This window comes from Aquarana catesbeiana, linkage group LG03 (genome assembly GCF_042186555.1).
Source record: "Aquarana catesbeiana isolate 2022-GZ linkage group LG03, ASM4218655v1, whole genome shotgun sequence".
Lineage (NCBI taxonomy): Eukaryota > Metazoa > Chordata > Amphibia > Anura > Ranidae > Aquarana > Aquarana catesbeiana.
In genome coordinates, this window is record NC_133326.1 from 336,799,531 (window position 1) to 336,871,619 (window position 72,089).

The 72,089-nt window shown below is 42.8% G+C and overlaps 1 long non-coding RNA gene across 1 annotated transcript; it reads right to left on the reverse strand.

Moving 5' to 3' along the window:
- Window positions 1–22,971: 22,971 nt before the first annotated feature.
- On the reverse strand, window positions 22,972–48,508 carry LOC141134550 (uncharacterized). The gene is made up of 4 exons (XR_012243197.1): window positions 48,451–48,508; window positions 46,658–46,690; window positions 36,314–36,385; window positions 22,972–23,038 (listed from the first exon to the last, which is right to left on the reverse strand). It is a non-coding gene; the product is annotated as an uncharacterized lncRNA (long non-coding RNA).
- Window positions 48,509–72,089: the final 23,581 nt, after the last annotated feature.

The following is a 72,089-nucleotide window of genomic DNA, read 5'->3' on the forward strand; positions in this document are numbered from 1 at the left end:
ACACTACAAGGACTGTACATAACCGACTTTGATGAGAAGAAGATCTTTGCTGATCCTGAAATCACAGCTTCCCTGGATTCAATGAAGAATGCATCACTGGAAAGTGTTATGCCCCTCTTAAAGTTTCTACAGACAACAGACAAACAGCAAACATTAACAATTATCCATCACAACACGGAAGGATTACCAGCTCACATTGAAGATATCAAATCTCACCATGAGTTGACACTTGGAGATGTTTTATGTTTCACTGAAACTCATCTCTCAGGCTCTTCTGTTGCTGAAAGTCTCCAGCTGGAGGGCTACAACCTGTTCAAACGCAACAGACACCTCTCGTACACAAACCTTCCTGACATTGCAAGTAAAAGTGGCGGAGGTGTCGCCTTGTATGTCAGAAACCATTTCAAGGCCTATGAAAAGCAGTATCATCACAATGTGACTGACTTGGAGTTCTTGGTTGTCAAACTGGAGTCCCCTGTACAAGCTTTGATCGCTGTCGTTTACAGGCCACCGGATTACAGTATTGGCCAATTCCTTACTAACCTGCTGGGCCTCTTGGAATCTTTGGAAATAATGGATTGCCAACCTATAATACTCTGTGGAGATTTCAATGAAGATTTTCTGTGCAGAGAAAAGAAGCCAATATCTGACCTTCTTCACTCAAGAGGATATACTCAACTGGTCTGGGCAGCCACCACAGAAAAAAACACACTGTTGGATCACATTTACATCTCCAGGGTGCAGCAGTGTCTCCAGTCAGGAGTACTGCACAGTTATTACAGCTACCATTATCCTGTGTATTGTGTTTTGAGCAGTGGTTGTGAACACGCTTAGAGCCTGCATAAACAGGGCATGAGTGTTGCCAGGAAACAGTGGTTGTGAGACAGTGGTCATCAAACAGATAAAGTGGCAATGAGGGTCAGTTTACGTGGCCATAGTTATGTGGGACCATTTACAATTAGCTAAACATCATTCTCTATATTTCATGTTCGGTGTACTTGTTAGACACTGAACTCACTTACTCCCCCCCATCCATCACAGACATCTGTCCTCATCATATAGTAAGAGGAATACCGCGCTGTAGTGCACCCAAAAAGGGTACCTGTTCGTGAAATATTGTGAATGACCAAATAGGGGATAACCAAAATAGTGATGAAAATAACTTAGTGAAAAAAAATTAAAAAAAACTACATAATAACAAAAGCAGCCACTCTATGTGAGATACACACACTAATACAACAATATAACAAATATATCAACACTGTAAATAGGAGTAAATACTAGTACCAGTGTTGAATAGGACTAATTGGTTAGAACCCAAATTAAATAACTAACACAGTTCTTGAAACCTAAATCAATAAGTGTTCACTGGACAGTCCTAACACAGTGAATAAAGTCCAAATAAATGTTGTGAAAATACATAGGCTCAGACCACATTTTTTTAAAGCAGGAAATGTAAAATAGAAAAAATTCCTCCACCGCACCACGGTGGTAGCTGAAAATAAAATGCGCGCTTACCAAACGGCAAGCACAAGGGGGCTTGCGACCTTAACCCGGTCAGGGCCTTTCATTGGATGGGCTTCTAGGAAACGACATGCCACTTCATACAGCCAAAGGGTGATGATACCACTAGTCCACCAAGTCACAGGAAATCACTCTTATCATGGAGATTAATAAAAGACTCCTAGCTGGGGGGTTGTTCTCATTTAGGGGTACCCCGGGAAAAGAGAGGGAAACAACATAGCGTAATCCTGGTTTTGAGGTTTATTAAAAGAATTAAAATAACACTTACAGTGTAGCAGATTCAAATAAGCATAAGAAGCCGGCTGGCTAAAACGATCACCCGTCCTACAGACGGTAGATGCAGCACGTCAGCTCGCCCTATCACACTGTCCTCATCACACTCACCCTCTCCTTCCTGTGCTATAGCCTGCTTGCTGATTAGTAAGACAAAGAAACAGCAAGGAGCAAAACTGCAGAGAAACTGAAAATTTGTAAGGGTTTAAAGTATATGCTTTAATGAATTGCCTTGTATCCAAAAAGTTCAAAAAGTTGACTGTTCAAAATGTTAATGTTAATGTTAATGTATAACGGAAATATACCGCCAGTTCGCTTGTGATGCAATATATTGAAATTATATGTACACTGTGTAAACTGTTTTTGACACACTTGATTTTGGGACGCGAGTCCGTCAGGTGCTATGCTTTGGCTGGGGCGGAATAAATCCTGGTAACCCTTAAGTCTGTGTCCGACAAAGTCATTTACCGATATTTCTACCTTCTACATCATTAGCACTTGTGCACTTTTTAAATTTGATCAATCAATTGGTTAGTGTAATGTTTACTATCTTTACTCACTACAAACACTCCACACAGTTACTCTGCCCATCTGCCCAGTTCAACCTTTCCACAGTTACTCCAACCACACAACAGTTACTCCAGGCACTCCCCCCAGTTACTCCGCTCACTCCAGATGTAGAGGCAAGAACACTTTTCACAATTTCCCCAGAAATTGTACCTTTTCTAGTATTAAGTGTTCTTGCATAGCAAGACCACTTACTGTTATCTCACATATATATTATTATTATAGCCAAATTTACCACCCTAACTCCTCCCACAGTTTTTACACTACATAGACAAGTAATATACCGAAACGTGCGGATTGTTCCCGAATGGTGTGCTATTACTTTGTGGAACGTTTCGCCGGATGGTTCACGAAATATCGTCGTTTTTGCGGCGAAATTTGTCCCATAGGAATGAATGGGGAAACTAGAGTGGGAGATGACAAAAGCTGGAAAATCAGAACATGATTTCTAAACTGCCGCCACTCCCTCATTTTCAAGCCCACCTACACAAATCTTATATTAAAACATTCAGCTATCCCTGCTGCCACTAAACATGTCCACGGCTAAGCCATAGTCCTGATAGTTTTCACAATATGACCATTTGTTTGCAACTCACGTCGTCCATTGACATTCATTGAAACTACACTCTAGCCCCTTCAAATTTGAAGGGCAATTTCTAAACTGCGACCGTGCCTTCAATTTTAATATTTCAGAGACATACTATGTATCAAAATCTAGGTCTGGGTCTTGTGATTCTCACAATATAAAGATCTTCGCTGTAGGATGTATAGTTTTTAAAATACGGCCATTTGTTTAGAGGTCATTTCAGGAAATTTTAGCCATTAATCAGAGTGTACTGTTAGTGTTTGTTTTGTTGCCATGGTTACCAAAGCTTCTGTTATACACAGGGGGGGAGGTGGCTGGAGCATCTCAGCTCTGATTACAGAGCCCGGGGGAGGGGACAGACACACCATGTACTGATTTATAATAGAGGAATATGATGGGGCAGTTTTGATGGGGTAATTCTGATGGGGCAGTTTTGATGAAGTAATATTTGGGAAGCATAAACAGGGCATGAGCGTTGCTAGGAAACAGTGGTTGTAAACACAAGATGCTGAGACACCCCAAATGCATGTGACTTCATCTGCTAGACTTGATAATGCTTGTAGACTCCTCCCACAGTTTTTACACTACAGAGACAAGTAATATACCGAAACGAGCGGATTGTTCCCGATTGGTGTGTTATTACTTTGTGGAATATTTGTGGAACTAGAGTGGGAGGTGACAAAAGCCGACAACCCCATGATCAGCCAAAACATTATGGCCACCCCATGATCAGCCAAAACATTATGACCGCCACATGAAAAAAAAAATTATTTTTGAAAAAAAAAAATAATAATTTTTGAAAAGAAAAAAATCATTTTTGAAAAAAAAAAAAAATCATTTTTGAAAAAAAAAATCATTTTTGAAAAAAAAAATCATTTTTGGAAAAAAAAAAAAATTTTTGAAAAAAAAAACATTTTTAAAAAAAAAAAATCATTTTTGAAAAAAAAAATCATTTTTGAAAACAAAAACAAAATCATTTTTGAAAAAAATGTTCAGCTCTTTCAGCTAATGATGGGACTTCAACTGTTTTACTACTATTTATACTTTTTAAAACATTAAGCTTTTTAACACTTTTCACAGTTACTCAAGCCACTCCACTCCACCCAGTTACTCCGCCGACTCCAGTTGTAGAGGCAAGAACACTTTTCACAATTTCCCCAGAAATTGTAGCTTTTCTAGTTACTGAAATATTACTGTGTCCTTCAGTTATTTGATAGATCAAAATGAAATTGCTGATCCAAACACCCAAATATTTATAAATGACAATCATGGAAATTGTCAGGGGTTCCCAAACTTTTGCATATGACTGTGTAAATGTATATATGTATGTGTGCGTGTGTATATATATATATATATATATATATATATATATATATATATATATAAATAATTTGTGTGTGTGTCAACTCGAGTCGCTCTGTTTAGCTGCTAGCCCCCCTCCTTTGCTTTTTTTTTTTTTTGAAGGGGAGGGGGCTTTTTTATTTCACATTTTAGTTATTTTTTTCCAACTTTTAATTAAAGTAGACATCCACCTTAAAATGTTCTCTTGCTCTAAATCAATATTAGACACTTCTACCCAAGGAGGAAAGATGTCTGGACTGCGCCCTCCTGATTTCTGTGTGCGCAGATGTGCCCTATAGCTTTGGGTCCCAATAGCCCTGCACCACATCTACGTATATGGATGCACAGATATACATCTGTGCACATGCAGGTTTTCCCTGTGCTTGTGCAAAGATGAGTGGCGCAGAAGTAATAGGAGTTCTCCCATCTTTATGCAAGTGTGGGAAATACTGAGTGTGTGTGTATATGTGCTGAAAGGCTCTACCAGGACCAAACAGCTGGAAAGAGCCCTTTGGCATATCTACATGTGCCATAATGGCGGTGCAGTATAGGGGGTGAAGCCATGAAGAACAAGGGCTGAAGCTCTTTTTTAGATACGTTCACCTTTAGTAACATGCTACACCTGTATTCAGGGTATATGTAACATGTTACTAAAGCAGCATCCCTCAACCCCCCCCATTGTGACAGCAGGCGGGAGATCCTCTCTCCACACCTGTGGTCACAATTTAAAAACAAGGTATGGAAGGGATGGGCAGACAACTCTACTGAGATTCTGCAGGAGCCTGACATTGCACCCACAATATGCTGATCAAGGGTGCAATGTTCTGCAGGCCCCTAAGAAAAAATTTAAATAAATATACATTTTTTGCAGGTAAAATGAGTGTTTATTTTATTTATTTTTTTACAAAAGTGAACTCATCCTTTAAGTTAAAAAAAGAAGGGGGTGGTTGGAGTTTGGTGTTTAGAAAAAGTGTTGTGGACATTCTCTATGCAACATTTAAAATTCACTCTAATGTTGATTTTTGGTTTTAAAATGCTGGCTGGTGTGGCTTTTGGTATAAAAGCTAATTATCAAAAGTGTTTAAATTCTGTGCACATACTAATTACAATATTTTGTGGGACTTTTTTTAAAGCTGGTTGGTGAGGGTCCTCCTGAAAAAGCAGTCTAGTTAAAGTTTTTAACCACTTCAGCCCCGGAAGGATTTACCCCCTTCCGGACCAGAGCACTTTGTGCGATATGGCACTGCGTCGTTTTAACTGACAATTGCGCGGTCATGCACCCAAACAAAATTGACGTCCTTTTTTTCCCACAAATAGAGCTATATTTTGGTGGTATTTGATCATCTCTGTGGTTTTTATTTTTTGCGCTATAAACAAAAAAAGAACGGCAATTTTGAAAAAAAAAGCAATATTTTTTACTTTTTGCTATAATAAATATCCCCCAAAAATATATAAAAAAACTAATTTCTTTCTCAGTTTAGGCTGATATCTATTCTTGTACATATTTTTGGTAAATAAAAGTGCGCAATAAGCGTATATTGATTGGTTTGTGCAAAAGTTATAGCTTCTACAAAATAGGAGATTTATGGCATTTTTATTTATTTATTTTTTTTTATTAGTAATGGTGGCTATCTGCGATTTTTAACGTGACTGTGACATTATAGCGTACACATTGGACACTTTTGACACTATTTTGGGACCATTATCATTTATACAGTGATCAGTGCTATAAAAATGCACTGATTACTGTGTAAATAACACTGGCAGGGAAGGGGTTAAACATGAGGGGGCGATCAAGGGGTTAAGTGTTTCCTAGGGAGTGATTCTAACTGTGAGGGGAATGGGCTACCACTGACATTGGGAGCAGTGATCACTGTCATGACAGCGAGCAGTAGATCCCTGCCATGTCACTAGGCAGAACAGGGAAATGCCTTGTTTGCATCTCCCCATTCTGTCGCTCCATGACACGAGCGACAGGCACGGTCACGGAGTACGCGGTGCACGCACACCCACAATGTCGCAATTTAAAGGGGATGTACCTGTACGTACATTTGCCCAGCCGTGCCATTGTGTCGACGTACATCGTCGTGCGCTGGTCGGCATGTGGTTAAATACTGCACACTTTTTCATGGACATTTGTAGATTTTTTTACTAAAAGCTGGCTGATTTGGGTCCTGTTCAATTCCTAAATTTTTTAGGAATGTGGCTGCTGTTGTGACTACTATCCCCACAGATCAATTAATGTTACCGCTGTTTAACAAAAAAAAAATCATAAATAATCTACATAAAAAAGCAATTTTTCAAGTTATATTGAAGCAGGTTTGGGTGCTGCTGTTGTATTTAAGCCAAAAATAATGTAAAAGTAAAAGAAATGTAATATACATGCAAAATAGCTGAGGCCAGATTGCATTGTCACTGGCATTGTCTCTGAGAACCATACATTTTAAAAACACTCTATACAGATTAAAGGTATTTTCAAAGCACATATTAAAAAACATTTTTTCCATGTCACCTTCCAAAGTCACAGAAAAAGAAGGACCCTCTCCATGCTGACGTGTGTGTGTATTATATAAATATATGATATATAGATAGATAGATAGAATTAAAAAAAAAAACTGCATTGGTACATGGTCCTCCTTGGCATCACCCAGCTCCCCTTGTGCTTTGTTTGACAATCCCTTGCCTGTTAAGCCTCATACACACGATCTGATTTTCTGATGGGAACTGTGTGATGACAGGCTGTTGCCGGAAAATCCCACCGTTTGTACGCTCCATCGGACAATTGTTGTCAAATTTTCCGCAGACAAATGTCGGTTGTCGGATTTTCCGAGCGTGTGTACACAAGTCCGTCGGACAAAAGTCCTAAGTACAAACACACATGCTCAGAAGCAAGGATAAGCCAGAAGTGGTCAGTCTTGTAAACTAGCGTTCATAACGGAGAATTAACATTCGTGACTAGGGATGGGCTTTCTGTTGGAGTCGGACATTGGCCGTTCGCTGAATAGCGAACAATTTGGGGTGTTCGAGGCAAATTCGAAAGCCGCGGGAACACCCTTTAAAAAGTCTATGGGAGAAATCATCAAAAGTACTAATTTTAAAGGTTAATATGCAAGTTATTGTCATAAAAAGTGTTTGGGGACCTGGGTCCTGACTCAGGGGACATGTATCAATGCAAAAAAAAGTTTTAAAAACGTCAGTTTTTTCGGGAGCAGTGATTTTAATAATGCTAAAAGTGAAACAATAAAAGTTAAATATTCCTTTAAATTTCATACCTGGGGGGGGTTGTCTATAGTATGCCTGTAAAGTAGCACATGTTTCCCATGTTTAGAACAGTCTGAGAGCAAAATGACATTTCTAAAGGAAAAAAAGTCATTTAAAAGTACTCGCGGCTATATGAATTGTCGGTCCCGGCAATACACATAAAAGTCATTGGAAAAAAACGGCATGGGATTCCCCACAGTCCAATACTGGGCCTTCTGGGTCTGGTATGAATATTGAGGGGAACCCCGAACCAAAATTAAAAAAAAAAAAATTGCGTGGGGGTCCCCCCAAATTTCATACCAGGCCCTACAGGTCTGGTATGGATATTAACCACTTCAATACAGGGCACTTATACACCTTCCTGCCCAGACCAATTTTCAGCTTTCAGTGCTGTCGCAGTTTAAATGACAATTGTGCGGTCATCCCTCACTGTACCCAAACTAAATTTTTAGCATTTTGTTCCCACAAATAGAGCTTTCTTTTGGTGGTATTTGATCACCTCTGCGATTTTTATTTTTGCTAAACAAATAAAAAAAGACTGAAAATTTTGAAAAAAATAAAAGTTTTGCTTTTGTTTCTGTTTTTGTAAATAAGTAAATTTTCTCATTCACTGATGGGCACTGATAAGGTGGCACTGACAGGCACTGATAAGGTGGCACCGATGAGGTGGCGCCAATGAGTGGGCACTGATGGGCACTAACGATGGGCATTGATAAGCGGCACTGATGGGTGGCACTGGGTGGCACTGGTGGGCACTGATAGGCGACACTGGGCACTGAAAGTCTGCAAAGATGGGTTCTTATGGGTGGCACTGATAGGCGGCACTGATCAGCAGCACTGATGGGCACTGGTGGGCACTGATAGGTGGCACTGCTGGGCACTGATGGGCATTGATACATGGCACTGATGAGCACTGATATGAGGCACTGATAGGCATCCCTGGTGGCACTGGTAGTGGTAGGCATTGTGAGTGGGCACTGATTGGTAGCTGCCTGGGTATTAATTGGCAGCTGCCTGTGCACAAATTAGTATTTCCCCGGGGGTCTAGGGGGGCATACCTGGTGGTCCAGTGTGGATGGCCATCCTGGTGGTCCTGGGTGGCATGATGGTGGTCCTGGGTGGGATCCTAGGGGGGGCTGTGCTGATAAACAATCAGCACAGACCCCCCTGTCAGGAGAGCAGCCAATCAGCTCTCCTCTACTCGCGTCTGTCAGACACGAGTGAGGAAAAGCCGATCACTGGCTCTTCCTATTTACATTGTGATCAGCCGTGATTGGACACGGCTGATCACGTGGTAAAGAGTCTCCGTCAGAGACAATGGTCCCCACGATGCGCGCCCCCCGGGGGCGTGCCGCAGCTTAATATCCTGATCACGTCATATGACGTCCATTCAGGATATTGAAACCACTTTGCCGCCGTCATTCTGCTATATGGCGGGCAGCAAGTGGTTAAGGGGAACCCCGTGCCAAAATTTTTAAAAAATGGCGTGGGGGTCCCCCCAAAAATCTATACCAGACCCTTATCCGAGCACACAACCTGGCAGGATGCAGGAAAAGAAGGGGGGATGAGAGAGCGCCCCCCCTCCTGAACCGTACCAGGCCACATGCCCTCAACATGGGGAGGGTGCTTTGGGGTAGCTCCCAAAGCACCTTGTCCCCATGTTGATGGGGACAAGGGCCTCATCCCCACAACCCTTGCCCGCTGGTTGTGGGGGTATGCGGAAGGGGGGCTTATCGGAATCTGGAAGCCCTCTTTAACAAGGGGACCCCCAGATCCCAACCCCTCCCTGTGTGAATTGGTAATGGGTTACAAGTACCCCTACCATTTCACAAAAAAAGTGTCAAAAATGTAAAAAAGACAATAGCCGGTTTTTGACAATTCCTTTATTAATGTCCTCTTGTTTCCCCACTTCTTTTTCCATCTTTTTCTGATCTTCCTCCGGCATCTTCCTCCAGCTTCGTCCTCCAGACGATCCTCTCCCGCTGCGTGACGCTTCTGTTCTTGTGACAGTTCTTATAACTGAGGGCAGGGCCACACTGTGATGTTCCCGGGTGACCCCGCACCCCTCTGACGCACTGGGACATCCCGGGGGCACGCAGCAGCTTAATATCCTGATCACGTCATATGACGTCCGGTCAGGATATTGAAATCACTTTACCACCATCATTCTGCTATATGGCGGGCTGCAAGTGGTTAAGGGGAACCCCGTGCCAAAATTAAAAAAAAATGGCGTGGGGTCCCCCCAAAAATCCATACCAGACCCTTATCCCAGCACACAACCTGGCAGGCTGCAGGAAAAGAAGGGGGGATGAGAGAGCGCCCCCCCTCCTGAACCATACCAGGCCACATGCCCTTAACATGGGGAGGGTGCTTTGGGGTAGCCCCCCAAAGCACCTTGTCCCCATGTTGATGGGGACAAGGACCTCATCCCCACAACCTTTGCCCGGTGGTTGTGGGGGTATGCGGGCGGGGGGCTTATCAAATTCTGGAAGCCCTCTTTAACAAGGGGACTCCCAGATCCCAACCCCTCCCCGTGTGAATTGGTAATGGGTTATAAGTACCCCTACCATTTCACAAAAAAAGTGTCAAAAATGTTAAAAAAGACAAAGTAGCCGGTTTTTGACAATTCCTTTATTAATGTCTTCTTCTTTCCCCGATTCTTTTTCCATCTTCTTCTGATCTTCCTCCGGTTTTCTTCTCTGGCATCTTCCTCCAGCTTCGTCCTCCGGACGATCCGCCTCAATGGGAGTCTCCCGCTGAGTGAAACTTCTGTTCTTGTGACAGTCCTTCTAACTGATGGCGGGGCCAAACCGTGATGTAACTGGGTGACCCCGCCCCCCTCTGACACCACGGGGGAAGCCATAGGGAAGTTCCCGTGCATCAGAGGAGGGTGGGGTCACCGGGTGGTGTCACCTTAATTATATAAGAGCTGTCACAAGAACAGAAGCGTCACACAGCGGGAGACTCCCATTGAGGCGGATCGTCCAGAGGACGAAGCGGAAAGAAGAAGCCGGAAGAAGATGCCGGAGGAGAAGATCGGAGGAGAAGACCGGAGGATGAAGCAGAGGAAGATAGAGGAAAAATTGGGGAAGAACAAGATAAAGGAAGAAGAAGAAAACCGAAGGAAGGGAAGAAGAAGATGGAAGAAGAAGCAGGGAAAGAAGAAGACATTAATAAAGGAATTGTCAAAAACCGGCTATTGTCCTTTTTTAACATATTTTACACTTTTTTGTGAAATGGTAGGGGTACTTGTACCCCATTACCAATTCACACAGAGGGGGGCCGGGATCTGGGGGTCCCCTTGTAAAAGGGGGCTTCCAGATTCCAATAAGCCTCCCGCCTGCATACCCCCACAACCACCGAGCAAGGGTTGTGGGGATGAGGCCCTTGTCCTCATCAACATGGGGACATCCTCCCATGTTGAGGGCTTGTGGCCTGGTATGGTTCAGGAGGGGGGCCGCTCTCTCGCCCCTCTATTTTCCTGCGGCCTGCCAGGTTGCGTGCTCTGAATAAGGGTCTGGTATGGATTTTTGGGGGACCCCCACGCCATTTTTTTTTCTTAAATTTTGGCATGGTGTTCCCCTTAAAACCCATACCAGGCCTAAAGGGCCTGGTATGGAATTTGGGGGGACCCATCCCGGCTAGGGCTGCACTCCCATTCACATGGGCAGAAAAATCAATCCCATATCTTGGAATTCATTTAACAGCATCTCATTCTGACTTATTCTCAACCAATTATCCTCCTGTATTAAGACAGATCACAAATCTAATAAAACAATGGTCACAACTTCATTTATCCTGGATAGGGAAGAATAATGCAATCAAAATGACTATTCTACCCAAATTGCTTTATCTATTCAGAGTCCTCCCTATTCCAATTCCTTCCTATTTTTTGAGAATAGTACAAAAAAGAGCAACTTCGTTTATATGGGGCTCTTCTAAACCACGTATACCTATACACACACTACATCTTCCCAAAAATAAAGGAGGCCTGGGATACCCTAATTTTACTAACTACTACAGAGCAGCACATTTGGCCAGTCTGTCCAAATACCATGCAAAACAGGAAATCCCATTATGGGTATTTATAGAGGCTTCAGAAAATGTCCCTCTATTAATATCAAACTTATTATGGCTTGATCCTAAAGACCGCTTTAAAATTCATAATCCCATAACTAAACACTTCTTATCTCTCTGGGATAAACTAAAAACCAAATATCAGTTACAATCTCCACACAATCCTCTCCTTTCTTTTATCAGAAATCCGGCCTTTTATCCGGCATGGATCTACCCAAATTCTTTTAAAGCTTGGACAACATCAGGCATTCAGACACTAAATGACTTCATAGCATCTAAATTATTCCTTTCATTCCCATCGCTTAGAGAAAAATATGATCTACCAAACTCTGAGATATTTAGATATCTCCAAATCAAAAATTTCTATACACCATTCCTAAAGGGGGATACACCATTATTCCAATTATCCATTTTTGAATCAATCTGTACAAAAGATCCATTTGCTAAAGGTACAATTTCATCAATTTATAATCAATTATATTGAGTAGTAAATCTTAATAGACCCTCTTACGTTCAGAGGTGGGAGGAGGACCTGGGACGAACTTTAGAAGACACGGACTGGTCTAACATATGGCTCACATCTAAGTCATCTTCACCCAACATCTTAGCACTGGAGACAAATTATAAAGTCCTAACTCGCTGGTACCTTGTACCCGCTAGAGTGGCAAAATATTCACCTAATACCTCAGCTCTTTGTTTTCGAGGATGCCCAGAAATAGGCACACATTTACACATATGGTGGACGTGCCCAGTAATCCAAACCTTCTGGAAGGAAGTCTTCGTGATTGCATCTAAAATATTTAAAAAAATAATACAACCAGATCCATATATAACTTTACTTAATCTAAAACCGGAATGGTTAACACTCTCTCAATTCAAACTTATGATCCAACTAATAACGGCTGCAAAACAAACAGTGGCCAAGGCATGGAAATCTCCTACATTGGTACTAGCAGAAACAATTCACAGAATGAATAATACAATGTCCCATGCTAAGATGGTAGCCATCGATCAAAATAAAATTCCAAAATGTGAAAAACTTTGGCATCCTTGGATAAAACAACAGTTCCTGTCAAACTTCAATGACTCTGTCCTGTTCCCATGGTAACAGATTAAATGACTTACAGAGACACCCATTCTAAGGCTTCAAAGAGAACTAAAAAGAATAATAAACTGACGAGCGGGACAACCTTGTGGACCATACCTCTACCTTTCTACCCTTTTTCTTCTTTCTCTTTCCTTTTCTCCACCTTACGATTAAAGCTCATTATCAGAATTTATTTGACCTATATACACTCTACCTGTAAACAATATGTATAGTAGGTATAAATAATTTAAATATCTACAAAAGTAACTAAGGAAATGATATATATCTTTAATTTAGGTTTACGTGAACCCAATGTTTAATATTTGAAATTTCATGATATTTACCTATATAAACCCTACTGTAAAACAATGAGCTTACTTTATAGATCCTTGTAAACTTACTTTAAGTATCTTTATAATATTGTATACTCAATAAACTTCTTTTGACAAGGAATTTGGGGGGACCCCCACGCAATTTTTTTTTATTATGGTTTGGGGTTCCCCTTAATATTCATACCAGACCCAAAGGGCCTGGTAGTGGACTGTGGGGGAATCCGTTTTTTTCAATGACTTTTATGTGTATTGCCGGGACCGACAATTCATATAGCCGCGAGTACTTTTAAATGACTTTTTTTTCCTTTAGAAATGTCATTTAGCTCTCGGACTGTTCTAAACACGGGAAACATGTGCTGCTTTACAGGCATACTATAGACACCCCCAGGTATGAAATTTAAAGGAATATTTCACTTTTATTTCACTTTAAGCATTATTAAAATCATTGCTCCCGAAAAAATGGCTGTTTTTAAAACTTTTTTTTGCATTGATACATGTCCCCTGGGGCAGGACCCGGGTCCCCAAACACTTTTTATGACAATAACTTGCATATAAGCCTTTAAAATTAGCACTTTTGATTATTCATGTTCATGTCCAATAGACTTTAATGGTGTTCGCGTGTTCAAACAAATTTTTTGCCTGTTCGCATGTTCTGGATGCGAACCGAACTGGGAGGTGTTCGGCCCATCCCTATTTGTGACGTGGCAAATTATGAAATCTTGAAATGCAACGCACATTCTCTTCTTCTTTAATGGGATAATAATAAAGCTGCTTTACTGGTGATACTGATTGAGTTATTGCAAAGGCTTTTTTTTTAGTGATATCAAGAATAATATTATTATGCTTGTTATTTTCTTTTTTTTTGGTGCAAGTTACCACAACACCATTATCCTGTAGTTTTTAAGATCAAAGATACAACTATGTTGGTGTCCCTTGTTAATTTTATATTGTATTTTTTTAAATGTAACTGCCTACTCCCAAACTGTCATTTGAAGTAAAACACATAGCCAAGTATTATTCTCCACTACACTTTTTTTTATTGCGCATTAAAAAAAGAAAACAAATAAAATTAGACATGCTATCTGCCATTAGAACTTAACCAAAAAGTGCATTCTATGCATTCAAAAATATAGAAAATCTACCAAAGCACATCATTATTCAACCAAAAAATAAAATAAAAGCCTCATGCATGTGTCCTGCTTCTTAATATAAGGAGTCAACAATGCAACAAATGTAAACAAAGCAGGGGTCCATCATCAGGAGATAATTCCAAAAATCATCCGGATTATTCTCCTGGAGCTCCCACAGCAAAGGCATATGACACAATTGGTCACGATTAATAAAGAAACCAATTTTTGGTCCACGAAAACCTCCTCCTCCTGTTCATGGACTGGACTTGGGTTAAAGCAATAACTCCAAGGCCAATAATAAATAACAGGTTAGCACCTCCTATTCCGCAACATGGCTGGTTGACGAACGGCCATTTAGAAACGAACTGAAAAGAGCAAAATGAAAAGCTTGAATCACTCACCAAACTTCTACTGGTGAGTGATTCACGAAATTAGCAGAAGGAGCCCAAAGGGTGGCGCTAAAGAGCTGAAAAAACATGTAGTACATCAGTACTTTTGTGTTTGTTGGCCGACAATTCCTTGCCATTTGTATGCAAGACAAGTTCCTTGCCAACGCCCTTTGGACAAAAGTCTGAGGTTTTGTCTGCGGAAAATCCAATCGTGTATACGAGGCTTTAGCCTTGAAAATGGCCAGAATTTATTTTCAAGATTCACCCCCTATTGACTTTAATTGGCATAAAGTTTGCAAACTTATGGTTTTGATGAATTAGACCCCACATACACTATTAGATTTTCTGCAGATTTTTGTCTTCAGATTTACCAAAAACATGTAGTGCAAGGGCCTGCCTGATTGCATACAAATTGAAACTCTTATGCCTCATAAATATGATCGGATTTTCCGACAACAAAACCGTAGAATTTTGACCGAAGGGCATTGACTCAAACTTGTCTTGCATACACACGGCCACACAAATGTTGGCCAACAATTACGAACGTAGTGACGTACTATGTTGTTTTTCAGCTCTTTAGCGCCACCCTTTGGGCTCCTTCTGCTAATTTTGTGTTAGTAGAAGTTTGGTGAGTGTTGATTCATGCTTTTCATTTCGCATTTTTCATTTCGTTTCTGAAGGCCGTTCATCAACCAGACATGTTGCGGAATCAGAGAAGATAACGTGTTATTTATTATTGGCCTTGGAGTTATTGCTTTGACATTATTTTTTTTGTTGAATAATGATTTAATTTGGTATATTTTCTATATTTTTGAATGCATAGAATGCACTTTTTGGTTAAGTTCTAATGGCAGATAGCATGTCTAATTTTATTTGTTTTCTTTTTTTAATGCGCAATAAAAAAAAGTGTAGTGGAGAATAATACTTGGCTATGTGTTTTACTTCAAATGACAGTTTGGGAGTAGGCAGTTACATTTAAAAAAATACAATGTAAAATTAACAAGGGACACCAACATAGTTGTATCTTTGATCTTAAAAACTACGGGATAATGGTGTTGTGGTAACTTGCACCAAAAAAAAAAGAAAATAACAAGCATAATAATATTATTCTTGATATCACTAAAAAAAAAAGCCTTTGCAATAACTCAATCAGTATCACCAGTAAAGCAGCTTCATTATTATCCCATTAAAGAAGAAGAGAATGTGCGTCGCATTTCAAGATTTCATAATTTGCCACGTCACAAATAGGGATGGGCCGAACACCCCCCCAGTTCGGTCCGCATCCAGAACATGCGAACAGGCAAAAAATTTGTTTGAACACACGAACACCATTAAAGTCTATGGGACATGAACATGAATAATCAAAAGTGCTAATTTTAAAGGCTTATATGCAAGTTATTGTCATAAAAAGTGTTTTTCGGGACCCGGGTCCTGCCCCAGGGGACATGTATCAATGCAAAAAAAAAGTTTTAAAAACAGCCATTTTTTCGGGAGCAATGATTTTAATAATGCTTAAAGTGAAATAAAAGTGAAATATTCCTTTAAATTTCATACCTGGGGGTGTCTATATTATGCCTGTAAAGCAGCACATGTTTCCCGTGTTTAGAACAGTCCAAGAGCTAAATGACATTTTTCTTAATGCACAAAAAAAAATTGTGTAGAATAATACTTGGCTATGTGTTTTGATTCAAATGACAGTTTGGGAGTAGGCAGTTATATTTTTAAAAATACAATGTAAAATTTACAAGGGACACCAATATTGTATTGCATTGTATGATACAGTTGTATCTTTGATCTTAAAAACGACCGGATAATAGTGTTGTGGTAACTTGCCAAAAAAAAAAAAGCATAATAATATTATTCTTGATATCACTAGAAAAAAAAGCCTTTGAAAATGTGTTTGCAATAACTCCAATAGTTATAATAGTATAACCAACCAGGACACATTTCTGCTACATTATACTAAAGTTTCCTAGAGACCCTCAACACATATATTAAAACACATTACAGTAAGTTAAAGTGCATTGCACTAAGGCAGCCCTTCTGTGCAATTTACATTACTACACAGAATTTAGACATGTATCTTTTTTTTCAAAGCAGAGCAAAGCAACACATGGCATGTGCATTTTGGTGTGCTGCAGTGTAGATGTGTTTTCCACTATTGTAGAAGGAGCAAATCAAAACCAATAAATGGCACTGCACCTCAGTGCAGTATGTGTATTGCGAAGCGCTATGGTAATACTTGGCAAAACGCACACTTTGCTGTACATTACCTTGAGCCAAATCTTCATAACCTTTAGCAACAATCAGAAACACATTACATGATGCTTAAAAGATAATTTATTGAAAAGTAGACATACATGAATGAAATCAGCAAGAGATATTAAGAAAATGTAGAGTAATTCATTTAAAGCAATAGATCAGTGTGTCCACACAATCCAATGACAGACAGCACCTGCAAGATATACACAACATTACTTTGAAATAATAAATATGTTACAGTGTGTTAAGTCAAACGTTGAATGTTTGACGGTTAATTAAAGAGATATACCGTAATTATGCAGGGTGACTTCAGCAAATAATATAAGGTCACTGATTCCAGCATCCTAGGATGCATATGCTAAACCAGTGACCGGAAGAGCAGATTTCATTACTTAAATTTAAAGGGGTATTTATAAAGCAGTGAATATGACATTTGTCAATCCTGCGCAAGGAAGATTTGCCTGCAGTGAATCACAGTAACTGCTTTATAAATATGACTATTTATCTCAATTACAGGCAATCATTCCTTCATCCAGACTCCAACTTGTTTAAAAAGTCGTTAAGCCCTTATGAAGGGTGCACTTTGAACCCCAGAAATATGTTAGCTATGTTCCATAATGTTTGTGACCAATAAACCATTTTTGGATCATAAAAATGGTGTGGTCAGGTGTTTCTCTTCTTGCTATTCCTGAACATGGCACTCCAAAGGCCCAACCATGGCCCCTGCACTTGAGAGAGTTGCCTAATGGAGAACACCCCAAACCCAATTTAGGACTTCCAATATGAACCAGGGATCCATGTTTCCATTTCTCCTTTTATATACAACTGAAATTGAAGCAATGCCTGTGTGACTGATACCTCATCAGCTATTATGCAGTTAGGCAGAGTAGTTGTAGTAGTGTATCTTGTGTCTAGTGGCTTATCTAAAAATGCCTATATTTAAAACAGTAAAAAATATGGCAAAGCAAGTATTGAAATGTGAGAAACTACAAAATATGTGCTTAGAGAGAAGAATAAGTACTTCAGTGAATCCTTTTCCCTATTTACATTGTTTTGTTTTGTGCTTTTGGCCTTTTTTAAATTAATGATCTATTCCCTGGTTTAAACATGTGTGGATATGATTTTAGGGATTTTTTCCCTAATTAATTAATATATTTATTTAAATAAACTATTAGTCGCATCAGGTATTTAGGTAAACCAAGAGTACTTTGGTCCTTCCCCCCTAGTTACCAGCCCAGAGGCATTGCATAATCAACAGGAGAGTGAAAAAATAGGCTCCTCTCTCAAAACACAAGATTGGTGTCATCCGGATTTTCTGCTCCTCATGGGTACAAAGAAGGTATAAAGATCAGGAGAGTTTAAAGGATTCAACAGAAAAATAGGCTGCATATTAACATATTCTCTAAATTCCCAAATCATCCCTTACAGCACTGGTGGAGGATCATGATGCCCATAAGCACCATGGTGGTGTCTCTAAATGTTTGAGCCTCTCTATTAAAGCAAACATGTGATGCAGGGCTGCATGCAGAGAGGTTTTTTCCCTCTTGCTTTAGGGTTACTGACTTATATGCTCATTGTGCTGGACTAGCAACATTAAGGGGAGAGAATCCATATTTTTTATTCCAAAATATGGCAGAAACGAGTACTGGTTGCATAATAACCCAGAATTGCAAATTGTGGGAGAAGATTGGGTACATTTTAAGAGAGTGGATTTTCAATACATTACCCATCACTGCCAATTTTTGCCAAGAAGACTGGCCTAATATATGGCAATCTTCCTAACCAGCAGTGTAGTCTATTTTTATTGTACTAAAGACATATAGTCAAATTGTTTTACAGGAAAGTAAAAAGGCAAATAAAAATGGGCACCGCATAGTTCTTATCTATGGTTATTATTATGTAAAGTGTACATATTAAGATAATCACTTACCTATATCACATTAACCTATGCTTCCTAGGCTTCCCAGTAGAGATTCAACTATTTTGACTGGGGCTGCAACAAGTCCAGTTATGGGTCCCAGAAGAGTACCAACAAGGGAGGTAGTAACTGCTTCTAAAGTATCATGCAAAGGGAGTACAACCAAATCTAATGTACGCCCCTTGAAAAAAAAAAAAAAAAACACATTAACAGTATGCACTTTTTCTTAAACAGATAATCACAAAAAGTTCCTATCAATCTTTTTATTCTAGCATAATACAGTAAAATAAAATTCAAAACACATTTACAATAAACAATGGCAGCTAGTGATGGCTACATATTATCAAATACCACTACCTGTCAAAACTCCAATAAAGGTTGGCCCTTCCCCCCTGGCTGTAATGCCATAAAACTCAATAAACAAATACCTGTATGGAAAAAAAAGTTACAGCAGATAATACACCTACCTACCTTTCGTCCAGCTTCCATAGTGTGTGAGTGTGTGTTTGTGTGTTTGTGTGTATGCTTTGGGGATTGGGGGACTGATAACATCATCATCCTGCTATTAAGCAAGTTATTGCAAAAGAAATGGCAGGGGGAACTCGGGTACTGTCATGGAAGATATGTATTATTAAAAGACGGGTTAAGAAAACAGAATTGTCAGCTCACCCTAACAACTCCAACACACAATAACAATATGAATGCTATGAGTTCACCCATTTATAGAAAGGGAGCTGGATTATCCATTCCTTCAAACTCTTGGCTCTTGTGACTCTTGTGAGCTGATCAGGGGAAAAGCTAACCTGCAAACATTTGGACCACAAGTGTATGATTCGCAATCTTCTTAAATTGTGTGGATTCACTGCAAATGCAGGGGAGCAGCAGTCTTGAACCTTTTAAATTGAATTTATTCTGAGTTCCCTGGAATGTGCTACACCCAGATTTTACAAGTCATCTGACATGAGATACGAGAGTAGAAGAGCTGCATTTGCTGAAACTTGTGCTATGCAACTTCTTCTCTTTTTCTCTCTCTCTTTCTGCTCCTCACATCGCCAATCACATCAAATATTTTTGGCAGGACTGAATTTGATTAATGGTTGTACTACATTTATATTTTACTGTATATAAGAGACACCAAGAGGTAGAGGTGATTTAGAGCCAGTTATTGACATGTTCCAAGATCACCAAATTACCAACAAAAGGGAGTAGGCTGGGCTGGTATGTTACAATGCCTGGACAGAGCCTGCTCATCTAAAGGACTCTGTTTTCACTGTACCTTTAAAGCTGAATTCCAGGCATTTATAGGGATATAGGGATCCAGCAATAATAGTACTGCAAATGTGTTGTTTACTGGCTGAATTATTTCTTCAGCGTTTGGGAAACATTATCCTTTGCTGCAACTACTTAATAAAAAAAAGTGCCAAACTGTGGAAGTTTAATTCAGAAAACAGTTCTTCATTGTAGTTTCGTAGAAGCTTCATTAGTTTCCTGTCCTAGTAGCCCTTGCAGTAAAAGTGGTTGTAAACCACTCTGTGTCATTTTTACCTATAGGTAAGCCTAGAATAAGGCCTACCTATAGGTAGTGGAAATATCTCCTAAACGTGCGCTGTTTAGGAGATATTTGCTGTACACTGCGCTGGTGAGGTCATTGGCACATGCGCTGCGAGGAAACGGCCCTCCGCGCCGTTTCTTCAATCACAAGTGTCGTGACTGATGGCTCCCATGTGCATGCGCGGGAGTGGCGTCACTTCACTCCGGACAGTCACAGAGCCAGAGTCCGAGGCCCCGGAAGGAAGAGGGGCGAAGATGGATGCGGCCACCAGCGCGGGCAGGACATCGCGGGCTTCGTTTGCAGGTAAGTGCCACACAATGGGCTAGTATGTGATGCATACTAGCCCATTATGATTTTACTTTGCAGGGGAAAATAGAGGAAGTAAAACCCATAATGGGTTTACTTCCTCTTTAATGATGTAAGTGGGTGTGTTTAGGTATTGTTTTGTGAATTGAGTTTAAGCAAAACTATCAATTTGACAAGTAACTGATCAGACTCTGTGGGGTTGATTTACTAAAGGCAAATGAAATGTGCACTTTGCAAAGTGCAGTTCCACTCTGCAGGTGCAGTTGCTCCAAAGTGCAACTGCATTTTGCAAAGTGCACAGTCTATTTGCCTTTAGTAAATCAACCCCTGTGTATCAATCAATAGACAAAGTTTTTTTCTGGGCAGTACAGCCAAACTACACTATGCTTGGCTCTATCCACAAGCAGCATAGGCTTTACAGTCACAATCCTTCAGAGGAAAGAATTGTGGGCCAGACATTGCTTTTTATTTGCCTCTCTCCCTCTACTGTGATATTACTCTTATTCCACACTATCTTCCTCTGGGCAGCAGGGGGAGAGCTAAAGCCAAGCAAGCCCACAGACTTCTAAACAGAGTGCTAAGAATGCTGGGGGTTGTAGTTTGAGACGGCAGACTTATAATGGCTACACTATAATGGTTACACTACAGATCCCAACATGTACTGTGCAGTAGGAGGACTGGAAAGAGGTTTTTTTTAATAAACTGCTCTTCTTTTTGGCACCAAGGGAGTTCGAGAGAGAGCACCTCTGTTTGGATATTCACCTGCCAGTGGGAGACCCTATCTGAAGAGGCCCCAGCCTGAGACTGAGAGTGAGGACACCCGGGAGCAGCGCAGCACCGCCCACAACACAGCACCTGCACTGCTGCAACAAGGCAACTGGAGCATCCATTCACCTTTTGTTTCCCACCGCTAATAACAGGAGGATTTTGGGGAGAGACTAAGGGCCCCCCTTTTACAGCGAGAGGTCACCACAGTATCCCTGGAACTGGTGAGAGGGCTATTAACCCCTTGGTGATACTACTAGCAGGGACAGAGATGCTGAGAGTAGGACGCCAAGTGTACCTAATCCACACCCCACCTTCACTGCACTCTATACCATACTTATTCCAAGCCTAGACTATATCTATACCAACCCTATATTGAAATATACCTGCAATATACCAAACCTTTACCAAATCTGAACCACATCTACCATGCACCTGTGCCAAGACTATACTGTACCTATACTGTACATATACTGCATGCAGGTTAACTGGGACTGTCCTTAATTGCAAAGATGCTCTTAAAGGGCCCCAACAACAGCCGACAGAAGAACATCTCAAATGACTGCCTCTCCCATAATAATTATTCTGCAAGCCCCCTTTGTTCCCCTTCCCCCTACACTACCTTCCTCCTTTTTCTTTTGAACAGTGCATACCTAGTCAGTCTAGCACCAGGATTTCTGACATAAATGTGCTCTGGCAATATAATTCCAGCACTTGTATAATTCCAGCACTTGGTAGAATAAAATTTACTGCTGCTCACTACTGCACTTGAGGCGGCCTTGCTACTATTTTTGCTGATCTGGTTGCCAAATGCCACCTTATGCCTAGTTCCTACTGTTAATCACGTTGTATGCTAAAAAAATGTATTACCATGGTAATCTATTTAATGCTTGCCTTGTTATCAAGCATATTGAGTGACAATATATTAAATTTGCCTTTACTACCTGGTTTGGTGCCTGTTTTCTTTAATATAGCACTACTATTGGGTACTAAGTATTACTTTCAGTGATTTCCTGTGATATTGTATGTTTGTACATTCAACCTGGCGTGTCAGAGGGACTAAGGTTCTTGAGAAGGTTGAGGCAAAGAATAGAGGACCCGTCCTATCCAGTGGCACCTACAGGGGTAGTAATACAGAAATTAAAAAGGAAGACAATCTTTTGAAAAGCTAGAGACCAAGTTTGGTCATCTGACCTGTTGAAATGGGTGGACCTTTCCTCCAATCACAGGAAGAACTCTCTGAATTGCCACAGGCTGTACACTGTGGACTGCATTTTATGAATGGAACATAAAACACAGGCCATGATATGGAGTAATACTGCAATGTAAAGCTGTACACTCTCATCTATAAATATGCTCCTTATTTATGTGAAAGCCCGTAAGGTTTAGTGGAGCGGAATGTGCTGCAGTTGTTACCAAAACTAGAGTTGCTTTCTAAATGAATAATAACAATATATACTATACTGTATGTAATATAGCTTATGTAATATATACTGTATATACAGGTATATTACATAAGCAGCAATAAAGCACTCAGTTAAGCATAGCTGAGAGTAGAAATTATTTTATATATACTGTATAACAAGTGATTAAAACTTTTACCAATAATTTGCATAGGGTTATTAGTTGTCCCTTCAGAAGGTCGTTAATTTGTGCCAAAACTGCTTCCTGAAAGATACTAATATGGTACAATTGTTTCTTACAGATAGTGAAAAATAAAAATAAATAAATATAGATAATAATATAGATATATATAGATAATAGATATATATAAAATCATTTTTGACATGATAAAAGTGGTACAAAAATAATAGTCTCATGCATCATGTAGCTTCAGTAAATTGGTGGTGTCTGAGACATCTGAGTTCATTGCTTACTGTCTTCTCAACATATTTAGTAAAATAGTTTTAATATCTGAACTTACTGGGTTTGCAGCAAAAAACAAAAGCAGGATCAGTTCCCCGTAAACACTGTTCTCCTGAAATATGTTTTTCCTTGTGCTTTTATGTCTTGTCTTACCTGTGCATTTGTTTCATTCAGATGCTGTGGCTTATATTTACTGTACATCTCAAAGTCATACTTGTAGGTTAACAGGCTTCCGGCCAATCTGGTTCTAGAGAATATGTGTCATGTTTAGGGATGAACTTCATGTTCGACTCGAACATCGGATGTTCGATCGTTCGCCGAATTGCGAACGATATGAGCCGTTCGCGCCAAATTCGTGTGGCGTGTCACGGCCCATAATTCACTATGGCATTTCAGTGCATTGCTGGCTGATGATTGGCCAAGCATGCACTATGACCCGCATGCTTGGCCAATCACAGCGCCATCTGTAGAGAGAGCTGTAATTGGCCAAAGCCAGGGTGGCTTTGGCCAATTATGGCTCAGGGGGTTTAGAACACGCCCCACACTATATAAGGCCACCTGCAAGGCGGCCCTGTGTAGTGTGTTCTGGCTTGACAGAGAGATAGACAGAGAGAGAGACAGTGTCATTTGATTTAAGTTAGATAAATTAGGCAGGACAGTCAGTCAGTTAGCTGCACTTACAGTGTATTGTGTATATATATGCATCCCAGGTGTTGTATATATATATATATATATATATATATATATATATATATATATATATATATATATATACTGTATTCAGTTTAGCTAGATCCGTTCCTGTTATCTTCCTCCTGGCAGGCAGGCTTGTGTTGTTACAGTATTTACAGCTACCTGAAGAAAATTGCTGATGTCCTTTGGTTCCTATTAGTACCACATTCAGGCAGCTAGACTATTTACAGTTAGTGTAGTGCCTCCTCCTCACAGTGTTCATCTAAAGCTACAAGTTAGTTTAGTGTGACCTCTGTACAGTGTTCAGCTACAGCTACAAGTTAGTGTAGTGCATCCTCCTCACAGTGTTCAGCTAAAGCTACAAGTTAGTTTAGTGTGACCTCTGCACAGTGTTCAGCTAAAGCTACAAGTTAGTGTAGTGCGTCCTCCTCACAGTGTTCAGCTAAAGCTACAAGTTAGTGTAGTGCATCCTCTGAACAGTGTTCAGCTAAAGCTACAAGTTAGTGTAGTGCACAGTGTTCAGCTAAAGCTACAAGTTAGTGTAGTGCGTCCTCTGAACAGTGTTCAGATAAAGCTACAAGTTAGTTTAGTGTGACCTCTACACAGTGTTCAGCTAAAGCTACAAGTTAGTGTAGTGCGTCCTCCTCACAGTGTTCAGCTAAAGCTACAAGTTAGTTTAGTGTCACCTCTGCACAGTGTTCAGCTAAAGCTACAAGTTAGTGTAGTACATCCTCCTCACAATGTTCAGCTAAAGCTACAAGTTAGTGTAGTGCGTCCTCTGAACAGTGTTCAGCTAAAGCTACAAGTTAGTTTAGTGTGACCTCTGCATAGTGTTAAGCTAAAGCTACAAGTTAGTGTAGTGCGTCCTCCTCACAGTGTTCAGCTAAAGCTACAAGTTAGTGTAGTGCGTCCTTTGAACAGTGTTCAGCTAAAGCTACAAGTTAGTTTAGTGTGACCTCTGCACAGTGTTCAGCTAAAGCTACAAGTTAGTGTAGTGCGTCCTCTGAACAGTGTTCAGCTAAAGCTACAAGTTAGTTTAGTGTGACCTCTGCACAGTGTTCAGCTAAAGCTACAAGTTAGTGTAGTACATCCTCCTCACAATGTTCAGCTAAAGCTACAAGTTAGTGTAGTGCGTCCTCTGAACAGTGTTCAGCTAAAGCTACAAGTTAGTTTAGTGTGACCTCTGCACAGTGTTCAGCTAAAGCTACAAGTTAGTGTAGTGTGACCTCTGCACAGTGTTCAGCTAAAGCTACAAGTTAGTGTAGTGCGTCCTCCTAACAGTGTTAAGCTAAAGCTACAAGTTAGTGTAGTGCATCCTCTGAACAGTGTTCAGCTAAAGCTACAAGTTAGTGTAGTGCGTCCTCCTCACAGTGTTCAGCTAAAGCTACAAGTTAGTGTAGTGCGTCCTCTTCACAGTGTTCAGCTAAAGCTACAAGTTAGTGTAGTGCGTCCTCTGAACAGTGTTCAGCTAAAGCTACAAGTTAGTGTAGTGCATCCTCCTCACAGTGTTCAGCTAAAGCTACAAGTTAGTGTAGTGCGTCCTCCTCACAGTGTTCAGCTAAAACAACAAGTTAGTGTAGTGCGTCCTCTGAACAGTGTTCAGCTAAAGCTACAAGTTAGTGTAGTGCACAGTGTTCAGCTAAAGCTACAAGTTAGTGTAGTGCGTCCTCTGAACAGTGTTCAGATAAAGCTACAAGTTAGTTTAGTGTGACCTCTGCACAGTGTTCAGCTAAAGCTACAAGTTAGTGTAGTGCGTCCTCCTCACAGTGTTCAGCTAAAGCTACAAGTTAGTGTAGTGCGTCCTTTGAACAGTGTTCAGCTAAAGCTACAAGTTAGTTTAGCGTGACCTCTGCACAGTGTTCAGCTAAAGCTACAAGTTAGTGTAGTGCGCCCTCTGAACAGTGTTCAGCTAAAGCTACAAGTTAGTTTAGTGTGACCTCTGCATAGTGTTAAGCTAAAGCTACAAGTTAGTGTAGTGCGTCCTCCTCACAGTGTTCAGCTAAAGCTACAAGTTAGTGTAGTGCGTCCTTTGAACAGTGTTCAGCTAAAGCTACGAGTTAGTTTAGTGTGACCTCTGCACAGTGTTCAGCTAAAGCTACAAGTTAGTGTAGTGCGTCCTCTGAACAGTGTTCAGCTAAAGCTACAAGTTAGTGTAGTGCGTCCTCTGAACAGTGTTCAGCTAAAGCTACAAGTTAGTTTAGTGTGACCTCTGCACAGTGTTCAGCTAAAGCTACAAGTTAGTGTAGTGCATCCTCTGAACAGTGTTAAGCTAAAGCTACAAGTTAGTTTAGTGTGACCTCTGCACAGTGTTCAGCTAAAGCTACAAGTTAGTGTAGTACATCCTCCTCACAGTGTTCAGCTAAAGCTACAAGTTAGTGTAGTGCGTCCTCTGAACAGTGTTCAGCTAAAGCTACAAGTTAGTGTAGTGCGTCCCCTGAACAGTGTTCAGCTAAAGCTACAAGTTAGTTTAGTGTGACCTCTGTACAGTGTTCAGCTAAAGCTACAAGTTAGTTTAGTGTGACCTCTGCACAGTGTTCAGCTAAAGCTACAAGTTAGTGTAGTGCGTCCTCTGACCAGTGTTAAGCTAAAGCTACACGTTAGTTTAGTGTGACCTCTGCATAGTGTTAAGCTAAAGCTACAAGTTAGTGTAGTGCGTCCTCCTCACAGTGTTCAGCTAAAGCTACAAGTTAGTGTAGTGCGTCCTTTGAACAGTGTTCAGCTAAAGCTACAAGTTAGTTTAGTGTGACCTCTGCACAGTGTTCAGCTAAAGCTACAAGTTAGTGTAGTGCGTCCTCTGAACAGTGTTCAGCTAAAGCTACAAGTTAGTTTAGTGTGACCTCTGCACAGTGTTCAGCTAAAGCTACAAGTTAGTGTAGTACATCCTCCTCACAATGTTCAGCTAAAGCTACAAGTTAGTGTAGTGCGTCCTCTGAACAGTGTTCAGCTAAAGCTACAAGTTAGTTTAGTGTGACCTCTGCACAGTGTTCAGCTAAAGCTACAAGTTAGTGTAGTGTGACCTCTGCACAGTGTTCAGCTAAAGCTACAAGTTAGTGTAGTGCGTCCTCCTAACAGTGTTAAGCTAAAGCTACAAGTTAGTGTAGTGCATCCTCTGAACAGTGTTCAGCTAAAGCTACAAGTTAGTGTAGTGCGTCCCCCTCACAGTGTTCAGCTAAAGCTACAAGTTAGTGTAGTGCGTCCTCTTCACAGTGTTCAGCTAAAGCTACAAGTTAGTGTAGTGCGTCCTCTGAACAGTGTTCAGCTAAAGCTACAAGTTAGTGTAGTGCGTCCTCCTCACAGTGTTCAGCTAAAGCTACAAGTTAGTGTAGTGCGTCCTCCTCACAGTGTTCAGCTAAAACAACAAGTTAGTGTAGTGCGTCCTCTGAACAGTGTTCAGCTAAAGCTACAAGTTAGTGTAGTGCACAGTGTTCAGCTAAAGCTACAAGTTAGTGTAGTGCGTCCTCTGAACAGTGTTCAGATAAAGCTACAAGTTAGTTTAGTGTGACCTCTGCACAGTGTTCAGCTAAAGCTACAAGTTAGTGTAGTGCGTCCTCCTCACAGTGTTCAGCTAAAGCTACAAGTTAGTGTAGTGCGTCCTTTGAACAGTGTTCAGCTAAAGCTACAAGTTAGTTTAGCGTGACCTCTGCACAGTGTTCAGCTAAAGCTACAAGTTAGTGTAGTGCGTCCTCTGAACAGTGTTCAGCTAAAGCTACAAGTTAGTTTAGTGTGACCTCTGCATAGTGTTAAGCTAAAGCTACAAGTTAGTGTAGTGCGTCCTCCTCACAGTGTTCAGCTAAAGCTACAAGTTAGTGTAGTGCGTCCTTTGAACAGTGTTCAGCTAAAGCTACAAGTTAGTTTAGTGTGACCTCTGCACAGTGTTCAGCTAAAGCTACAAGTTAGTGTAGTGCATCCTCTGAACAGTGTTAAGCTAAAGCTACAAGTTAGTTTAGTGTGACCTCTGCACAGTGTTCAGCTAAAGCTACAAGTTAGTGTAGTACATCCTCCTCACAGTGTTCAGCTAAAGCTACAAGTTAGTGTAGTGCGTCCTCTGAACAGTGTTCAGCTAAAGCTACAAGTTAGTGTAGTGCGTCCCCTGAACAGTGTTCAGCTAAAGCTACAAGTTAGTTTAGTGTGACCTCTGTACAGTGTTCAGCTAAAGCTACAAGTTAGTTTAGTGTGACCTCTGCACAGTGTTCAGCTAAAGCTACAAGTTAGTGTAGTGCGTCCTCTGACCAGTGTTAAGCTAAAGCTACACGTTAGTTTAGTGTGACCTCTGCATAGTGTTCAGCTAAAGCTACAAGTTAGTGTAGTGTGTCCTCCCCACAGTGTTCTGCTAAAGCTACAAGTTAGTGTAGTGCGTCCTCTGAACAGTGTTCAGCTAAAGCTACAAGTTAGTTTAGTGTGACCTCTGTACAGTGTTCAGCTAAAGCTACAAGTTAGTATAGTGCGTCCTCCTCACAGTGTTCAGCTAAAGCTACAAGTTAGTGTAGTGCATCCTATGAACAGTGTTCAGCTAAAGCTACAAGTTAGTTTAGTGTGACCTCTGCACAGTGTTCAGCTAAAGCTACAAGTTAGTGTAGTGCGTCCTCCTCACAGTGTTCAGCTAAAGCTACAAGTTAGTGTAGTGCGACCTGTGCACAGTGTTCAGCTAAAGCTACAAGTTAGTGTAGTGCGTCCTCTGAGCAGTGTTCAGCTAAAGTTACAAGTTAGTGTAGTGCGACCTCTGCACAGTGTTCAGCTAAAGCTACCTGTAGAAGGTTGGTGGTGTTTTCCTGATCTTATCACTACCGCAGGCAGCTAAATTATTTACACGTTAGTGTAGTGCAACCTCTGCACAGTGTTCAGCTAAAGATACCAGTAAAAGGTTGGTGGTGTTTTCCGGATCCTATCACTACCGCAGGCAGCTAAATTATTTACACGTTAGTGTAGTGCGTCCTCTGCACAGTGTTCAGCTAAAGCTACCTGTAGAAGGTTGGTGGTGTTCTCATACTACAGGCAGGCAGTTGATTTTGCTAACTGCAGTATCAGTATATATATATATATATATATATATATATATATATATATATATATATATATCCCAGATTAGTGCAGCTACAGGCCATTAGTATGTCTGGAAGGCCAACAAGGAGAGGCAGACAGTCACAAGCCAATAAAAGAGGGCAAGAAGGCTCTGTGTCTAGAGGCAACAGTGCTGGTCGTGGAGACGGTGCATCCTCATCAGCACGTGGCCGTGGGACACGCTTGGCCTTTTTTTCAGCAGCTGGCCGTGTTGAGCCTCAACATGCGGAAGACTTGGTCGAGTGGATGACCAAGCCGTCCTTATCCTCCTCATCCTCTCTCACCCATGCTCAGGGTACTTTGTCTGGCAAAGCAGCTGCCAACGCGGCCTCTTCCCTCGGCTCAATGGCATCAGTGACTCCTTCTCTAGCCCCACCATGTCCTCCTGAGGAGTCCCTGAAACTGTTTGACCACAGTATTGGGTACATGCTCCACGAGGATGCCCAGTGTTTAGAAGGCTCTGATGATGATACTGAGCTAGATGAAGGCAGTAACGTGAGCACGGACAGAGGGGGTGCCCAAGAAGGATAGCAATCTGGCAGTCATGCTCCCCCTGCTGCAGCATACTGCCAGGTTTGCTCCAGTGATGAGGAGGGAGGGGATGATGAGGTCACTGACTCAACGTGGGTGCCTGATAGGAGAGAGGAGGAGGAGGAGGAGGAGGCACATCACCAACGAGGCAGGATGCCCTCCAGGGGCCAGCCTAAGGGCAGCACACTGACTGCATCACACCCCAAAGCTCCGCATGTGCAGGGCGCTGCTGTCTCTGCGCGTTATTCTAAAAGTTCTTTGGTGTGGGCCTTTTTTGAGATGAGTGCATCAGATCGCACCACTGCTATTTGAAACATATGTCTCAAGCGTATTTCACGTGGCCAAAGCATCTCCGGCTTGGGCACCACATGCTTGACCAGGCACATGTTGACCTGCCATGCAGTTCGTTGGCAAGCATATCTAAAAGACCCACACCAAAGAACAAAGAAGACCTCTTCTTGCTCCTCATCAGCTGAGATCTCCAACCCCACTATACCTTCAGTCCTCTCTGAGACCTGCACTGAGAGGAATGAAGGTGTAGAATTAGGTGTGTCACAGCCAAGTACTTGTGGGCAATTTGCTTTCGGTACACCGACGTCAGATTGTACCAGGCAAATTTCCCTGCCCCAGCTGCTGCACCGCCGAAAGAAGTTCACTCCCAGCCATCCACATGCCCAGCGGTTGAATGCTAGCTTGGCAAAATTGCTAGCAGTTCAACTGCTACCTTTTCAGTTGGTAGACTCTGCCCCCTTCCGTGAATTTGTGGAATGTGTGGTTCCTCAGTGGCAGGTACCTAAACGCCACTTTTTCTCACGGAAGGCAATATCTTGGCCTCCCTGGACAGGGCGGTCAGCGGTAAGGTGCATATTGCCGCTGACTCATGGTCCAGCAGGCATGGACAGGGACGTTACCTAAGTTTCACGGCGCATTGGGTCACTCTGCTGGCAGCTGGGAAGGATGCAGGACAAGGTGCAGTAGTGTTGGAGGTTGTTCCGCCACCACGCCTCCAAAATGCCACTACTAATGATTGTGACACACCTCTCTCCTCCACCCCCTCCTCTTCTTCTTCCTCCATGGCCTCTTCCTGTGCTTTGTCCTCGGAACCAGCGGTGCTCCGTAGGCATTGAAGGGGCTATGCAAGTACGCAGGCCAAAAGATGCCATGCGGTGCTTGAGCTGGTGTGCTTGGGGGACAGGAGCCACACTGGGGCAGAGGTTCTGTCAGCTCTGCAGGGGCAGGTTCAGAGGTGGTTGATGCCACGCCAACTTAAGGCAGGAATGGTGGTTTGCGACAATGGCACCAACCTCCTCTCTGCCCTCCGACAGGGACAAATGACCCATGTGCCCTGTTTGGCTCACATCCTTAACTTGGTGGTGCAGCGGTTCTTGGGCAGGTACCCGGGCTTACAGGATGTCCTGAGGCAGGCCAGGAAAGTCTGTGTGCATATCCGCCGGTCATATAATGCCAGTGCTCGGCTGGCAGACCTCCAAAAGGAGTTTAACCCGCCCAAGAACCGCCTAATCTGTGACATGGCCACCAGGTGGATCTCAACGTTGGCCATGCTGCAGCGGCTGCACACGCAGCAGAGGGCCATCAATGAGTACCTGTGCGACTATGGCACCAGGACAGGGTCAGGGGAGCTTGTTTTTTTTTCCCACGCCAGTTGGCCATGATCAGGGATGCATGCACTGTCCTGTCACCATTTGAGGAGGCCACGAGGATGGTGAGCAGTGACAGTGCATGCATCAGTAACACTGCCCCCCTTGTACACCTGTTGGAGCACACGCTGCGTGGAATATTGGACAGGGCATTGAGGCAGAACAGAGGCAGGAAGAGGAGGACTTCCTTAGCTCTCAAGGCCCCCTTTATCCAGACAGTGTTCCTGCGTGCCCGCCGATCACACAGGAAGAGGACGAGGAGGAGGAGGAGGATTGTGTCAGTATGGAGGTGAAGCCTGGCACTCGGCATCAGCAGCAGTCTTTAAGGGATCAGTCCCAAGAAACACATGGACTTGTACGTGGCTGGGAGGAGGTGGCTGCGGACCATGTTGTCCTTAGTGACCCAGAGGACTCCGGACTGAATGCCTCAGCAAACCTACGCTGCATGGCCTCCCTGATCCTGCAAAGCCTGTGTAAGGATCCTCGTATTCGTGGTGAGGCTTCGGTCAGTCAAAGAAGAAGCAGTGGAGAAGGTGGCCGTCTGACCGATGCGTTCAGACAATTTTTTAGTCCGCAGCCCCAAGATATGATCGGTTCCAGCAACCATCGCCAGCGTCTGTTTTACATGGTGCAGGAATACCTAGGGGCAAGATCTGACTTGGACACCTTTCCCACCAAAAATCCTCTGGGTTACTGGGTCTTGAGGATGGATCACTGGCCAGAGCTTGCACAGTATGCAATTGAGCTACTGGCCTGTCCTGCATCCAGCGTTCTTTCGGAACGCACATTCAGTGCTGCTGGAGGCTTTGTAACCGATCACAGGGTGCGTCTGTCCATGACTCGGTCGATTGACTGATCTTCATAAAAATGAATCAGTCTTGGATCAACACCAGCTACCAAGCACCTGATGCTGATGTAACCGAATATTTTTTTTTGAAATGTCAGATCACTTCAAAGACTGCCTATGCTGATGCTGAGTGACTATCCTGTTATGCTGAGTAATTATCCTCTTCCTCCTCAATGATCATGCTGATAGCTTGTAAGAACATTTTTGGTTCTGGGCACCGCCACCAGTGCCTAAGGCCCAATTTTTAAGCCCCTGTTTAACAGGGGCATGTAATTACAATTTTTGATGCAATTCTTTGCAGCAGTGCTAGTTCCTGCGCTCCAACTAGAGTATCTGTGAGGGGTTGCAGTGTTGTGGCACCAGCACCAGTGACTAAGGCCCAATTTTTCAGCCTCTTTTAACAGGGGCGTGTAATTACAATTTTTGATGCAATACTTTGCAGCAGGGCTCGTTCCTGCGTTCCAACTAGAGTATCTGTGAGGGGTTGCAGTGTTGTGGCACCAGTGCCTAAGGCCCAATTTTTCAACCCCTGTTTAACAGGGGCATGTAATTACAATTTTTGATGCAATACTTTGCAGCAGGGCTCGTTCCTGCGTTCCAACTAGAGTATCTGTGAGGGTTTGCAGTGTTGTGGCACCAGCACCAGTGCCTATGGCCCAATTTTTCAGCCCCTGTTTAACAGGGGCGTGTAATTACAATTTTTGATGCAATTTTTTTGCAGCAGGGCTAGTTCCTGCGTTCCAACTAGAGTATCTGTGAGGGGTTGCAGTGTTGTGGCACCAGCACCAGTGCCTAAGGCCCAATTTTCAGCCCCTGTTCAACAGGGACATGTAATTAGAATTCTTGATCTAATATTTCACAGCAGGGCCCGTTTCTGCGCCCACAAAGATTAACTGTGAGGACTTACAGTGTTGTGACACCAGCACCACCACCACCACCAAAGGCCCAATTTTTCAGCCCCTGTTCAACAGGGGCATGTAATTACAATTCTTGATCTAATATTTCACAGCAGGGCTCATTTCTGCGCCCACCAAGATTAACTGTGAGGACTTACAGTGTTGTGGCACCAGCACCACCACCACCGCCAAAGGCCAAATTTTTCAGCCCCTGTTCAACAGGGGCATGTAATTACAATTCTTGATCTAATATTTCACAGCAGGGCCCGTTCGAGCGCCCACCAAGAGTAACTGTGAGGACTTTCAGTGTTGTGGCACCAGCACCACCATCACCAAAGGCCCAATTTTTCTGGCCCTGTTCAACAGGGGCATGTAATTACAATTCTTGATCTAATATTTCACAGCAGGGCCCTGTGAGGGCTTACAGTGTTGAGGCCACAACAACACCTAAGGCCCAAATACCCATGCCGTTTGTCTCACTGATTTTCATCCATATTGCCAGGACCCGACATTACATTAAAGCCGCAAGCAGTTTTAAATGACTTTTTTTCTTTAAAAATGTCATTTTGTGCAGGGACTTTTCTAAGCATGGGAAACACGTGCCACTTTACAGGAATACTATAGACACCCCCCAGGTACGATATTTAAAGGAATATTTCACTTTTTTTTTTTTTTACTTTAAGCATCATTAACCGCTTCAGCCCCGGAAGATTTTACCCCCTTCCTGACCAGAGCGTTTTTTGCGATTCGGCACTGCGTCGCTTTAACTGACAATTGCGCGGTCATGCGACGTGGCTAACAAACAAAATTGACGTCCTTTTTTTCCCACAAATAGAGCTTTCTTTTGGTGGTATTTGATCGCCTCTGCGATTTTTATTTTTTGCGCTATAAACAAAATAAGAGCGACAATTTTGAAAAAAACGCATTATTTTTTACATTTTGCTATAATAAATATCCCCCAAAAATATATAAAAAAACATTTTTTTTTCTCAGTTTAGGCCGATCGTATTCTTCTACATATTTTTGGTAAAAAAAAATCGCAATAAGCATTTATTGATTGGTTTGCACAAAAGTTATAGCGTTTACTAAATAGGGGATAGTTTTATAGCATTTTTATTAATCTTTTTTTTTTTTACTAGTAATGGCGGTGATCAGCGATTTTTATTGTGACTATGACGTTATGGCGGACATGTCGGACATTTTTGACACATTTTTGGAACCATTGTCATTTATACAGCGATCAGTGCGATTAAAAATGCACTGATTACTGTGTAAATGACACTGGCAGTGAAGGGGTTAACCACTAGGGGGCGGGGAGGGGTTAAGTGTGTCCTAGGGAGTGATTACTAACTGTAGGGGGATGGGCTAGCAGTGTCATTACTCTGATCACTGCTCCCGATGACAGGGAGCAGTGATCAGTGACACTTGTCACTAGGCAGAACGGGGAGATGCTGTTTACATCAGCATCTCCCCGTTCGTCCTCTCCGTGAGGCGATCGCGGGTATCCCCACGGCTCATCCCTAGTCATGTTAAACTAAGATTGTGAGTTGCATGGGGCAAAAACAGCCAATAATTTGTTTCCCCATCCTATGTAAAACATAGTTCCAGAGAAAATTGATGTTTCAGAGAATCAGGATTGTAGAAAGTAGGTCAGGTAATGAGATATTAGGGGGGCAAAAATCCCTAGGGTGAGCAAACTTACAGAATTTTGTGTAAATTAAGTGACCTGGTAAACCTCAGAAATTTCCAGTAGGTCAATGGCCATACTTCTTTGCTGCTATAGAGATCATGTGGTTCTATCCATTGAATCCTAATGGACACTGGAAATATTGCAGTTATGTTTGCTGATGTTAAGGGTAATGGATGCTTCTATATGCCAATGGTCCTACTTTTGCTGACTGGTAGAGTTAATGATTAACCCTTGTAGGTTTTTAGCTGCATATTCTGGATTCTAACATGGTGAGCACCTATGCAGTGGGCCAAAGAGTTTGATATTAGAGTTTCTGACAGTTTGTTAAGCCCATAGAAGTCACTAAAGAGACAAAAACAAATGTACCAGGTCTTCCCTGTTATACTCTGACATAGTCAAAAGAGGTATCTGTTACTTAGCAACTAAAGTCTGAATAAATAAAAAATCCAGGTGTTTTGAAATCCAGGGATGTTCAGTGCAGAAGTTGCATTTCTTAAAAGTAACAAGAGCTTCAAAGAGTATGGGGAGAAAGAGGAATTATTTGGGTACGTTTACACAGCCAGGCCCCAGAACCAGAATTGAGAAAGGGACACTGAGCCTTAATCACATTAGCACTTTTCCAAACTTAATCTAGCTATAGATAGATTGAAATTCAGAACCAGGCACATTTCGTCCATGTACCGACAGGCTGGTATTGATTGTATTGATCGACTTCAGTACAACCAGCCTGTCAGTTTTTTGCCATACAATCACTGTCGCTGTCAATAGCCGGAAGCAGTGATCACTGTATTCTGATGGCGGGGGAACCTCCCACTCTCAGAATACAATAACGCAGAAGGAGGAACTCCCCAATCAACACAGTCAGTGTTGATAAAGTGATTTTCTTTCCTTCAATCTGTGGTTGAAGGAAAGAAAACAACAAAATGTATGGCCAGCCGTACAATCCTTAATCCTAAAACTATAAAGTGTCCATCCCATTACCTCCTATTTCTAAAACTCCCAGACTATATAACTCTCCCTCATCTACAACGTTCCACACCTCCTATACCAGTGATGATGAATCTTGGCACCCCAGATGTTTTGGAACTACATTTCCCATGATGCTCATGCACTTTGCAGTGTAGTTGAGCATCATGGGAAATGTAGTTCCAAAACATCTGTCAAGGTTTGCCATCACTGCCCTATACACTTTTTTGTCCTGTAGGGAACATGCTGCTCCACATACTCAGGAGTGTTGAATAGCATCAGTGCCAGAAGCTTTTCATGAGAGCAAAGTTTCAGCACAGCACCCAACTTAGTTGCTCTAAAGTGAGCCTTACGTCTTCTTTCCTACAGGTTTTGCCCATCACAATGTTAATTATGTATGAAAAGCATGTTAACAAGAGCATTTGTGATTGCCATGGCTTCCTACTGTCATGTGCAGGTTCAAAGGGAAAGCAAAATTCCTCTCTAGTTGCTATGGGTAATAAATATTAATGTAAAAAAGAACATTGGAAATACCTAGGTGACAGTAACTGATTCCTGGACATTCCTGGAGACAATCATCTTAAAAATTAATTTATTTTCATCTTCAGTTGGTTACATTAAATGTAGTGTTGCAATGTGTACAGTCATATAACTTTTTACTCCCCAAAAAAACTTTTAAAAATGTAATCATGGATGATCACTTCACTGAGATCCACTAGTATTGTACAGTTAACTTACCAACAACCGAGTAATCCTGAACAGAAATGTGTCCACATTTATTACATTCAGTAGTGATGTAATCTCCCCCAACTGAAAAAAAAGTTATATCTTATTAATACTGTTGTACCATGTATCACATTTTGAATATATGCTTAAACTAAGACTGTGGTCAAACTATGCACTTGAATGCCCTTCATTCACTTCTGTATCTATAGGCATTATGGAAAAATGTATCTTTACAATTGTTCTTTTGTTCTCTATGGATCAGAATCTTGGCAGTCTGTTACCCTTGTATGATATTGAAAAAGTAGGTGTTTATAAACTGTTAGAATCCAAACTTAGGCCTCATTTATACTGGTACTGCTGCGTTTAGCCATCTGGAAAGTATAAACAGGTCACTTTTTATTGCATTCAGATGTTCATACAGCAGCCAGAAAAGAGTGTGAATCTAACAAGCTCATTTTACAGCCTCCTGATTGCTTCCATGCATCCCCGGTACATTGACACCTTCGTATGCACACCCCCATCATGTTTCCCAAGCTTGACTCTCCCACCTAGAGACCTGGGGACTCCATGATTGGTGCTTCTAGGTAGAGGGGAGGGAGTCCAAAAAATATCAATTAGCTGATCTTTCCTACCTAGTAAGAACTTGAAAGCGATGTGCATTGCATCACATCTGTGTTCGGCAGTCTTTTTTCTCAGCTGCTGTGGCCAGGGAAGAAAGTGATGGAGCACAATCTGCATATTTTTAGCTTCAAGGGAGGGCAGGTGAGACATCAGGGGTCTCAACAAAGAGAACCTGTCACAACAAAATTGTGTTACATAGGGGACTTTTGGTCCCCTGTGTTATATAAATAAGGTTTAGTGAAAAAGGTGTAAAAAAAATAGTTAACCCCAAGCACTTAAATCCCCCTAAAAAATGTTTAGCCCACTCCGCTCCCACCTGCATGCACTTCTGAAAATAAACACAAGCCTGGGACACTTATGTATGAAGACTTATGCCCCGTACACACGGTCGGATTTTCCAACGGAAAATGTTCGATGGGAGCTTTTTTCGGAAATTACAACCGTGTGTAGGCTCCATCTGACATTTTCCATTGGAATTTCCGTCGCACAAAATTTGAGATCTGGTTCTCAAATTTTCCGACAACAAAATCCGTTGTCGGGAATTCCGATCGTGTGTGCACAATTCCGACGCACAAAGTTCCACGCATGCTCGGAATCAAGAAGAAGAGCCGCACTGGCTATTGAACTTCATCTTTCTCGGCTTGTCGTATGTGTTGTGGAAAAAGCATTTGATAGGGTAGACTGGACATTCCTGAAAGCCACGTTACAGCATATAGGATTGAAAAGTGGGATGCAGAACTGGATTACTAGTCTGTATTCATGCCCGAAAGCAAGGGTGAAGATTAATGATACAATGTCCATTTTCTATAAATAACGGAACGCGGCAGGGTTGTCCACACTCGCCTATCATATTTATTCTCACACTAGAACCCTTTTTAAGAACAATACGGGCCAACCCAGACATTAGGGGCATCTCAATAAAAGGAGAAGAACATAAATTGGCCGCATATGCGGATGATCTGCTCTTTATTATAACCTCTCCAGTTGTATCTTTACTATCCTTATTATCGGAGTTACGCATATATGGAGAAATATCAAATTTCAAAGTAAACTATAGTAAATCGGAAGCGATGGGAGTATAAGTGAATACTGCGCTGCGACATCAGCTTTTGGAGCATTTTGCTTTTAGATGGACAGATTCCCATATATGCTATTTAGGGACTAAAATACCGAATAAGCCTAATAGAGTGTTCGAACGTAATTTTACCCCATTGGTACGACAGATTAAACTAGATTTTCAGCGGTGGGATAAAGAGGTCTTCACGTGGTTTGGTAGAATTAATATCATCAAAATGAATGTAATGCCGAGATTGCTATACCTGTTCCAGACCCTACCTATAAAACTCCCCTCAGGGTTTCTGAGGGACATGAGATCAAGATTTGTGAGGTTTATATGGGCGGGTAAAACAGCGAGAATACGTAGAGATATTCTGACATTACCAAAGGAGAGAGGAGGGGTGGGATTCCCGGATCTGGTGGGTAGGGATGAGCCGAACACCCCCCTGTTCGGTTCGCACCAGAACATGCGAACAGGAAAAAAGTTCGTTCGAACATGCGAACACCGTTAAAGTCTATGGGACACGAACATGAATAATCAAAAGTGCTAATTTTAAAGGCTTATATGCAAGTTATTGTCATAAAAAGTGTTTGGGGACCTGGGTCCTGCCCCAGGGGACATGGATCAATGCAAAAAAAAGTTTTAAAAACGGCCGTTTTTTCAGGAGCAGTGATTTTAATAATGCTTAAAGTCAAACAATAAAAGTGTAATATCCCTTTAAATTTCGTACCTGGGGGGTGTCTATAGTATGCCTGTAAAGGGGCGCATGTTTCCTGTGTTTAGAACAGTCTGACAGCAAAATGACATTTTGAAGGAAAAAACTCATTTAAAACTACCCGCGGCTATTGCATTGCCGACAATACACATAGAAGTTCATTGATAAAAACGGCATGGGAATTCCCCAAAGGGGAACCCCGAACCAAAATTAAAAAAAAAATATGACGTGGGAGTCCTCCTAAATTCCATACCAGGCCCTTCAGGTCTGGTATGGATATTAAGGGGAACCCCGGCCAAAATTAAAAAAAAAAAATGACGTGGGGTTCCCCCTAAATTCCATACCAGACCCTTCAGGTCTGGTATGGATTTTAAGGGGAACCCCGCGCCAAAAAAAAAAAAAAAAAAACGGCGTGGGGTCCCCCCAAAAATCCATACCAGACCCTTATCCGAGCACGCAACCTGGCAGGCCGCAGGAAAAGAGGGGGGGACGAGAGTGCGGCCCCCCCTCCCTCCTGAACCGTACCAGGCCACATGCCCTCAACATTGGGAGGGTGCTTTGGGGTAGCCCCCCAAAACACCTTGTCCCCATGTTGATGAGGACAAGGGCCTCATCCCCACAACCCTGGCCGGTGGTTGTGGGGGTCTGCGGGCGGGGGGCTTATCGGAATCTGGAAGCCCCCTTTAACAAGGTGACCCCCAGATCCCGGCCCCCCCCTGTGTGAAATGGTAAGGGGGTACATAAGTACCCCTACCATTTCACGAAAAAAGTGTCAAAAATGTTAAAAATGACAAGAGACAGTTTTTGACAATTCCTTTATTTAAATGCTTCTTCTTTCTTCTATCTTCCTTCATCTTCTGGTTCTTCTGGTTCTTCTGGCTCTTCTGGTTCTTCCTCCGGCGTTCTCGTCCAGCATCTCCTCCGCGGCGTCTTCTATCTTCTTCTCCTCGGGCCGCTCCGCACCCATGGCATAGGGGGAGGCTCCCGCTCTTCTCTTCTTCTTTTCTTCTCTTCTGTTCTTCTTCATTTTCTTCTCCGGGCCGCTCCGCAATCCATGCTGGCATGGAGGGAGGCTCCCGCTGTGTGACGGCGCTCCTCGTCTGACAGTTCTTAAATAACCGGGTGGGCGGGGCCACCCGGTGAACCCCGCCCCCCTCTGACGCACGGTGACTTGACGGGACTTCCCTGTGACGTCACGGGGAATGCCACAGGGAAGTCCCGTCAAGTCACCGTGCGTCAGAGGGGGGCGGGGTCACCGGGTGGCCCCGCCCCCCGTTATTTAAGAACTGTCAGACGAGGAGCGCCGTCACACAGCGGGAGCCTCCCTCCATGCCAGCATGGATTGCGGAGCGGCCCGGAGAAGAAAATGAAGAAGAACAGAAGAGAAGAAAAGAAGAAGAGAAGAGCGGGAGCCTCCCCCCTATGCCATGGGTGCGGAGCGGCCCGAGGAGAAGAAGATAGAAGACGCCGCGGAGGAGATGCTGGACGAGAACGCCGGAGGAAGAACCAGAAGAGCCAGAAGAACCAGAAGAACCAGAAGATGAATGAAGATAGAAGAAAGAAGAAGCATTTAAATAAAGGAATTGTCAAAAACTGTCTCTTGTCATTTTTAACATTTTTGACACTTTTTTCGTGAAATGGTAGGGGTACTTATGTACCCCCTTACCATTTCACACAGGGGGGGGCCGGGATCTGGGGGTCACCTTGTTAAAGGGGGCTTCCAGATTCCGATAAGCCCCCCGCCCGCAGACCCCCACAACCACCGGCCAGGGTTGTGGGGATGAGGCCCTTGTCCTCATCAACATGGGGACAAGGTGTTTTGGGGGGCTACCCCAAAGCACCCTCCCAATGTTGAGGGCATGTGGCCTGGTACGGTTCAGGAGGGAGGGGGGCCGCACTCTTGTCCCCCCCTCTTTTCCTGCGGCCTGCCAGGTTGCGTGCTCGGATAAGGGTCTGGTATGGATTTTTGGGGGGACCCCACGCCGTTTTTTTTTTTTTTTTTTGGCGCGGGGTTCCCCTTAAAATCCATACCAGACCTGAAGGGTCTGGTATGGAATTTAGGGGGAACCCCACGTCATTTTTTTTTTTTAATTTTGGCCGGGGTTCCCCTTAATATCCATACCAGACCTGAAGGGCCTGGTATGGAATTTAGAGGGACTACCACGTCATTTTTTTTTTAAATTTTGGTTCGGGGTTCCCCTTTGGGGAATTCCCATGCCGTTTTTATCAATGAACTTCTATGTGTATTGTCGGCAATGCAATAGCCGCGGGTAGTTTTAAATGAGTTTTTTCCTTCAAAATGTCATTTTGCTGTCAGACTGTTCTAAACACAGGAAACATGCGCCCCTTTACAGACACACTATAGACACCCCCCAGGTACGAAATTTAAAGGGATATTACACTTTTATTGATTGACTTTAAGCATTATTAAAATCACTGCTCCTGAAAAAACGGCCGTTTTTAAAACTTTTTTTTGCATTGATCCATGTCCCCTGGGGCAGGACCCAGGTCCCCAAACACTTTTTATGACAATAACTTGCATATTAGCCTTTAAAATTAGCACTTTTGATTTCTCCCATAGACTTTTAAAGGGTGTTCCGCGGCATTCGAATTTGCCGCGAACACCCCAAATTGTTCGCTGTTCGGTGAACTTGCGAACAGCCAATGTTCGAGTCGAACATGAGTTCGACTCGAACTCGAAGCTCATCCCTACTGGTGGGCTATTATGAAGCATCACATCTAGCACGAGTAGTGGAATGGTGTGTACTCCAAAAGGAAAAGCCTTGGATACACATGGAACAAGCAACGATCGATATACCCTTGGAGGGAATAGCATGGCTTTTGGATGTAGAGATACCACAGGAGGCGAGAAGACACCCCACTGTGGGTGCTACGCTCCAATCTATCAAAAAGACATTTAAGAAAACTAAGATGTCGACACATCCAAGTACCATGATACCAATCCTGGGTACCTCGGTTTTTGAGCCAGGCCTTATAAACCAGGGTTTCAGGGATTTGAGGCAATGAGGAATTAGCAGGATCATACATTTCTCAACTGACAATCATGTGATGACTAAGGGGGAGATTGAATGAGTGTTCTCTTCTGACCTAGACCCATTTAGGCAAATAGAGCTTAATGCCTTACTTAGATCAATTATGCAATGAGTGCCGGTGGTACGTACACCATCTAGGTTTGAACAGATATGCCTAAAGGGTGAACCACTGAGACACTCACTCTCAGCTATGTATGCATTGTTGACTGAGCTAGAAGCCCCACAAGAACTGGCCTTTATACAAGCATGGGAGAGGGATCTGTGTCTTAGAGACACAGAAAAATAAGATCTTTATGTTTACGCATAAGGCGTCAATGGCAACCAGATACCAAGAAGGGGGGTATAAAATTTTGACTAGGTGGTATAGAACCCCGAAAGTATTGAATCGGATATTTCCACAAATATCCAATCTATGCTGGTGCTGCCAGGGTGCAGAGGGCACCATGTTACACATATTTTGGGAATGTACTAGACTGAAAGAATTCTGGAAAATGGTCTCTGAAATAGTTAAAGAAATTACAGATGTGTCTCTTGGAGAAAATCCAGCAGCTTTTTTGCTGCACGATATTCTGTTATCTATGATAAATATAAAAAATCCCTTTTAAGACACCTGCTCACAGCAGCAAAAGCTTGTATCCCAGCACTGTGGAAAAGCACAGCAGCTCCGACTAAATTACAATGGATTGGCAGAATAACAGAGATCCAACAAATGGAAAACCTGAAAATCTTACCATGATGCTGAGAGAGCAAGAAGACAGGTATCGGGAAGTCTGGACACCCTATATTACATACAGGGAGCAGAATTCCTAAATAAAATATTTAGCAGGGGGGGAGGGGAGGGGTGGACGGTATGAGGGGGCATAATAATAATTTTTTTTTTTTTCCTCTTCTTCTTCTGCGTCTCTTCTGTTTTTTTTTTTTTTTTGTTTGTTTTTTTCAGGGCTATCCCTGGTTAAGGAAAATGTAATAAGAGTAGGAATTATTACGAGCATGTACTAGAATAATAAGAAGGCATGATGAAATGATGAGTCTTTGCCTAAAGACAATATAACCTCTCGATAAATGTGATAGTAATTGGCGATTTTCAAGAAGATAGTATTTGTAAATAGAAGATATAGATGTTGATGTACTTATATGTAATACTGTATTACTATTATTGTGAAAGGAAAAATAAAAATAAAGAATTTATAAAAAAAAAAAAATGTTTAGCCCACTCTGCTCCCACCTGCATGCACTTATGAAAATAAACACAAGCCTGGGACACTTATGTATGAAGACTTATGCCCCATACACACGGTCGGATTTTCCGACGGAAAATGTTGGATGGGAGCTTTCTTCGGAAATTCCGACCGTGCGTAGGCTCCATCAGACATTTTCCATTGGAATTTCTGTCGCACAAAATTTGAGATCTGGTTCTCAAATTTTCCGACAACAAAATCTGTTGTCGGGAATTCTGATCATGTGTGCACAATTCCGACGCACAAAGTTTCACGCATGTTCGGAAACAAGGAGAAGAGCCGCACTGGCTATAGAACTTCATTTTTCTCAGCTCGTCGTACGTGTTGTATGTCACCGCGTTCTTGACGTTTGCAATTTCCGACCAACTTTGTGTGACCGTGTGTATGCAAGACAAGTTTGACCCAACATCCGTCGCAAAAAATCCATGGATTTTGTTGTCGGAATGTCCGATCAATGTCCGATCGTGTGTACAGGGCATTAGACTGCTCTATACAAGTTACATATCACTGTGTATGTTGGAGTGAGAGGAATAAATCTAGAGCCATTATTCACAGTTAACACTAACCTGATGACCTGTGGGAGCTTTTAAAGCATTGCCTATGGAAGGTTTTAGTGTACCAAAGTTTGCTGCCATTTCAATTGTGCAAAATTTTAAGGCTTGACATATCATCTTTTAAACTTTACCATAGTTGGGTAATATATTGTGTCCGTGTTCCCTAAAGTTTATTTTAGTATATTATTTACTGAAAATTTACACTTGATAAACTGCTGTATACAGTAAATATTACGTGACATAAAAATTGCCACTACCATTATTTTACTCTCTTGGGCCTCTGCTGTAAAAAAAAATATAGTATTTGAGAGCTTTAACTAATCTTCAGGCCGGAAATGAGTTTTAAACATGTGTGGAATGAAATGCAAAAATGACTTTTGCAGCAAAAGAGTTAAAGCAGGTTTAGGCATGCTTAGGCATGTTTAGTTGCATTTCCATGCATTTAAGACCTTGATCACACAGGGCATATCAATGCATATCCCTGTATGAGGGCCATGTTTACTGCAAGAGAATGCACAGGTATTTTATGCATTCCTGTGCAGACAGTCCCATTGAAGTCAATTGGGACACAGCAGCTGCACGGATACATTTGTTGCTCCCAATATGACACCCATGTGAGTGAGGGTGCATGTCCCCAAAATCTGCATTCAGGGCCATGCATCCATACCCACACAGATGTCATATTGGGAGCAGCAACTGTGCTCGTGCAGCTACTATGTCCCAACACCTGTGCATCACGGTGTGGGTAAACACAGCCCTCACATGGGGTTCACGTTGATACACCCCATGTGAATAAGGCCTAAGGTAATTTAGGCCCCTTGTAAACAGGATCATCTAGTTGCTGTGCATCCTTCCTGGCATTTTAATGAGCCTGGGAGGCACAAGTTCGGCATCCAGCCTTGCTACCTGCAGCCTGTCAAAGTGTATGGCAAGCTGCGGCTGGGCGGAGCCTAAAAGCTGTACCAAGTGGTACTGGTATTTAGGGCCCTATGCATTTACAGTGCCTTAAAAAAGTATTCATATCCCTTGAAATTTTCCACATTTTGCCATGTTACAACCAAAACCGTAAATGTATTTTATTGGGATTTTTTGTGATAGACCAACACAAAATGGCACATAATTGTGAAGTGGAAGGAAAATGATAAATGGTTTTAAAAGGGGATCATTAATCAGAGAAGCAGCCAAGAGGCCCATGGTAACTCTGGAGGAGCTGCAGAGATCCACAGTTCAGGTGGGAGAATCTGTCCATAGGACAACTAATAGTCGTGCACTCCACAAATCTGGCCTTTATGGAAGAGTGACAAGAAGAAAGCCATTGTTGAAAGAAAGCCATAAGAAGTACCATTTTCAGTTTGCATAAAGCCATGTGGGGGACGCAGCAAACATGTAGAAGAGGGTTCTCTCATCAGATGAGACCAAATTTGAGGCAGAAAACTAACACTGCATATCACCCTGAACACACCATCCCCACCATGAAACATGATGGTGGCAGCATCATGTTGTGGGGATGCTTTTCTTCAGCAGGGACAGGGAAGCTGGTCAGAGTTAATAGGAAGATGGATAGAGCCAAATACAGGGCAATCTTAGAAGAAAATCTGCAAAAGATTTGAGACTGGGGGCGGAGGTTTACCTTCCATCAGGAAAACGACCCTAAACATACAGCCTGAGCTACAATGGAATGGTTTAGATCAAAGCATATTCATGTGTTAGAATGGCCCTGTCAAATTCCAGATCTAAATCAAATTGAGAATCTGTGGCAAGGCTTGAAAATTGCTGTTTATAGATGCTTTCCATCCAGTCTGACAGAACTTGAGCTATTTTGCAAAAAAGAATGGGCAAATACTTCACTCTCTAGATGTGCAAAGCTGGTAGAGACATCCCCAAAAAGACTTGCAGCTATAATTGCAGAGAAAGGTGGTTCTACAAAGTATTGACTCAGAGGGGCTGAATACAAATGAATGCCACACTGGTCAGATATTTATTTGTAAAAAAATGTTGAAAAACATTTATAATTTTCCCTCCACTTCACAATTATGTGCCACTTTGTGTTGGTCTATCACATAAAATCCCAATTAAATACATTTATGTTTTTGGTTGTAACATGACAAAATGTGGAAAATTTCAAGGGGTATGAATAATTTAAGGCACTTTATATCAAATAAGTTGACCAAACTGCTTTAGAGTCTATGATCTTTGCGGATGAAGTACTTCACAGTGCATGCAGCTCAGTGGGGGGTTCTGTTTAAAGCACTTTTAAAGCTTGTTAAGAATATGTTAATTCTTTCATGTCCATAGTATGGGCATTGGGAACAGGTGCTCTTTAATTAGGCTCAGCACAACTAAATATCTCAAAGTTTAAAATTTCAGATTCTGGTAAATGTTCACTTAAAAAAAAGTTTACCTTGCATAGTGATAGATATTAATAAGGGGATCATGCATTCATTCACTCTGAATACCCAATCATGTGCGAGGGATAAAAACAGGACTTTTCCTAGCACATGACTGGTTGAGTATGCCAGTATATCACAGGAGTGCTTAAACAATTTTAATGATTTAAAAAAGAAGTTAAAAGAAAACCCCTTTCAATGTTTTGGTTTATCCCAACACCTGTCACTTTTGATCTATATGTCAATGTAGGGAAAATGTATACAAATGAAACACATAAAAGAATCTTGGATGTAATAGCGGTCCTTTAATAGAAATAGCATCCAATTTTAGAATTGTGCTGTTCATGCCATATAACTTTCTTCTAACTACGTAGAAGTTTAACATTTAGAATAAACCTGTGCTTAGATATATATGTAGACTGCCAATACTGAGCCCTTTCTGAAAATACTATTTCCCTGGCTTTTTGTAGTTTTAATACTTTCTCAATTACTGACCCAGAACAAGCACCCAAATTATAAAGTTAGATTGAAGGCAGAACTCCTCATCTGCATACGTGTTCTAGGTCAGTCTTCATGGGTAATAAAGTTGGTCGATTAGCATGACAGCCAGGTAATTAGCATTTTAATAAGAAGTTTTCTTCAAGGAAAAACAAAAACATTTTCTTTGTTTGCATTTTGAGACCCACATTTTAAATTATTTAAATTTGTCATGGAGATGAATACAAAGTTACCTTTAATAATTCTAGAGCATTAAGTGGAAGTTCCTGGAAAAAAAAAAAAGTAAGCATATAGTGATCCTCTACTCAGAACACAACTGAATAAAATAGAATAGAATAGAATAAAAACAAAAAAGTTCCTAGTTGGTTTTGTTTTTTCTATTATGAACAAAAATAATAAAAACATAAACGTTTAAATGTAAAGGTTGGAAAAATAGAAATTAAAAAAATCAAGTGGAAAACAAAAGAAAAGGGTAGAAGGGGAAGAAGGAACTTGGTAGGGTTGATAGGGGAAGCTAAGGGTTAATACAGGCCTATAAAGGAACACATAAAATAAAATAAAAACACACTTTTTTTACCTGTCACTGTTTACTTGGATCCATCCTTTGATCTGAAGTTACGTTGGGGTGATTTACTAAAATTGGAGAGTGCAAAATCTGGTGCAGCTGTGCATGGTAGCCAATCAGTATCTAACTTCAGCGTGTTCAATTAAGCTTTGACCAAAAAAAAAAAAGAAAAAAAAACTCTGCAAGCTGATTGGTTTCTGTGCAGAGCTGCGCCAGATTTTGCACTCCCCCACTTTTAGTAAATCAACCCCTTTGCATCTCTATTTCAGGTCTGAACAGTTTTCTTAAAAACTGTGTCAGGAGGTCTGTTTTTTTACAGCGGCATCTGTATCATATGCCATATTCAAACAGCAACTCCTGGCTTTTATATGACAGCTGAGAATTGCTGACAGATGCAGGGAAGGGGAGCTACAGTGGGACTGAAGAAAAGGGCTTATTAGACACATCTTGTATACTTTGATTAAAGCGGGGTTCCACCCAAATTTTGAACAATATCTGTATGTATTCTCTTCCTTGCCTAGATGCTGACATGCCATTTAAAAAAATTTAAATCGCCGTAATTAACTTTTATTTTTCTATTCTTCTTTGCACTTCCTGGTTCTCCTCCCGTGGGAGTAGGCGTGTTTCTAGCCTCTCCCAGACTCCGCACAGTCTCCTGGGAGCTAGTCTCAGGCTTCCCAGGATGCCACTGAGCATGTGCGGGAACGAGCGGTGAATGCTGGGAGCACAGCATTCACCGCATCCAGGAAATAAATGCTTGTGGGCTTCAAATGCCCACAATGAAGATGGAAAGCGCCTGCAGTGAATAATATAAGTTATTCTTTCCGATGAAATCTGACACAGGCGGACATATTACACACAATATGTGAGTATGTAATTCTGAGAAGAAAAGTTTGTGAATGAACTCAAAAAAAAAAAAAACGATAGATAGGTGGACCCCCACTTTAAGTTTTTTTGGCACGTGTAGCATTCTCAACGTCAACAATTGGTGGATGAGTACACAGGCAAGGGTATCCAAAAATGCATTTGTACAACATGTAGCTGTGCTTTATGAATGTGCCAGAAGCTTTTCTTTTTTCTTAGGAATTGATATGGCCGTGTTAAGACTTTAAAAATTGGTTGGAAGGCTGGGTTCACACCTATGTGAATTGGATGTGGGTTTCCCTACATCCAATTCACATAGCAGGAGAATGTGACTGGCTCTCTATGGAGACAGTTCACATATCTCCGCAGCAGATCTGGTGTGTTTTGCAGGAAAATTAGGTACCTTTTTTGGTCCGTTCAGCCCAAAATTCGGGCTGAAATCGGACCTAACATGGTGAACAAGGACACACCGGACCCCTGCTGTGCAACGGACCCGTCTTAGGTGTGAACCCAGCCTAAGTGAAAAAGTAACAGGGCACGAAAAACTCTAATTAAATCATGTTGAAAGTTGTTCAAACCAAATCCCGTTAATTATACCAGTAGTTCAAAGATATCCTCCAGTGGACATTTAAGAACCACGGCTAGCATTTTCTGAAAAAAAAATACAAAGTGCATGCTTAAAAAGATAAACTATGCATTGTTACACTTACAAGTTTTGAAAACATATATAAATTAGACATGAACTCAAAAAGTGAATATTTGCTATGTTATAGGGAGCATCTAGATATGGAAATTCTGCCTAAGCAGTTCCTTAAAAATGTACATTTGCATGACATTTCATATAAAGATAGCAGTTGAAATAGCCTTTGCCTAAGCTTAGAGACAACTCGCAATACAAGTGAATAGCCTTTTGTTCTCTGCTTGCCTTTTTTTGGACACAGTTTTGGTCCTCTTTGAAGAATAAGGTAGTATGGAGCATTGCTAAAGCAGTGGCAGGCAACATGTAAAACCTGGTTAGTAGATGGCATTTCCATCTTCTTTAACACTTAAAAAAACAATATGCATTATTTTAGTTATATTAGTATTAGAATGAGCTCCACTTGTTTCTTAAAATCATATGTTTTATTAAAATACAGTAAAACCTTGGATTGCGAGCATAATTTGTTATATCAAAGCAAATTTTCCCATAAGTAATAATGGAAACTCAGATGATTCATTCCACAACACTTTATTCATAAGTCCTTTAGTCTATAGTCCATATAAAAAGATTATAGCAATGTGACTTCAAGGAAACATCAAGGCAACTTTGAGGCAACTTCCATTAAAATAGGATCAGAGGGGGCGGGGCCACCTGGTGATGTAACCGGGTGACCCCGCCCCCTCTGACGCTACGGGGAAGCCATAGGGATCTCTCCGTGCATCAGAGGGGGGCGAACCGAGAGGCCCCATCCCCCTCTGATGCTACAGGGAAGCCATAGGGATGTTCTCGTGCGTCAGAGGGTGGTGGGGTCACCCGGCGATGTCACCGTGTGGCCCCACCCTCAGTTATAAAAGAGCTGTCACCTGAGAGGACGGTCATTATGGCAGATGTCTCCCATGGAGGTGGGTCGGTCGCGTTTTTTTTTTTTTTCTTTTTCGTGGGACAGTTTTATTTTTTATTTTTTAATAAAGTTCTTGTCCCCAAGCTGTGTCATGTCATTTTCACCATTTTCACACTTTTTTTGTGAAATGGTAGGGGTACATTTGTACCCCGTTACCATTTCACACAGGGGGGTGGCCAGGATCTGGGGGTCCCCTTGTTAAAGGGGGCTTTCAGATTCCGATAAGCCCCCCCGCCCGCACACACCCACAACCACCGGGCAAGGGTTGTGGGGATGAGGCCCTTGTCCCCATCAACATGGGGACAAGGTGCTTTGGGGGGCTACCCCAAAGCACCCTCCCCATGTTGAGGGCATGTGGCTGGTACGGTTCAGGAGGGGGTGCTCTCTTGTCCCCCCTCTTTTCCTGTGGCCTGCCAGGTTGCGTGCTCAGATAAGGGTCTGGTATGGATTTTTGGGGGGACCCCATACCATTTTTTTTTAATTTTGGTGCGGGGTTCCCCTTAAAATCCATAATATCCATACCAGACCTAAAGGGCCTGGTATGGAATTTGGGGGGACCCCCACACAATTTTTTTTTTAAATTTTGGCTCGTGGTTTGGTTCCCCTTAATATTCATACCAGACCCAAAGGGCCTGGTAATGGACTGTGGGGGAATCCCATGGTGGTTTTTTTCAATGACTTTTATGTGTATTGCCGGGACTGACAATTCATTATAGCCGTATAGCCATTATAGAGTACTTTTAAATGACTTTTTTTCCTTTAGAAATGCCATTTTGTGCAGGGACTGTTGTAGACATGGGAAACATGCACCACTTTACAGGCATACTATAGATACCCCCCAGGTATTAAAATCACTGCTCCCGAAAAAACAGCCGTTTTTAAAACTTTTTTTTGCATTTTTTTTTTCCCCTGGGGCAGGACCCAGGTCCCCAAACACTTTTTATGACAATATTTTGCATATAAGCCTTTAAAATTAGCACTTTTGATTTTTCATGTTCGTGTCCCATAAACTTTAACAATGTTCGCGTGTTCGAACAAATTTCTTGCCTGTTCGCATGTTCTGCTGCGAAGTGAACTGGGGGGTGTTCAGCTCATACCTACTTATAACCAGTATTTTAGTTTTTGGCCAGCATTTTTGGTCGAATTACCCTATTTTTTGCAAAGATCTCCTCCCGCAAGTCAAAAAAATTTCACTTTCTCACAGATAGATTCTGCCTCGAGGATGATAAATCCAATAGGGAAGCATTAAACTATTTGGCTTTTCAATTGCTTTGGAACTTTAATGGAACTATGTATTCTGGTGGAAGAAGATAGCATGGGAATGGAAATATCAGCAACCACACTGAACAGGAATGTTACATTTAAATGGAACCCCAAGGCTAGGTTCGCCCTTGTATGGGCCCTGTGCATTTGCCTGGGCACAGCAGCCCATTCATTTGAATCGGATGCTGTAATTCTAGGAAACGCAGGGAAAAAGCCCCCAACCCTTTTTAAAAAACATGCAGTTTCGTACACCTAAAAATGCACTGGGTTTTTTAATGCTTGGGGGTGACATTAAAAATCAATGGCACCAACGCATGTTTCCTAACTCACAGCACGTCTTGCCTGTGAGTTAGGAACTCATAAACTTATGCATGGGTTCCTCACCTGCACGGATGTGAATCTAGCGTTATAGTTTATATAAAAAATTAACAAAAATAAGAATAATCCAAATTACCAAGGTATGTATTAGGTCTTCCAATAGTCATAATTCTCCTATTTTCCTTTCATGTTCAGGACTAGGGATGAGCCGAACACCCCCCGGTTCGGTTCGCACCAGAACCTGCGAACGGACCGAAAGTTCGCACGAACGTTAGAACCCCATTGACGTCTATGGGACTCGAACGTTCGAAATCAAAAGTGCTCATTTTAAAGGCTAATTTGCATGGTATTGTCCTAAAAAGGGTTTGGGGACCCGGTCCTACCCCAGGGAACATGTATCAATGCAAAAAAAACTTTTAAAAACGGCCGTTTTTTCGGGAGCAGTGATTTTAATGATGCTTAAAGTAAAAAAAAAAAAAGTGAAATATTCCTTTAAATATCGCACCTGGGGGGTGTCTATAGTATGCCTGTAAAGTGGCGCGTGTTTCCCGTGTTTAGAACAGTCCCTGCACCAAATGTCATTTTTAAAGGAAAAAATCTCATTTAAAACTGCTTGCAGGTTTAATGTAATGTCGGATCCTGGCAATATGGATGAAAATCAGTGAGACAAACAGCATGGGTACCCCCCAGTCCATTACCAGGCCCTTTGGGTCTTGTATGGATATTAAGGGGAACCCCGTACCCAAATTAAAATAAGGAAAGGTGTGGGGCCACCAGACCCTATATACTCTGAACAGCAGTATACAGGCGGTGCAAACAAGACAGGGACTGTAGGTTTGTTGTTAAGTAGAATCTGTTTGTCATTTTGAACGGGTACATTTTTAACGTGTTTAGCTCCAGCCAAAATATCTTTTTTAAGCTTTCTGGAAAACATAGGGAAGGGTTATCACCCCTGTGACATTTGTTTTGCTGTCTTTCCTCCTCTTTAGAAGATTTCACCTCACTTTTTGTCCCAATGACAAATGTTTTTTGAGAATTTGGGTTTTTTTGTGGAACAAGGATTGGAAAGCATCAGTGGAAAGGAGAAATGTTTTTCCCATATTAACTCTTACAGGAGAGAATTTCCCTTCCTAGGGGTAGATTTAATCTCACTTTCTGTTGTCTCCTTCCGTTTGCAAGTAGGAGTCGTTTGTAAGTTAGATGTTTGAAAGTAGGGGCCTGCCCTATATACTCAGCAGAAATTTGGGCCTTAGGTGTTGTTGTGGCCACAACAACGTAAGCCCTCACAGGGCCCTGCTGTGAAATATTAGATCAAGAATTGTAATTACATGCCCCTGTTGAACAGGGGCAGAAAAACTGGGCCTTTGGTGGTGGTGGTGGTGGTGCTGGTGCCACAATACTGTAAGTCCTCAGTCGCTCTTGGTGGGTGCAGAAATGGGCCCTGCTGTGAAATATTAGATCAAGAATTGTAATTACATGCCCCTGTTGAACAGGGGCAGAAAAATTGGGCCTTTGGTGGTGGTGGTGGTGGTGCTGGTGCCACAACACTGCAACCCCTCACAGACACTCTAGCTGGAACACAGGAACGAGCCCTGCTGCAAAGTATTGCATCAAAAATTGTAATTACACGCCCCTGTTAAAAAGGGGCAGAAAAATTGGGCCTTAGGCACTGGTGCTGGTGCCACAACACTGCAACCCCTCACAGACACTCTAGCTGGAACGCAGGAACGAGCCCTGCTGCAAAGTATTGCATCAAAAATTGTAATTACACGCCCCTGTTAAAAAGGGGCAGAAAAATTGGGCCTTAGGCACTGGTGCTGGTGCCACAACACTGCAACCCCTCACAGACACTCTAGTTGGAACGCAGGAATGAGCCCTGCTGCAAAGTATTGCATCAAAAATTGTAATTACACGCCCCTGTTAAACAGGGGCTGAAAAATTGGGCCTTAGGCACTGGTGCTGGTGCCACAACCCTGCAATCCCTCACAGACACTCTAGTTGGAACGCAGGAACGAGCCCTGCTGCAAAGTATTGCATCAAAAATTGTAATTACACGCCCCTGTTAAACAGGGGCTGAAAAATTGTGCCTTAGGCACTGGTGGTGGCGCCCAGAACCAAAAATGTTCTTACAAGCTATCAGCGTGATGATTGAGGAGGAAGAGGATAATTACTCAGGGATAGTCACTCAGCATCAGCATAGCCAGTCTTTGAAGGGATCTGAGATTAAAAAAAAAATTATTCGGTTACATCAGCATCAGGTGCTTGGTAGCTGGTGGTGATCCAAGACTGATTCATTTTTATGAAGGTCAGTCGATCGACCGAGTCGGTGGACAGACGCACCCTGTGATCGGTTACCACGCCTCCAGCAGCACTGAATGTGCGTTCCGAAAGAACGCTGGATGCAGGACAGGCCAGTAGCTCAATTGCATACTGTGCAAGCTCTGGCCAGTGATCCATCCTCAAGACCCAGTAACCCAGAGGATTTTCGGTGGGAAAGGTGTCCAAGTCTGATCTTGCCCCTAGGTATTCCTGCACCATGTAAAACAGACGCTGGCGATGGTTGCTGGAACCGATCATACCTTGGGGCTGCGGACCAAAAAATTGTCTGAACGCATCGGTCAGACGGCCACCTTCTCCACCGCTCCTTCTTTGACTGACCGAAGCCTCAGCAACACGTTGTCCAGAAACAGGAGTTTGTAACCTCCCAGTCTCTGGGAACGCGTTGCACAGACCTTTCTGCAAGGCCGCCCGAAGATGTTTCATCCTCTGCTCCCTCTGCGATGGCAAGATAAGGTCCGCAACCTTACCCTTGTAACGTGGATCAAGGAGTGTTGCCAGCCAGTATTGGTCCTTCTCCTTGATACAACAAATACGAGGAACCTTACGCAGGCTTTGCAGGATCAGGGAGGCCATGCAGCGTAGGTTTGCTGAGGCATTTGGTCCGGAGTCCTCTGGGTCACTAAGGATGACATGTTCCGCAGCCACCTCCTCCCAGCCACGTACAAGTCCATGTGTTTCTTGGGACTGATCCTTTAAAGACTGCTGCTGATGCTGAGTGCCAGGCTCCACCTCCATACTGACTCAATCCCCCTCCTCCTCCTCCTCGTCCTCTTCCTGTGTGATCGGCGGGCACACAGGAACACTGTCTGGATAAAGGAGCCTTGAGATCTAAGGAAGTCCTCCTCTTCCTGCCTCTGTTCTGTCTCAAGTGCCCTGTCCATTATTCCATGCAGCGTGTGCTCCAACAGGTGGATAAGGGGGACAGTGTCACTGATGCATGCAGTGTCACTGCTCACCATCCTCATGGCCTCCTCAAATCGTGACAGGACAGTGCACGCATCCCTGATCATGGCCCACTGGATTAGGCGGTTCTTGGGCAGGTTAAACTCCTCTTCCTGTGTGATCGGCGGGCACACAGGAACACTGTCTGGATAAAGGAGCCTTGAGATCTAAGGAAGTCCTCCTCTTCCTGCCTCTGTTCTGTCTCAAGTGCCCTGTCCATTATTCCATGCAGCGTGTGCTCCAACAGGTGGATAAGGGGGACAGTGTCACTGATGCATGCAGTGTCACTGCTCACCATCCTCATGGCCTCCTCAAATCGTGACAGGACAGTGCACGCATCCCTGATCATGGCCCACTGGATTAGGCGGTTCTTGGGCAGGTTAAACTCCTTTTGGAGGTCTGCCAGCCGAGCACTGGCATTATATGACCGGCAGAAATGCACACAGACTTTCCTGGCCTGCCTCAGGACATCCTGTAAGCCCGTGTACCTGCCCAAGAACCGCTGCACCACCAAGTTAAGGATGTGAGCCAAACAGGGCACATGGGTCCTTTGTCCCTGTCGGAAGGCAGAGAGGAGGTTGGTGCCATTGTTGCAAACCACCATTCCTGCCTTAAGTTGGCGTGGCGTCAACCACCTCTGAACCTGCCCCTGCAGAGCTGACAGAACCTGCAAGGCATGGACATTGCCTTCCACATGCCGGTAGAGAGCCAGAATCGCCTTCCGTGAGAAAAAGTGGAGTTTGGGTACCTGCCACTGAGGAACCGCACATTCCACAAATTTACAGAAGGTGGCAGACTCTGCCAACTGAAAAGACAGCAGTTGAAGTGCTAGCAATTTTGCCAAGCTAGCATTCAACTGCTGGGCATGTGGATGGCTGGGAGCGAACTTCTTTTGGCGGTGCAGCAGTTGGGGCAGGGAAATTTGTCTGGTACAATCTGACGTCTGTGTACCGAAAGCAGATTGCCCACAAGTACTTGGCTGTGACACACCTAATTCTACACCTTCATTCCTCTCAGTGCAGGTCTCAGAGAGGACTGAAGGTATAGTGGGGTTGGAGATCTCAGCTGATGAGGAGCAAGGAGAGGTCCTCTTTGTTCTTTGGTGTGGGTCTTTTAGATACGCTTGCCAACGAACTGCATGGCAGGTCAACATATGTCTGGTCAAGCATGTGGTGCCCAAGCCGGAGATGTTTTTGCCACGCGAGATACGCTTGAGACATATGTTGCAAATAGCAGCGGTGAGATCTGATGCACTCGTCTCAAAAAAGGCCCACACCAAAGAACTTTTGGAATAACGCGCAGAGACAGCAGCGCCCTGCACATGCGGAGCTTTGGGGTGTGATGCAGTCAGTGTGCTGCCCTTAGGCTGGCCCCTGGAGGGCATCCTGCCTCGTTGGTGATGTGCCTCCTCCTCCTCCTCCTCTCTCCTATCAGGCACCCACGTTGAGTCAGTGACCTCATCATCCCCTCCCTCCTCATCACTGGAGCAAACCTGGCAGTATGCTGCAGCAGGGGGAGCATGACTGCCAGATTGCTGTCCTTCTTGGGCACCCCCTCTGTCCGTGCTCACGTTACTGCCTTCATCTAGCTCAGTATCATCATCAGAGCCTTCTAAACGCTGGGCATCCTCCTGGAGCATGTACCCAACACTATGGTCAAACAGTTCGAGGGACTCCTCAGGAGGACATGGTGGGGCTAGGGAAGGAGTCACTGATGCTATTGAGCCGAGGGAAGAGGCCGCGTTGGCAGCTGCTTTGCCAGACAAAGTACCCTGAGCATGGGTGAGAGAGGATGAGGAGGATGAGGACGGCTTGGTCATCCACTCGACCAAGTCTTCCGCATGTCGCGGCTCAACACAGCCAGCTGCCGAAAAAAAGGCCAAGCGTGTCCCACGGCCACATGCTGATGAGGATGCACCGTCTCCATGACCAGCACTGTTGCCTCTAGACACAGAGCCTGCTTGCCCTCTTTTATTGGCTTGTGACTGTCTGCCTCTCCTTGTTGACCTTCCAGACATACTAATGGCCTGTAGCTGCACTAAGCTGGGATATATATATATATATATATATATATATATATATATATATATATGTATATATATATATCCTGACACTACAGCTAACAAAATCAACTGCCTGCCTGTAGTATGAGAACACCACCAACCTTCTACAGGTAGCTTTAGCTGAACACTGTGCAGAGCTCGCAAAAAACTAACTTGTAGCTTATTTAGCTGCCTGCGGTAGTGATAGGATCAGGAAAACACCACCAACCTTCTACAGGTAGCTTTAGGTGAACACTGTGCAGAGCTCGCAAAAAAATAACTTGTAGCTTATTTAGCTGCCTGCGGTAGTGATAGGATCCGGAAAACACCACCAACCTTCGACAGGTAGCTTTAGGTGAACACTGAGCAGAGCTCGCAAAAAACTAACTTGTAGCTTTTTTAGCTGCCTGCGGTAGTGATAGGATCAGGAAAACACCACCAACCTTCTACAGGTAGCTTTAGCTGAACACTGTGCAGAGCTCGCAAAAAACTAACTTGTAGTTTTAGCTGAACACTCTGAGGAGGATGCACTACACTAAATTGTAGCTTTAGCTGAACACTGTGAGGAGGACGCACTACACTAACTTGTAGCTTTAGCTGAACACTGTGCAGAGGTCGCACTACACTAACTTGTAGTTTTAGCTGAACACTGTGAGGAGGACGCACTACCCTAACTTGTAGCTTTAGCTGAACACTATGCAGAGGTCACACTAAACTAACTTGTAGCTTTAGCTGAACACTGTGAGGAGGACGCACTACACTAATATGTAGCTTTAGCTGAACACTGTGCAGAGGTCGCACTACACTAACTTGTATTTTTAGCTGATCACTGTGAGGAGGACACACTACACTAACTTGTAGCTTTAGCTGAACACTGTGCAGAGGTCGCACTACACTAACTTGTAGTTTTAGCTGAACACTGTGAGGAGGATGCACTTCACTAACTTGTAGCTTTGGCTGAACACTGTGCAGAGGTCGCACTACACTAACTTGTAGTTTTAGCTGAACACTGTTCAGAGGACGCACTACACTAACTTGTAGCTTTAGCTGAACACTGTGCAGAGGTCGCACTACACTAACTTGTAGTTTTAGCTGAACACTGTGAGGAGGATGCACTACACTAACTTGTAGCTTTAGCTGAACACTGTGCAGAGGTCGCACTACACTAACTTGTAGTTTTAGCTGAACACTGTGAGGAGGATGCACTACACTAACTTGTAGCTTTAGCTGAACACTGTGCAGAGGTCGCACTACACTAACTTGTAGTTTTAGGTGAACACTGTGAGGAGGACGCACTACACTAACTTGTAGCTTTAGCTGAACACTGTGAGGAGGACGCACTACCCTAACTTGTAGCTTTAGCTATACACTGTGCAGAGGTCACACTAAACTAACTTGTAGCTTTAGCTGAACACTGTGAGGAGGATGCACTACCCTAACTTGTAGCTTTAGCTGAACACTGTGCAGAGGTCACACTAAACTAACTTGTAGCTTTAGCTGAACACTGTGAGGAGGACGCACTACACTAACTTGTAGCTTTAGCTGAACACTGTGCAGAGGTCACACTAAACTAACTTGTAGCTTTAGCTGAACACTGTGAGGAGGACGCACTACCCTAACTTGTAGCTTTAGCTATACACTGTGCAGAGGTCACACTAAACTAACTTGTAGCTTTAGCTGAACACTGTGAGGAGGATGCACTACCCTAACTTGCAGCTTTAGCTGAACACTGTGCAGAGGTCACACTAAACTAACTTGTAGCTTTAGCTGAACACTGTGAGGAGGACGCACTACACTAACTTGTAGTTTTAGCTGAACACTGTGCAGAGGTCACACTAAACTAACTTGTAGCTTTAACTGAACACTGTGAGGAGGACGCACTACACTAACTGTAAATAGTCTAGCTGCCTGACTGTGGTACTAATAGGATCAAAAGAACACCAGCAATTTTCTTCAGGTAGCTGCAAATACTGTAACAAGACAAGCCTGCCTGTCAGTAGGAAGATAACAGGAACGGATCTAGCTAAACTGAATACAGTGTATATATATATATATATATATATATATATATATATATATATATATATATATATATATACAACACCTGGGATGCATATATATACACAATACACTGTAAGTGCAGCTAACTCACTGACTGTCCTGCCTAATCTAGCTAACTCAAATGAAATGACACTGTCTCTCTCTCTCTCTAAGCACGCCGGAACACACTACACAGGGGCTGCCGTGCTGGCGGCCTTATATAGTGTGGGGCATGTTCTAAACCCCCTGAGCCATAATTGGCCAAAGCCACCCTGCCTTTGGCCAATTACAGCTCTCTCTACTGACGGCGCTGTGATTGGCCAAGCATGCGGGTCATAGTGCATGCTTGGCCAATCATCAGCCAGCAATGCACTGCGATGCCGCAGTGAATTATGGGCCATGGCGCATCACACGAATTTGGCACGAACGGCCCATATCATTCGCAATTCGGCGAACTGGCGAACAGACGATGTTCGAGTCGAACATGGGTTCAACTCGAACATGAAGCTCATCCCTAGTGTCTACTATAGCTCCCTATATAATCTCCAACACCAGGAAAGCACCCCACAACCTACTTCAGAAACAATAGTAAAAGTCCTAAACTCAATCAACTTGCCCTCTCTCTCCTCAGAGGACAGGGCACTCCTTAACCAACCCTTTACACAAGCATAGATTTTGAAAGTTATTCAAGCACTTCCACATGACAAAGCACCCGGGCCCGACGGATTCTCCTCCAAATATTATCAATTTTTCCACCACATTCTAACTAAACATATGGAGATGATGTTTAACGCTGCTGTGTCCAGAGCTTCCTTCTCAGCAGAAATGTTGACTGCAAATATTATTACCATACCGAAACCGGGGAAGGACTCTGCATATGTTCAAAACTTTAGGCCTATTTTTCTCCTTAATGCCGACTTAAAGATATATGCAAAACTCATCTCCACTAGGCTCTAATCCTACCTACCTACTCTTGTTAAAGCAGACCAGATGGGATTTGTTCCAGGGTGCCAGGCCCCTGATGCCACTAGACGAATCATAAACCTCATACATCAGGCAGAGAAGGCCTTCTCTGCTGTTAACATTGGACGCAGAGAAGGCCTTCGACAGGGTCCACTGGGGATACTTATCCATAGTAATGGAGAAGTTTGGCATATGAGGTGAAATATTTTCAGCCATCACTGCTCTATATATGGTCCCATCTGCTTATGTATACTCAAAAGGTCTGTTCTCCAAAAACTTTACAATTTCAAATGGCACGAGACAGGGCTGTCCCCTGTCTCTGCTCATTTTTGCTTTGGTGATGGAACCCCTAGTGTAGAAAATTAGGTCCCATAGTGTCATCAAAGGGATACAGGTAGGGGATATTCTGACATTAGATGACCCTGCTAGATCATTGCCAGCTGTACACCAGATGCTCCATGAGTTCAATCTAGTCTCCCTCTATAAAGTCAATGAAACAAAATCTAGCGTATTGGGTATTAACATTAACAGAACCCTGAAAACTTCCTTACAATCCCAGTTCTCATACCCATGGTCCTCCAACACACTATCCTACCTGGGTATCACTTTAACTTCTCTTCTCTCTAACCTATACAAGGAGAACTTTGCCCCACTTTTGTTAGAGATTCAAAAAGACACTGTTAAAATGAGCAAACTTTACCTATCATGGGCAGGTAGATTGGCAGCGTTTAAAATGTCCATTCTCCCCAAAATGTTATATTTTTTTTAGAAAATTACTAATCCAAATCCCACCCGCCTTTTTTTAAAAATATCCAGAAAATGATATCTACATTTCTGTGGAATAAAGGCAAGTCCAGATGTAATCATGACACCCTTCGGAAGCATAGGAAAGCAGAAGGCATGGGAGTACCAGATCTGCAGGACTATTACATGGCCACATTATTAGACCAACTGAGGTTCTGGTTTACTTATCCAAACTGTAAATCTTGGTGCACCATAGAACACTCAGTAGTGACACCGGGCAACCTGCAGTCACTTCTACTAGCAAACACCATATGCCCTAATCTCAGTACTGGCTTGAACCATCCCACTATATCAGCCTCCATACTAGCTTGGAGGCGCTTCCTACAACATGGTAATCAAACAACCAAACAAACAAAAATCCAACTTAACATAGGAACACTTATGCCCCGTACACACGGTCGGATTTTCCGACGGAAAATGTATGATAGGACCTTGTTGTCGGAAATTCCGACCGTGTGTAGGCTCCATCACATATTTTCCATTGGATTTTCCGACACACAAAGTTTGAGAGCAGGATATAAAATTTTGTCGGAAATTCCGATCGTGTGTACACAAATCCGACGGACAAAGTGTCACGCATGCTCAGAATAAATAAAGAGATGAAAGCTATTGGCCACTGCCCCGTTTATAGTCCCGACGTACGTGTTTTACGTCACCGCGTTCAGAACGATCGGATTTTCTGACAACTTTGTGTGACCATGTGCATGCAAGACAAGTTTGAGCCAACATCCGTCGGAAAAAATCCTAGGATTTTGTTGTCGGAATGTCCGAACAAAGTCTGACCGTGTGTACGGGGCATTAGATTCATTAACCCCAGTATAGCAACTCCCAAATGGGAAGCAAGAGGGATCAGAGAAATCTCGTCTATACTTGAGGAAGGTAAACTTATTTCATATGAGGAACTAGTTTCAAAATACTCCCTCCCAAAAGGAGAATTCCTTACATACACCCAATTAAAATCCACCTTAACACCCAATCTAAATTTGGATATAAAGATTTCCCAGGATGCTTGGAATTTCTGGACATCTCCAAATCCCAAAAAAAGGGAATATCAGTATTTTACAACTGCTTGCATGATAAACTCACCTTTAATGTATCCAAGCCCCTGATCAAATGGGCCACAGAATTGAACGTTGATATCCCAGACCATCAGTGGCAAAAAGCAATATCAAACAACATGTCAAGTTCTAAATGTGCTACGTACTGGGAAATGGCACAGAAACTCCATCTTCGGTGGTAATACACGCCATACATGATAGCTAAGTTTACACCTGAACAATCTAACCAATGTTGGTGAGGCTGCGGCCTAATAGGCACTCTTTCTCACATGTTATGGTTTTGTCCCAACATACGTAGTTACTGGAACTCAGTATTCAAACTCATTACAAAGCTGACTGGGTTCATCTCCAGGCCCAACTTTAAACTGGCAATTCTGAGCATTGGCATAGAAAAATTTCCAAAGAGCCTTAAACATGTGGCTATGCATACACTTTTCGCTGCACGATTAATTCTCATGAGGAAATGGAAATCTATCACAGCCCCGAATGTTGGCGAAGTGGTGAATCTAACTTCCGAAACATACTTTCTGGAACAATTAATGGCCTAAAAACTAGGTGGCTTAACTAAATTCTATGAAGAATGGTCTCCTTGGAGAGAACTCTACAACGAGACATAGCTTAAACCTCTCACAAGCCCCCTGCTGAAAATCACATAAATCAGGAGTCCTGATATAAAGCCGTGACATAAGGTAATTGGGTAACCTACATAACTGGGGCTTCTAACATAAGTATTAATGAATATGATACAAACTATGTGTGGTAAATGGAGCAAAGAGCTTCCAACACTCTGATTCTTAAATTGTCATAAAAGTAAGTCATAAAATCTATATTGAAGACAAAAAGGGTTGACAGGGCTCAGGAACTGAGCTGGAATAGATGGGTAATGGTTGCAATGAACCACATGTATACTCAAAAAGGTTACTGGTGATTTATTCCAAAAATTAAAAAAGTACACATTTGAATGACAATGTTACCACAAGGTTGTAAGGCTGGCCCAGGCACTGATGGATCACTAGGACTGACCGGGTTAACCAACCAAGGGACAATGAAAAAGGAAAGCCACAAGGACATGTCAGCTGCAGTGTGTGGTGTGTAGAGCCGGACCTGCCGGCAAGGGAAGATGGTGTCACTGACACTGGCCATGTACAGCTTGACAAAGCATGTAAAACCTGTAGTCACTGCAACAGAGACACCCTGCTCCACGTTGGCCGTGGCTGGTTCCTTCCCTGACACCTCCGTTCTGGCTTATCTTCGGTGATGCCCCCTTCCTTCGACGCTCACCACGGCGCTTTTCCCCTGGACACAGTCAGCTGCTTGGCTCTATTTACATCGCCAGTGTTAGTGACACCACCTTCCCTTCCCTTGCGGGGGGTCTGTCTTTATACACCACACACTGAAGTTGGCATGTCCTTGTGGTTTTCCATGGTCGGTGTCCCTTGGTTGGTTGTCCCGGTCAGTCCTAGTGATCCATCAGTGCCTGAGCCAGCCTTACAGCCTTGTGGTAGCATTGTCATTCAAATTTGTACTGTTTTCATTCTTGGAATAAATCGCCAGCAACCTTTTTGAGTATACACATGGTTCATTACAACCATTACCCATCCATTCCAGCTCAGTTCCTGAGCGCTGTAAACTCTTTTTTCTTCAGCATTTCAGCATCTGATCCTTCAGCATTAGACAGCAGCACGGTTCAGCTGAACATATATTGCATTATGTGGTTTTTCCTGTGATTAGATCTAGATCATCTAGAAGATGTTAACCATAGAAAATTAGTGAAAATAATTTTTGGGCTTTTATTTGCAGTCACATGGCCACTTTGTTCCCTCTTCCACTCACATTTCCTGGGGGGGGGGTGGGGGCGAAGACTCACAAAAACAATCAGCAACCTCCACCAATGTTACAGGTCCCAGAGGCTTTTTCACTCTATGGAAAATTGTGAGGCATCCTTATGCTGTGGACATCCCTTGACACTCCCTGCTTGTAAAGGGTTGACCAGGTTGGCCAGGGTGTGTGGCAGTAGAAATCTGACTTCAGGACTACAGGAATACCGTGTGTCAGCACGGCATCCTGTAGATCTGAACTAGGAAGATAAACAAAATTGACTACGCTAGGATGGATCTGCTATCATGCCTACCACAGTGTAACAGCCCTGGCCCTCCCCTTTCAATGGCCCACGACCTTTCACTGGTTTCAGCATTTCACCTTTCAGCATTTAAACCTGGCCTAGACATAAGACTGCATAAGACTGCTGTTCCACAAGGTTGAATCAGGAGACAAGCATCCAGGTAAGCACTCTCCCTCGGGGACAAGCTGCATAGGGTTACTGATGCTGACAAGCTGCTAAGGCTTTGGGTTGGACCTGCAGACAAGGCCAGTTGAGGCAGACTGTTTAGGAACAGGCTTGTTTAGTTAAGTTCACTCACAGAGCCCCCCTCCCCCTCCTGCCCACACCCTAGAGTTGCATGCAACTTTAAATGCTCAGCAGGAGACAAATTGCACTTGCATTGCAAATTTGTATCATTTATGCAAATGTACTTTTTTTATTCTTACATCCATTATTCCTCTTGCACACGTACTCCTGTTTGAGCATCTATTTATTCAGCAGTGGGTTTTTTTTTATGTATTTGCACATATTTTTGCGCATATGAGTTCACACAATTTTGCGTATTTTTACGTCCATGCACGTACACTTATTATCGCATTCACAATATGTTTTTTTTTTTTTTTTTTTTACTGAAGAATACACGGCGCTTGTTTACGCACCTGTGTGCATAGGCATATTACAATTAATGGGCTGTATTTTAGCTCAGTAAAAAAAATAAGCTGTACTGTGCTTTTTAAAGCTGCAGTGTGCAAGAGGCCTTACCTGCACCTTCCAGGCAGCTCTCATAAATCAACTGCAATATTTCACAGGAAAAGATCACTGTGAAAAATGGAAATCATTGAAGCAGTCACCACTCTTATGCCCCGTACACACGGACAACAAAATCCTAGGATTTTTTCCGACGGATGTTGGCTCAAACTTGTCTTGTATACACACGGTCACACAAAGTTGTTGGAAAATCCGATCGTTCTAAACACGGTGACGTAAAACACGGTGACGTAAAACACGTACGTCGGGACTATAAACGGGGCAGTGGCCAATAGCTTTCATCTCTTTATTCCGAGCATGCGTGGCACTTTGTCCGTCGGATTTGTGTACACACGATCGGAATTTCCGACAACGGATTTTGTTGTTGGAAAATTTTATAGCCTGCTCTCAAACTTTGTGTGTCGGAAAAACCGATGGAAAATGTGTGATGGAGCCTACACACGGTCGGAATTTCCGACAACAAAGTCCTATCACACATTTTCCGTCGGAAAATCCGATCGTGTGTACGGGGCATTACAGTGAGCACTGCTAGCTTCCAAAAGAAAGGAAAGTATATCATATTTACTTGTTTTAAACTTTTTAAACTTTTTGTATTTTTTTTTTTTTACATTTCTTCAGTATCTAAGCAATTTATGTCATACATCCCTGGTGTCTTCAGGAGGGGAGGATGGGTTTTCATAGCTAAGCACACCCTTCTGTGGAGGATGGATTCAAGGAAGTAAATACTACTTACAATCATCTGCCCTTACTCAGAAATGCTAGAGGGGTGTTTTTCAAAGTGATTTCCCAGCAAAATAAAGAATGGAGACATGGATGGATGGGTGATTGTGCTTTAAATACTACCATTTGACTAAACAGCTTTTTTGGTTTGCGGTGCTCAGATTCAGTGTAATTATGCTTTTGAGAAGAACTTCAGAACTATAAAATGTACTTAGAGTGCAGTGGTTGGAAGTATGTGATATAAAGTCCAGTGTACAGAGTGCAGTGGTCAGGAGTATAAAATGTACAACACAGTGTCTAACAAGCAGGGCTCAGGAGGGCATAACATACACAGTGCAGGCATCATGAGAACATAACATGCAGAGTGTAAGGGGTCAGAATTGAGTAACAAAGAGAATTCAGGAGTCTATAGTGCATGTCGCAAAGACAAAAGAGTGTTTACTGCATAGAGTGCAAGGGTTTGGCGTGCATAATACACAGACTGCAGGGTTCAGGAGTGTGTAATACAGACTGCAGGGGCCAGGAGTGCAAGATGCAGAAAGTGCAGGGGTCAGGAGTATGTAATCCAGAGAGTTCAGGGTTCAGAAGTACACACGGGCTAGTGTACAGAGTACAACCAAAAATGACCCCTCTCCTGCTCGTCCCACCCCACCCTGCCTCTCCACCTCATCCAATCAAAGAACTCTTCGCATTCATTCAACTTGGCAGTTAAAGATCTGACATGCAGTGGCAGAACAAAGTCTTCTCTTCAACTCTGGATGTGATAGGAGTGGAGGAGTAGTCTCCTTTGGCTTTGCAAATGAAAGAGCTCATTTATACGCAAGCCCCACCATTAGATAATTTACATGCAAATTACAAAGTGATTATATTCATATGCAAATTATTTGCATATGAATGCACTATGGGCACAATGTGGGCAGAGCTTTTGAAGAACCCATACACAGGACGGTCCCCATAAACAAAACAGCTGGACTGAGCTGAAAAGGCAGCACAATCCCACAAAATCCAGGACTGTTGCGCAGTGTAGCATAGTGCTACTCCCGCAGGGGCTGCATGTAATAGCTGGCTCTTCCCCAACAGTGCAGAGCCTGCCCACCACCACAAGCACTGGCTCCAACAACTGAGGCTAGGGGATGTCTTTTTAAAATATATTGCTTGAGAATTTTGAACCAGGAGAGGGATTGGGGCATATAATTACTCCAAAATGCTGCACCATAAACAGGAGGGCACTTTTCTCCAGGCTCACAGTCCAGGATTCTGCTGAAAACAGGGGAATGGCCAGTATTCTGAGCCCCTATGAGAGCTATCTCAGTCCATAGTTATCTCTGGCACTTATATCCGAAAAGTACACAGTCACCAGAAATCAATTCGGGCGGCACAGTGGTGCAGTGGGTAGCACTTTTGCCTAGCAGTAAGAAGAGTCACTGGTTCGAATCCCAGCCACGACACTACCTGCCTGGAGTTTGCATGTTCTCCCTGTGCCTGCGTGGGTTTCCTCTGGGTACTCCGGTTTCCTCCCACACTCCAAAGACATGCTGGTAGGTTAATTGGATCCTGTCTAAATTGTCCCTAGTATGTATGAATGTGAGTTAGGGACCTTAGATTGTAAGCTCCTTGAGGGTAGGGACTGATGTGAATGTACAATGTATGTGTAAAGCGCTGCGTAAATTGACAGCGCTATATAAGTACCTGAAATAAATAAAATAATAAATAAAAATAAATAAAAATTCAGGGTCATTATTCACAAGTTCCCAGGACAGCCGCATGCCTTCCATCTTCCTCCAGACAAGACCCTGAGGCTTTGGAACCCTTCCTGCTGAGGAAAGAACCAGGGCTTCATGCTATTTAACACCCCCCCCCCCAGCTACCTTCTAGACACTCCTCTCCAGGTATAGGCTAGGCCATTATAAATGATCTAGCTGATCATTTGAATCTCTCACCCTATGTTCTATAAGCTTTCTCCAGAGGCAAGGGGAGTCAATCAAACACCCAGCCTGTGGAGTGGAACCTAGCTGGTTGCTGCAATACGTGTAAGCGTAGACAAGTAATACAATTGCACTGTAAAGTTATTGGAGAGTAACTAGCCATTTTTTCTAGAAAGTGTCTCATCCTGGACACAAAGACATAGCTTTTAATATTACATGCTTATATTTACTAATCATGCTTTTGGTCCATTTTTAAAATATTGCAAGAACATGTGTTTACTGTATATCACAAGAAAACTCCAATGGCTAATCTGGGCTCTGTTATTAACCCTTTCTCGCCAATGTAACACCTACAGTATATGCAACCTCATGGAAGTGGGCTTTTTTCCATGGGGCCGCATATATGCGTATCTCCCTTTTTTGCTGGGAGCCCACAGCATAACGCACTTCCAGCACAGAGACTGGGATCTCACGAGAGCCCCGGGCCCCGTACTAATGATGGGGACCTGGAACTCCCAATTCAGGGTCATCTGATCGCTGCAGTAGCCTCTGATTGGCTACCACAGTGATCAATCATTGTGAAGCCTGTCCCTGTGTTTCGCTCTCTGTGAATGGAGAGGCAAGATACAATGTATCTTTCTCTTTCCTTGCAGAGAGGAAGCAAAAAAAGTGTGTGTAATAAATAAATTAATAAAATAAAATAAAATAAAAAATAAAGAAAAAATACCTAGATTAAGGTTTGATCTAGGTTAGTGCCAAGGTTAGTGTTTGGGTCAAGTAAGGGTCAAATAACAAAGGTCAGGGTCAGTATATTTTGGGAAGGATGTATCAGCTAGTGTCAGTATTTTTTTTTATTTTTTTTTACTACTTTGGGCCAGTTTCACTTTGATAATAATAATAATAAAAAAAAAAATTAGGAGATATCCTTAACCATTTACTACCAAATAAAAGACCAATTTTTCCTAAAAAAAACAAGGTATAATCCACCTGGATAAACAAAGTAGTTGTGATGATATGTAAGGTTTTACTAACATATGTAAAAGTTGCAAAATTGTGCTTAGGCATTTAGATTGATTTTACCCTTAAGCTTCGTGCACACGATCGGATTTTCGGGAGGGAATTGTGTGATGACAGACTGTTTGACTAAAATCCGACCGTTAGTATGCTCCATCAGACAATTGTTGTCCAACTTTCTGCCAACAAATGTTGGATGGCAGGCTAGTAAATTTTCGCGGACAGTCTGTTGTCAGATTTTCGTATCGTGTGTACACAAGTCCGTCACACAAAAGTCCAAAGTACAAACACACATGCTCGGAATCAATGCTCACCAAACATGATATTAGCAAAAGGTGCCCAAAGGGTGGCGCTCAAGAGCTGAAATTCCACGTAGTATGTCACTACGTTTGTGTTTGTTGGCCGACAATTGTGTACCGTTTGTATGCAAGACAGGTTCCCAGCACACGCCTTTCAGACAAAAGTCTGATGCTTTGTCTGCTGAAAGTCCAATCGTGTGTACGAGGCTTTTTTTTTTTTAACCATTTCATCCCGGAAGGATTTACCTCCTTCCTGACCAGAGCACTTTTTGCGATTCGGCACTGCGTCGCCTTAACTGATAATTGCGCGGTTATGCGACGTGGCTCCGAAACAAAATTGACGTCCTTTTTTTCCCACAAATAGAGCTTTTTTTTGGTGGTATTTGATCATCTCTGTGATTTTTATTTTTTGCGCTATAAACAAAATAGGAGCGACAATTTTGAAAAAAACGCATTATTTTTCACATTTTGCTATAATAAATATCCCCAAAAATACATAAAAAAAAATTTTTTTTCCTCAGTTTAGGCCGATACGTATTCTTCTACATACTTTTGGTAAAAAAAAATCGCAATAAGCGTTTATTGATTTGTTTGCGCAAAAGTTATAGCGTTTACAAAATAGGGGATAGTTTTATGGCATTTTTATTAATAATTTTTTTTTACTAGTAATGGCGGCGATCAGCAATTTTTATTGTGACTCGACGTTATGGCGGACATGTCGGACATTTTTGACATGTTTTTAGGACCATTGTCATTTATACAGCAATCAGTGCTATAAAAATGCACTGATTCCTGTATAAATGACACTGGCAGTGAAGGGGTTAACCACTAGGGGGCGGGGAGGGGTTAAATCAGTACTAGGGAGTGATTACTAACTGTAGGGGGGATGGGCTGTGTGTGTCACTACACTGATCTCTGCTTCGATGACAGGGAGCAGAGATCCAGTGACACTGTCACTAGGCAGAACGGGGAGATGCTTTTTACATCAGCATCTCCCCGTTCGTCCTCTCCGTGAGGCGATCGCAGGTATCCCCGCGGCAATCAAGTCCGCGGGACCCGCGACCCGACTCACGGGAGGCTCACGCACACGGCGGCAAATTCAAAGTAACATACGGGTACGTTACTTTGTGCAGCCGTGCCATTCTGCCGACGTAAATGTACAGGAGCCGGTCGGGAAGCCGTTAAAGTTGTTTTTATTGTAATTTTGAGGTAAATACAAAACAATACAGCCTATTGGGCATACCCAGGCTTGGTCACTACAACTACAAAACTAACAAAACAAAAAAAAACACATTAGATATAAAGATATAAAAAAAAAAAAAAAAAAAAAGAAACCACTGTACGCTCAGCCACCTGTGTAGAATACCAAAGCAATCTTCCAATTCTACACATACCCTACAAAGCTTACTTTAGTTACTTATGAAATAAATTGTACATTACAGTTACATATTTGCATTCCCCCCCCTCTCCATAACTATTGACCGAGCAACCCAGTGATGTTATGAGATCAGAGATGCCATTTGGGCCACTCTCAGTACTTAGTAGAACGTTGCTAATTGTCTGCATTAGTGGACAGGGAATCCATCCAAATATCCCATATTTTGTGGAATTTTTTGGCACAACCGCGTGACAGGTAGGTAGCCATGTACAGTGGCAGAGTCGCGTTCACTAACTTCTTGCAAAAATTAAGTGAGGGTGCTGATGAGGCCTTCCATCTGAGTACTACCGACTTACGGGCATAGTAGAGTAATAATCCTAGCAGGGTTCTAATTGCCCGGCGTGGGGCCAGTGGTTCCACAAGTCCCAGCAGACACACCTCTACAGAGAGTGGCACAGGAACAGTGGTGACAGTCAAAATAAAATTGGTTACCTTGACCCAAAAAGTTTCAATCTGAGGACAGCTCCAGAAAATGTGAATGAAGTCCGCTGAGGATGAGTTACATCTCCAGCAAGAGGCAGGAATAGACGGGTAGATTTTGTGTAGGCGCGTGGGCCTGTAATACACCTTATGTACTATTTTAAATTGCACTAATTTATATCTAGCTGATACTAGCTGTGAAAAGGGACACTCCCACATCTCTTCCCAGTCTTTTGTGTCTAGTGTAGGGAAATCAACCACCCACTTTGCCTTAAGGTTTTCTAGTCCCGTGTGTACGTTAGGGAGTAACGCTTTATATATGGTGGACAAGGGCTTAGGTAGAGCTTCGTCCCTGAGCAGAGTCTCCAGATCCGAGGTGTAAAAGGCCACTTGAACATTTTTAAACTGAGTGTTAAAGGCGTGTCTAAGCTGCAGGAATCTAAACAAATATGAGTTAGGTAAATTATGTTGTTGTTTCAACCTGTCAAAAGTCTGTAGTCGGCCTTCAAAACAGATCTAATTTATATATTTGATGCCCTTGCATGCCCATACACCAGGGTCAGGAATGGACCCGAATTCTGACAATTGCGGATTAAATCAAAGAGGGCTATGCGGAGATATGTGTCCAGAGGGTATGGGGCGACCATGCCTGTATGACCGCTCTCATTGCTGTTGTAAGAGGGAAGGGAGCTCTGGGACCCCTATAAAGTAGGTTCTGTAGCGCCTCATACGACCCCAGCTGTTCTGCTTCCAGGACCACGGCTGCTTTGGACTCATCAGAGACCAGCCAGTTGTGAGCGTGGGATAACAGAGCTGCCACAAAATAGGAATGGAGGTCAGGGCAAGCCAGGCTTCCCTCTCCCCAAGGTCTCTGTAGCACCGTCAGCCTAAATCTCGGATGACCAGTTCCCCAGAGGAAAGATAATAGAATGGTGTTTATCAGGCGAAATACTTTTTTGGGGATCCATACAGGGGCATGTCTGAGGGCATAGAGAAAGGCAGGCAGATGCTTCATCTTAAATAAATTAATCCTCCCGATCAAGGAGAGGGGGAGATGTGCCCATGCCTTCAATCCTGTCTTCGTCATTTGTATCAGTGGTTCTAAGTTAAGGGTATAATAGTCAGAGGTAGATGTAGAGATGTGAATACCGAGGTATGTAATTTTGTCTGTCCATAATAAGGGGAGGTTGGGATCTGCTACGTCCTTTGCGGCTTTATCTATAGATAAAATTTGGGATTTATCCCAGTTTACCTTGAGTCTTGAGCAACTAGTAAAATTTGAAAGAATGGTCAGCGTCTCTCAGAGGGACTGAGCAGGGTCACTCAAGAAAAGGATAAGATCATCTGCGTATAAGGCAACTTTCTCATGTATGGATCCCACCTGTATGCCCCTAACCCCATCCGCTTGTCTGAGGGACGATGCAAGAGGCTCCATCACCAAAGCAAATAGAGCCGGCGACAGCGGACAGCCTTGCCTCGTACCTCTTTCAACAGAGAAAGGTGCTGACAAAGCACCATTAAGTTTTATCTGTGCTGTTGGGTCCTTATATAAAATATCAATCCACCTACGGAATACTTCTCCAAAACCCATAACCTCTAGAACCAAGGACATAAAAGGCCATGCCACCGAATCAAACGCCTTTTCAATGTCTAGTGTAACCATTATCCTCGTGGAGGACTCAGTGGAAGGTAGCTGAAGATGTGTAAACACTCTACGTAGATTTATATCTGTTGATTTCCCCGGCATGAACCCAGTCTGGTCTAATTTAATTAGGGATGGTAGAATCGTCCGCAACCTGGTCGCTAATATTTTTGTTAAGATCTTGAGGTGGTATTTTAGTAAGGAGATCGGCCTATAGGAAATACAGAGGGATATGTCTTTGCCGGGCTTAGGGATGAGGACTATTTGTGCCTGATACATAGAAGGGGGCAAGGACATCTGTTTTTTTACTTATAGAGAAGATCTTCAACAGTTTTGGTGCAATTAATGAGGCATACATTCTATACCACTCACCAGGTAGGCCATCTGGTCCTGGTGTTTTGCCACTGGTGATGAGCAAATCGCTGCCTCACTGCCAAATCTCCTCGGTGGTAAAATCTTTGTCTAAAAATTCAAGATCCTCCTGTGAAAGAGTAGGTAGGTGCAGGGAATGTAAAAACTCCCTATGCCGGTCTTCAGGC